The following is a 72089-nucleotide window of genomic DNA, read 5'->3' as shown; positions in this document are numbered from 1 at the left end:
TGGCCTCAAACTCACAGAGACCCTCCTGCCTCTGTCTCTGAGTGCTGGAATTATTTGTAGCACATAATATCAACAAAACAGAGAGAACTGAGAAGTGTTGGCTTGATTTGCTCATCGGCCCTTGTCCCGCGCAACCGTCTCGCCAGCAAGAACGACACAGCACACAAAATAGGATTCTTCTGCGGTAAAGCTTTAATGCTCTCGAGAGGCAGAGTATAAGCTTGCAACACGTGAAGACGAAGACCCCGAACTATCTAGCCCATCCCCTTATATAGGAATCAGTCCTCGCCTTGGACGTGGAGCCCCCTGATTGGTTGAAACTCATCAGGCCCTATGACGCCACGGGAGAGGCAGAGCTCAAGGAGTGGAAAGTTACCCAGCGCGTGCGTACATGACTTGTTTACTGCTAACTCCAGCCGGATGTCAGCGCCATCTTGTAATGGAGAATGTGCAGGCAGCACCCCACAGGCCCTTGGATGCAGCCAAGTGTCATTTAACAAAGGGATCTGCTCTGAGAAATGGGTTGTTGCATGGCCTCATGAGGAGGTATATTCTCATGACAGAATTGCCACACATGCAGGTCAACAATGGCCGAGATTGTAGCTTGACTGACGGCTATGTAGGGAAATCGTATTTGTGAGCAGTGAACAGTGATTTATTTGGAAGGACACTGATACATGTGAGTTCTCTTTAGGACAACACTGATTGTCACTCCTAAATCTCTGCACGACTCTATCGGGTGTCAGAATTGCTCTGGGGAATGGTCCAAACACAGGGATGTGACAGAGACTTATGTTCTCTGGCTCACACTACTACAAGGAGTAAAGCCTGCTACAGTGACACATGGCAGCAATAAATGCTCTGAAGATCAGGAGGCAAGAGGATTTTTGAGTTGCCAGCCAGCCTACGACATGCTTTGGGGCTAGAAGTGGGTTACAGTGGAGGAATACTTGCCTGTCCTTCCTAAGGTCTTCAGCTCCACCCCCAGAGCCATGGAAATAGGATTTAAATCATAGGAACTATGATTTAAGGCAATGTACAAATATTTTCTTTTTGTCACATCTTAAAGGGTCTGTAAGACATTGATTGCGCTGGGCACAATGTCTTTAAAGTGAGTTCCTTGGGCTCAACGATCAGCCTCTACTGCTGGAGCTGAGCATGAAGGTTTGTTTGAGGAAAGACACCCATGCCTCTTCCACCCTCTAGTGCTTGCTCCTTTGGAGGGTCCTGCTGGACAAGTGGAGGGTTGGAGTATGAACATGAGGGCCTGGTACTTCCCTCTCTCCAGAGGCAGAAGCTCTGGCCTCAGGCATATTTCAGCTAAGCCAGCTTTCCTTGTGCACTGCTTTTCTTTCCCTCCCTCCCTCCCTCCCTCCCTCCCTCCCTTCCTTCCTTCCTTCCTTCCTTCCTCTCTCCCTCTGTCCTCCCCCCCTTTGAGGCTGTGATACTGCTGGCCTAAGCAGGTGTCTGACAAAATCATGAGATGCCCAGGAGCTAAAATCATGGGCATTTTGACCTATGGGGTCATACTGATACATGATGGGCGTCCTATGCATGAGCATGGGGCTACAAGCAGAAGAGTGATTAAGCCTGTTGACTGGCCATTTGCAATGATGCCATAGAGGAGGCTCCCCCACAGAGTAATTAGAAGCATTCGAATGTTAGGTTCCTTCTTCCAACCATTGGATTCTTTGGTGTTGTTTTTAGATGGCGCCTTGGGCACCCGATCACTGTCCGGTTCTTATTTCATTTTCCTGCTTCTACAAGACCTAGTTGTTTAGCGTGATTGCCTAGTGTCACACCAAACTGGGAGAAAAGCAGCAGTTTGGGGCTATATGTTTACAAATGAAGACAGGGAGGATCTGATCTGAGTTCTCAAGACTTGCCCCCAGTAGCTACAGTGGGAAGGAAACACTGACAGGAAGAAGACACGGGTTTGAGTAAGAAGAGGACATTTTACTTCAGTTAGCATTTGACTTAAAATAAGACATATCAGGTTTAGTCCCACTGTGTAGATGTAAGAAGATGGCCTGGGAATTCTCACCTTCATGGATACATATCTGAATGAAGATGGCTAAAGTCCTCACCTTCATCCATCCCCCCTTTCTTCCTCTGAAACAGGAGCTCACATATCCCAGGCTGGCCTTGAACTCCTGATCCTCTTGCTGCCTTCCTAGCACTGGGATGCATTGGCACTTTCTGTTCTCGGTTCTTCCCTTCTGGCATGCTATCCCACACATCTACACCAATTCACTGAGACAGAAAAGTCAGGTCCCCTGAGACTCAGTGAGCCAGATTCTGAATTAACAGAGTTCATCATTGGGGAAATCAAAAGCCAATTGGAATGAGCTCATTACAGTTATAATGATTGCCAGCCTCCTGATTGCTGATTGTTATCTTGAGGTACCCGACTTTTAGACGTGTGCTTACTTATTTAATTAATATTTTGGAGGCTCAGCTCCCACTTTCTGGCTTTGCTCTACTGAAGCTAGAGAAATTGTTAAAATCCGATCAAGTTTCCGTTCTATTTTCTAATTCCCTGAAAGACCGACGCGTCCGTGGACTGTGTCCTTCCGTGGCTGAGAACTTGCAGGGATCTTCTCCATTGTTTTATGGGATGGAATTAAACGTGTAAAGCAGTTACCATTTAAAGGCTCGTCGGACTGAAGCGCTCCTTGAACTCAATTGACCAAGCATTTCCCCCAGTTTCTGAAATCACACCTGTGTTAAGATGTGCAGTCTCTTCCTCTATCTGGTAAGCACAAGGTGTGGGAACTTGTGCAATGGATAATTAATCTCTATTGCTATCTATAGTTTCATAGTTAACACTGTCTTAGCAGAAGTGTGAAGACACATTCACACCTTTGAAAATGGATGATTAACTAATCAAACGACAATATGAATGTTAGATAGAATTACAGAGATGGCTGCAAGGCAGAGCTATTTATGATTATAACATTCTATTTAATTTTTAAGGGTGGATTGTTCAGTGTAATCCATGCTCCTCAAACATCCGAGCAGATTTTCAACTTTTTAATTACACAACTCCTCCAAAGAGAATGAAGGTGATTTCAGACTAGCTCCTCTCTAACTATGCATTTTACACTCAGGAGGTTAAGAGGGGAGAGAGGGAGCACAGGTCAAGACCACAGGCAAGGAGAAGCCAAGAAGAGAGAATGACATTGGAGTGAACAGTCAGTTAGCGTTCCCTCTGGACTTCATTAGTCCCATTTCAAATACAAACTGATCCAAATAGGAAATCCAACACATTGTTTATCATGGCAAGTTCCCTGTAGATTATCTGATGTGCAGAAATTCAAAAATGGGACATAGGCCATGAGCTTTAAGAGTTTGTATTTTTTTAAAAATTATCTGTGTGCCTTTTCTCTTAAATACGTGACTGATGGGAAGAACTGATGAGATCATTGGAGGAAAGCAGAGCCAGCCTCTGAAGCTTCAGGCCCGTTTCCACGGAGAGTGCACGGCAGGGCTTAAGAAGGGCTGCACACAACAGCATATGCCTAAGGCAGAGGCAAGAGCGTCCGCAGTTTCAAGGCATCTCAGCTATGTGGCAAGCTGGAGGGCAGCCTGGGCTATCTGCTATCTGAGACCCTGCCTCAAAACAAACAAACAAACAAAAAAATAATAGATGCATACATAGAAAGAGAAAGAAGAAAGAAAGCAAGTAACAGAAAAAAACCAGAAGCCCCTAGAATAAAAATATTTACCTATACTTGTTTCTTCAGGGGGAATGAACATCTGTTAATGGCACATACCCCTTTGACCTACAGTAGTATATTTCAAAGATGTCTTTTTTTAAAATCTACACTATAAGCCATTTGGCACGTGAATTCTTTATTGTGTGTGTGTTTTTTTTAAGGTTTACTTATTATATATAAGTACACTGTCACTATCCTCAGACACACCAGAAGAGGGCATCGGATCCCATTACAGATGGTTGTGAGCCACCATGTGGTTGCTGGGATTTGAACTCAGGACCTCTGGAAGAGCAAACAGTACTCCTAACTACTGAGCTATCTCTCCAGCCCTTCAAGGACATCTTAACTCCCCACTAATGCTCTGACATCTGGCTTTATGAAGGTTTCATTATCCTGCTCTGCAATGCTTTATACTAAGTAGGCATCTTCGTCTACTGACTAAATATAGTTACTACAAAGTTATATATTTTTTTTTACATTTGCATCCCTCCAGCCCGTCTCCAAAAGGATGTTTCCCCACCAGTCTTACCCATTCCCTGGGGCCTCAAGTCTCCCGAGGGTTGGGCGAGTCTTCTTCCACTGAGAGCAGACAGGCAGTCCTCTGCTGTATGTGTGTCGGGGGTCTCGGATCGGCTGTATGCTACGTAGGAAATGAACATATATGACTTAGCAACAGTTTACATATTGGTGCATGCTCAACCTTAAGGCTGATGTTACTTAAACATGGCTTCTGCCTCTATTTCTGACCTGTGGTCGCCCAGGCGAGATGTCTTTCCCATCTCCTTCTTTTCTTGGCCACACTGGCTTGACGTGGTGCTTCCTTTCATAAACAGCTCCTTCGTGGGCTCCACACCAGGCTCTGCATCTCGTCTTGGGTGGTCTCAGGTAGACCCTGCATCCGGTTCCACAGATCTCTGGGATACTAATAAGGCTGCCAAGGTCAAGCTTCGGCCCTAACCTCTTCCAGATTTGTTTCCATACACGGATGGACGAGGGCTCTGCCCTCGTCTTCATTCTATTCCTTTCATGCAGTCTCGAAGGAGATGCTTGTTCTCCTACCCAGGCAGAAAAGAAGGATCAGAAGTTCAAGGTTACTCTCTGGCTCTGCAGAGCTAGAGGACAGCCTGGGCTAGGTAAGACCTTGTTCCCAAGAGTAAAACCAAAACCAAAAGTTAATGTATCAAGTGATATTTAATATACACCTATCTTGTATTTAATAGACATCTACATAATAGATTTAAACTTAACTGAAACTAGCCCACGTCCCTCCCCTCATTTGGACTTTGGGTTATCCTATCATAGCAATAAATGACTTGATTAATCACTGTCCATTACTGATTTCTGACAAAATTTTGGTTGCTGTTAGATTAAAAAAGAAGGGTCAAGTTTTCCAGTTGTTGCAAACTTGTTGAGTGTGAGGCTCTGAGCTGCTGACGGTGGGGAGGAGGAATCTGCAGAGTTAAAATCGACGCAGTACGATTTGGATTTGGGGCGTGAACTGGACGATTTGGGTTCAAAGATGATTTATACTCAAGAGTCAAGTTCTTCAAATACTAAGAGGAGTTCAATTCTTTACCTATGCTGAGTTTAAGGTGCTGTTAGAGACCTTGGCCTGTATTCTCTGCAGCTCCTTGGTCTTCATGGTCTCTGTTGAAACAACTCAAGTGTGGCCCACAGAGCCTGAGAATAAAGGGACCACCCACTGGAGGGGGGGGAGCGGAAAGCAGCCATAGAGAGCATTAATTAGCATGAACATACTATGTGCGAGAGTTTGCAATGCCACTGTTAGAGAACATTCTCTTTGTCATCTTGAGGATGGACAAAGGCTGAAAGCACCGTTTGATGAAGAGCTAAGGCATACTTCCAAGGGCTGAGAGTAGACAGTGACTGAAAGGATCATCGTGTTGATCTGAGGTACGCTGCATATTACTTTAAGGTTCTAGAACAAAGAGCTTTCCCAAGGGATGTGGACCTGTTTCAGTGATCCATGGGCCCATTTGGATCAGTTCTTACAGGAGGAGACTACGGCATGTTTGCCCTTGTAAGATTCAGCACTCCAGATTCAAGGGTAGAGAGATAGCTCTTGCTGACATTCTGGGCAGTTCAGAATGTCATGACTCGCTCTGGTCTTTATTCACTTGATCAATACGTAGAGCCTTATTGTTCTGGTCCCTGGCTATGTAGGATGCTCATTATGAGAGAGGGCTGTGTCCTTCAGGCATGCGACTATCCAATAGGATACGTATCAGCCCCAAGTAGCAAAATGAGGCTGGAGATGCAGACTTGAAACTTGAGAGAAGTCAGAACTCATAAAATGCAACAGCCGTGTTCCTGAAAATGGATCTATAAGAAAAAGACCGAAGTGAAGACCCGAGTCAGGGATTTAAAGCTAGAAAAATACCAGTCAAAGAGAAAATAATGAATTAATAGGAGACATTAGTGAGCATGGTTTCAGTCTAGTCCAAAGCAGGAGTGGGGCTCAAAATAAGGGAAAGGAGCAGTAGGGTCAGTTGCTACCTAGAGGCTAAGATACTGGGAAGAAAAAGGACCCCAGCATTTGGATACATTCAAAAAGGCCTAAGTCTCATTTCTCACTACTTAAGCTCTTGACACTGCACATCATCTAGTGAGTCTGAGTTTGCTTTGCACTGGAAAATGCACCCCATTGAGAACTGCTTGGTTCCCAGGGGTGGGAAGCGGCATCAGTGTGCTTGTGAAATGGAAATGAAGTCGAACTTTGGGATGGACAGACCCAAGGGTTCAAACTTAAAAATCAGCTGCAAAGAATAAAGTTTATCGGGACACGTGTCATCTTCTGGTTTGTTAGTGAGTATCTGAAATGACAAATTGTGAGACATCCGGTCTAGGAGACACTGCACTGAACTTCTTATGAAAGTTCGTTGTGAAGACCGTCACCACCAGGTGTAAGGAGTCTCCCTCAAAGCCAATTTCCTGGGCCCAAGCACAATTAAAACTTTTAATTTGAAGCTCGACATCTTGGCATAGCTATTATCACTTGCATCTGTTTTATCAGAACTTGACAGGTTTTCTTTGTTGGTTTTAAGCCTATTTAGCTTATGCAGGCTACAGACAATCATTTATACGGAAACCCAACCTTCGAAGTAAAAGTAGTACGAAAATCCAAGGCATATTTCACCCGGAAAGTAAGCAGAATAGATAATCTTTCAGGGCTAATAATTTCTATAATTGGAATACTGGGATAATTAAGGAAGAGCTGTGTTATTCATCTCTGAAAACCCAGCCTGTGCTGCCCTCTTAGTGGTAAGCTGAGAAGGCTGTCATTAGCAATATTTCACAGATGGGTTGTGTTTGAGTTTTATTTATTTATTTTTCTGCCTAGCCCTTTTCCCCCTTTATGATTTCAGAGTGTACGACAAACATTTTCCAGCAGAAATACAGAACATGGCGTCATGCTTTTTGTCTCCTGCAAGTTGGGTGATGAACTGAAGATGATGGGATAATAAACTGATGCCAGCCAGGAGTTGAGTCCTGGGGAGCCTCAAGGAGAAGGGGTGTCTTAATTGTGGCCCAGAGCACATTCCCCATGGCTGAATAAGCCATAGTTCTAGTGGGCATAGCTACTTTCATAATTCAGGAACCAGTGAGCCAAATTAGATCAGACAAAGTTCTTTGCCCTGTCCTGACAGAATGTAGAAGCCAGGGTGAAAAATGAATGGAAGGCCAGAAAGCATAGTGTAAACTCTAAGACAGAGATATACGTAGGTCAGAGAAGCCTGAGAGGGTGCCAGGTAAGAGCTTGGCAGTAGGGTTCTGTTACTCTGACAAAGACCATGGCCAAAGGCAAATGAAGGAAGACGGGGTTTATTTGATTTTTGAGATTGTGAGAAATCTGATCTAGTAGACAGATTTCAGGTTATAGTTCATTATAGAGGGGAGCCAATGTAGGAACTAAAAGGCAAGAATTTGAAGCAAAAACTTCAGAAACATGCTGTTTACTGGCTTGCTCCCATGCTCCCACTGTCTTACACTGCACAGGCCTTCCTGCCTAGGGATGCCATCACCCACAGTGGGCTGGGCCCTCCTACATTAGTTATAAATCAAGGAAATACCCCCAAGACATACTCACAGGCTAATATGGAGGAAATTCTTCGGTTGAGATTCCCTCTTCCCAAGTATGTCAAAATGACAACAGAGATTAGTTATCGCATACAGAGAGGTGGTCACAGAAGTCTGCTACATGGGTGTGGGTTACAGGGGCTAATGAGTAAGACACCGTTGTTTAGGCTTTCTTGTCAGACCGCCCCCCCAAAAAAAAAAAATCAAAAAGAACTCTGTATGTTAGGTTTGCTTATAGAGCTAGCTGTAAGATGGTTGCTGGTCTTTGCTTCGCTGAGAGAGGCATAACCAAAATTTTCTCTTGGCATTTCTGTTGGTCCCTCTTGTTGACTTGAGTGGAGACTGAGGCCTGGCTGTCTCTCTTGGGTGCTGTCACCGCTGACGACGTCTGCTATCCCGGTTCTGTGGAGCTGGACTGCTGACATATCTGTGACGTGTTTGCCAGTAGACTGAGCTGTCACTACTAACTCAAACTGAACTGTCCATTTCCAGATCACACAGACAGGAGTTGTTCTAAAGAACCTTTTTAAACAGATCCACTTCCTCCATATCCTTTCTTTTCACCTACCTCTGGTGGATTACAAAGGAGGTGAAAGCATTAAAAATCATTATTTAAGAATAGTTTTTAAAAAATTTGTAGTTACAGTTTGCAAACCAGGCTTCCATGTGATTTTCTTGTTCAATGCCTGACTGTTCCTTAAGATCGTCTTTAAATATCAACATCTATCCAAAACCTCCTAATGCTAATTTCTTTCCCTTTTAGGTTCCCGTGTCATCTCCTGTCACACGTTCTAACTATTTATTTGCACATTTGTCTCTGTGACTATGTGAGAACAGTAGACACCCTTAAAGTAAGGGCTTAGTCTTCTTATTGATGATCTGTTGCAATATCCATTTCAACTCAATGGCCAATTTGTTGCATTTTCCTCTTCAACCCAAATAAACCCATCCAATGAAAACGCGGCTCAGTAATTAGGAAAACAAACTGCAGTCTATTTTGGGCAGATTTACCACTACACTCTCTATTCCCCTCCTAAGACATACCTCTCACTCTGTTCCCTTTCAGTTCCCCGTTCTCCTCCTCCCCCGCCCCCTCTCCTCCTCTTCTGTTTCCTCTCCCTTTTCCCACCCCCTCTCCCTGTCTATCATGTATTGCCCTGACATAAATCTACAATACTCCTTTCCCAGGTCTCAGTGCAGTGGTTGGCAAGGGGAAGAAGCCCTCCGATTTGTGGAGAGTCAGATGTTGAGCTCAGGTCATTTGTCCCCTTTCCCAGTAACAGTGACAGGAAATCTGGTCCAGGTCATCAGCTTCACCTTCTCTGCATGACCCAAACTCAGGAGATGTTGTAGGTACAGCTGGCCACTGCACTGATACTTCAGAGTCAGATGAACACAAAAGCTTTGACTACTCACTCTGTTTACCAGGCTTCTGAGCTCCTGTGAGAAACTTTGCAAAGGTCCTTTGCTCGTGTGAGGGGACCTTCGGGAAGACTCATGTTACAGTATAGTGGACTATCATCACTTTCATCTTTTCTTGAGACTCTGGAGACTGAACCCAGAGTCTTGTGGACACTGTTAAAGTTCTCTGCCACTGATTCACACCCCGGCCCCATTAGGATCATTTCTAAAGCTGTGTTTTTCTGTCTGAAATTATGTGTACGTGTCTGAGGGTGTATACACATGAGAGCAGCTGCCAGGGGAGGCGAGAGAGGGCATCAGATTCCCTGATGCTGAACTTACAGGCTGCTATGAGCTGTAAGCCTTGGGTGTTGCAAGTGAACTGGGGTCCTCTGCAAGAACAGCATATGCTGAGCCTCTGCACCATATCTTCACCCATCGTCCTTTCTTTTGAGATAGGGTCTCACTGTGTGGCTCTGGCTGGATGGGAGCTCCCTCTGTAGATCAGTGTGGCCTAGGGCTCACGAAGATCCACCTGTCTCTGCCTCCTGGGTCCTGGGATTCAAGGCACACACCACCTCCTTCTCCTGCTCTTCTTAAAACACGAATTGAAATCTTTGACCCAAGAGAAAACTGTGGTCTCTTTCAAAGGAGGCAACACAGAAAACAAAACAAGAGACAAACAAAGCAAGACCTAGGAAGCTTTCTGCAGAAGAGGTGACTTTGTCCCCCGACCCTGCCCTTCCCCCCCCCCACTTGAACAGAGAGGGCTCACTGCTAGATCTCCGAGAAGATCAGTTTCACAGAATACTGAGTCGAACTTATCAGTGCCTAGATTCTGTCCTGATGGCAGGCTAATGCTGAGTAATTAAACTTAAAAGGGTTAGTACACATATAGTATAATAGTTTTCCAAGTGCAAAAGTAGAAGACATAAAAGATACATTTCACAGTAACAACTGCTCAAAATTAAGAAAGAGACCCAGACACGACTGTCAGGATTTCTAATGGGTCACCTATAAGGCTCAGATGATCCTGGCAGGCTTGTGTTTTAAGTTTGCAGATTAGGAAACTGAGAACCAATCACTGTGAAATGCCACACCGAAAGTCAGAGAAATAGAAACCCTTACCCATTTTACCAGAATAATGAACAAATACATTACTACACGTAAGTTAGAGAAACTAATGTGGAAACCTACTTTATAGGCACCGTAATGAATATTTTGAGATAGTTTAATTGGAATTATTATTCTACACAAGATGCTGCTGCTCCTCCTAGACACTACAGTCAAACAAAAAGCTCAGACCCAGATCATGGGATCTATCCCTTCAAATTGTTGCGGGGTGGGGGGGGGGTTCACGATACTCATGAAACAATACACGCTGTCAACATTCTACTTAGTCACCCACCTGAACTTGGGGGTAAAGCCTATTGCTGAAAATACCATAGACTTTGTCAGAAAAACTTGGAGAAATCAAGCTGGTCCTGACCTGGAAACCTCTTCGATGGCCGGCTTCCCCAGTGCTGCTGGTGTAAGCTGGATGCTGGAGGGAATAAAGTTCTCAGTTCTGAGCCTGTGAACTCACTAAACATGATATACTCATTAGCTAGGGTGTGTTTGCATTATGTGCTCCAGTGTTTGTGCATGAGCATACACACACACACACACACACACACACACACACACCCTGAAAACGACATGAAATAACCTTCAGAAAAGTTTGACTTCAATGCTGTATTTTTTTTTAATTTTTAGACTTCTTATGACAATATGTTCATATACCATCGAGCCCAATGTTTACATTGTAAGCCTCTGGGTTCTTCTGGTATAATCTCATAACTACCCAAGCTGTGCAAGTTCTTTAGTGGGTTTAGAGGTCCTCCTGCTCCATTTCTGCTGTCAGCCCTTGTATGCTCACACCCGTGCAGTTGCTCACATTGTTCCATTCACTGTCCAGTCTTAGCTAGAGTTTCGACTGCTGTGCTAAAACACCATAACCAGAAGCAACTCAGGGAGCAAAAGGGGTTATTGCACCTCACAACTCCTAGGTCATACTCTGAGAAGGGTCCAGGCAGGAACCCACCCAGAGGAAGAAACTGTTCCAGAAGCCGTGGAAGAACACTGCTCCCTGGCTTGATTCTGTACGGCTTGCTCAGTCTGCTTTTTTATACCATCAATGGCATTGCCCCCAGGGGGACTGGGTCCTCTCCTATCAATCGTTAAGAAAATGTCCTACAGACTTGACTACAGGACAATCTTATGGAAGCATTTCTTCAATTAATATTCTCTCCTCTCTGAGGTGTCTGGGTTTGTTTCAGTTGACAATCTCAAGCCAGCACAGCTACTGACCTCTTCTGTGTTCTAGATGTCCTTCAAAACTGTTCACATAGCTAATCTTTTGCTCCAGCTTTTGTAGTGGGATGGCTTAACCTTCTTCTTTGATACCCCGGCCACTATTTTTTGAACCAAGCACAAATTTAACTGATCTCTCATGGCTCTCCCAAACACCCTGTCACCCAAACAGGCCATTCCTTCTGAGAGGTTACTGTGGGGTTGTTAGGTATCAGACATGTTTCAGCTTGAAGGACCATGTTTGTAGATGCTGTAGAAATGCAGTTTCAAATGTCTAGGATGGTATGTTTTCTTTACTCTTTGAACTGTTGTATTGTCCAAGAAATTACCTATCATAATGTGACATCTAGGACATTTTCCTGTTTTGAGTTGACAACTTATTTCTGCTGGGAACAAGCAAAAGAAACTTATTCTAAGTGCTGCTGTCTCAGGGATAACTTGTCCATCTCGCTGGCAGGGGTCACATGCAGCTGACCCTTTCCTTAGTCCCCTTATTACTCTGGGCTCAGACCTAGAGTCTAGGGAAATGAATTAAAGATCTTGAAGCCAGGTGTCCTGTATATGGCCCAGTCTCCAACGGGTACCCCCTCATTTAAGCCATATGTCAAAATACAATTGGATTATACTGTTGCTCTCCCCAGATCCTCCCTCACTTTGTGTTCCCATCCTATAAAAATGTATAACCTCCCTTTGGGGAACTCAGTTCAGATCCCGAACTGACTGCCGCCCTGATCGATCAGAAAATACAGCTTTCATTTATGAGCTTCTGTCTCTAAAGTGAGTTTTTTTGGCTTCCACCCTGAACCCAATACTTTCTTAAGACTTAATTCTTAAGAATGATTTGTATTGTATTAAGAGTTGATTTGTATTGTAAAGAATATAAACGTGTTCCCTCCCCCAAAGCATTCCATTCACTATGAGAATGACATCTGAGAAAGACATTTATGTACCAGGCATCAGGAGAATCGCTCTGCTTTTTATGGTACAGAAAGCTTGGTAGTCAATTTTAGGGAACACTAAAAAATAAAAAAATTCCAAAATATTATTGTTTAGGGTAAGGCGAAAGCAAATGGCAGCTGTTTAGATATATTCTGAAAGGTGGACTGTTTTAGGTAGAAAATACTGATTAATAACATTTCAAGTGATAGTTGCAGCAGAAACTATGTGAGAGGTCCCTCAAAGTTTTTGAGCTGTGTTCTTTCTGTTTCGAGTGTGTTCCTAAGAATGACCTTGGAAATGAATCTGAAGTCCAGAAAAAAAAAAACACCGGAACTTAACATTCAGGTCACAGGTCACTAGGTGTGTCTGCAGGATCCAAGAGAGTGTACTCGGTTCTTAACTGAAACAGACCAAACTTACTCCCTGTATCAAGATATGTTTGGTACTTGTGGTTTGATTACTTGAATGTTGGATGCCCGGCTTCTGTTTTTATAACTCATGCTTCCGCTCCACACTCAGCAGTCAGCTTGAGCTACGCGAACGTCTATGCAGTTCGTTCAACAACAGCAGCAACAACAAAACCTTGTTTTGGTCTTTCTAAAACGTTCACTTCCAGCCAGACAAAAAGGGGACCCAAAGCAGTTTCCGTGTGTGTTTCTTAGCACATTTATAAAACACACAAGGAGAGGAACCGACTTCCTGCCCGGCTGAGTGAAGGTTTAATTCTCCACCTTGGCACCTCAGCCTACACCTGTAATGAGAGCATTATGTCCAAACAGGTCCTTAAATGGGAGCCCTGCTGAGCAGAGACACACTTTCCCTTCGTGCCTGTTCAACTGTGGTTATCTTTTCTGCCAACTGACCAGGCAGACTCAGCAGCAGGGAAGGAGGGACTGCAGGTAGGTGGGGAGGGGATCATTTTGAAAGCCTTAAATTCCTTGCAGGGAAGAGGCAGCTGCTCCATGTTTGGAAAAACATCTGTCCCTGGCCTCCCTCACCATTTTGGAGGCTCGAATTTATTAAATGGAGATCTGATAAAGACTCAGAACTGAAGGATGGTCAGTGAGCAGAAACAGGCCTAAGTACCACCCAGAAAGTTACCTTCGGGCAATTGTTCCTTTTTCTTACATCTGCAGTTCCGTAACAGCACCCAGACTGGACAGTACGCCCAGGGGATGTTCACAAAACAGGTCTCCTGCAGGTGGCTTTTCTCCTGGTCGAGGATAAGAGCTTTATTTTTATTACTTTTCCTCTGGCCCTCAAGACTGAGGCTGAAACCCGACAGGGACAAAGGTACTAACAACTGAATGACCTGGACTTTCAGTACCTTTGAGATAAGAGGCCTAAGCCTCAAATCCCACGTGCTACCTCGAAAAGTCTGGCAATGCACAAACAAGGCGTCCTCTTGGAGGCGCATGCGTAGCCCCGCCCCTTAGGGGGCTTCCCTGAGGAACCCCGCCCACTCTACAGCAGGATTCCCCAGAGGGCAGTCAGGCGCAGGCGTAGAACAAAGCGGAAGTAGGAACAGGGGAGGGGGTGTGGCCTGTTCTCTTCGCAGAGGTCGCGTTCCTGCTCTTCTCCTGCGGGAAGCTGCGGGCGGGTGAGCGGCTGCGCGCGCAGCCCAGCTCAGGCTCCTCCCCTCCCGGCCCCAGAGCCCGCGAGTGGCTGGCTTGCTGCTTCTCCGCCCTCCGAGATGGCGCTGGACCCCGCAGGTACTGCAGTCGTCGTGGTTTTGAGGGCCTAGGCGCGGGTCTCCGCCCGGCATCGTGGGTCAGATGCCCCGAGGATGCGCGGCTTCCGTGGTTAGCACCTCACTCAGCCCGGCGGCTGGGTTTCCAACTCTCCGTGAATGGCCGTCAATCTGCCGCTCGCTGGGGCTCTCTGCTCTAGTTGCTCAGTGAGGAGCGTTGGGTTCCTTGTGTCAACTTGCATTCTCTCTTCATTTCCTTCACCGCCTAGTGTTTGTTTTTTTCTTTCCTCCGTTAGGGCACAGGCTCCTTTTAAACAGTATCGGGTGTGTAGACACCGTTGTCCCAGAAAACTGTCAAGTTTCATACTGGTGCACAGTTTAACATTTTGTTTCCGGTAATCTTCATGCCTTATACGCCCAAGTTCGTCCTTGTAGGTGAGTGTAGCAAAGGCTCCACGACTGACTGGCCAGAGTCATCTTCTTGGAAAGGCTCTCCAAAACATCTTCCGTGTCGTTTTAATTTGCATGGTTCCCATCATTTATGTTTGCAGTCAAGTTCAGATCCTCAGGAAGATTTACAGAAGCGCACTTAACAGTACTTCGCTTAAGTAACCGCGAAGAGACAGAGATGGAAAGGCAGTGAGTCTAGTTGTTAGAGATTTTCAAACCTTTGGAGATGCTGAAGTGGAAGGTCCCATGTGGCCCTCAAATAGGATGGAAACTAGGTACAGCATTCGAATAACTTGTCACTTTATTATCCGGCTAAGTGTGTTCAGTTGTCCCAGAGTAGTATTGGCGTGGTTGGTTCTTTTATCACCATTTTCAGAGTAGGAAGCAGGCTCAGAAAGGTGAATCCGCTGCCTAGAGTCACTCCCCCTAGCTCTCTCTTAGTTGGCTCCTTCATGCCCATCAGATTTGATTTGAAATGTCAGTTCCTCATAGAATTTAGCACTGTCTAAAGCAGACCTCTGTTCATCTACTGCAGCGCTCGGCTTACTTTCTGCCTAACGTAATAAACCAGAGTCTATAAGCATATCTGTATGTATCACATCCTAGCGCAGATCGTGGTGGACTCGGGGACTTCTGTCACTCGAAGCATAAAGCAGTTGTGGAACACTGCTTGATCTGACCAGTTTGAGGCAAGATAATTGGGACTGAACCGTGAAGCAGCCGTAGACCCAGGCTTTGAAGCAGCAACGCTGAGCAATAGTTAGGTGGTAAAACATACCCGGTCTTATTTGGTTTGAGGCGACTACTTTGATTGGAAGGTAGGAGGCGGTAATGAGGAACGGGTAAAGGGAAGTTCAGGGAAAGTACGTATGGTTTTGGTATCTCACGACCTTGAAAATAATACTTAGACAGATGGGGCAGTCAGGGTAGAGCAGTGGAGCTCAACCTTCCTAATGCTGAGAGCCTTTAGCAGTCCCTCATGTGGTGACCCCCAACCGTACAATTATCTTCATTGCTACTTCATGGCTGTAATTTTGCTACTGTTAGGAATCATAATATACATTTTTGGAGATAGAGGTTTGCCGTATGGATGGTGACTCACACGTAAGGACCCACTGGGCTAGAGGCCTGCATGGATCTTTATTTAGACAGATGAGAAAGTGTAAGAAACACTTCATACTTGCTCTCACTGGTTTCTAGTTACTCTTAACCCCCTCGGAATGTGTAGTGTGCTCAAGGCTACATGGCTGTTGTCTGAGAGGACCACGTTTTGTTCCAAACCGCATGGTTTCCTTCTCAGCCTAGGCTGTCAGCCATGCCTTTATTTTAGCACTTTTTGGTAAACTTTTGGGGGGCCAGTATTCATGGTATGTGTTGCTCTGTAACCTAGGAAACAGTAACATAAAGGACAAACAAGGACACCACCCAAAATAGCCTCTTCCTGTTTGTTCACAGACACTAAAAGACGCATTGTAAAGAAAGCAGATTGTGAGGAGAGCTACGTTTGTTAAGCTGGGAGAAGTGGCGTTTGCTTTAAAATGTCAAGGATGAGAAGAAGCTACCATGAAAAGAGCTGGGGGCTGGGACCGTGACCATGGTGGGCAATTAGAGTGGCAAGTGCTCGAAAGAATGTTTCATTGACGGGCAGAGCACAGAGGAGAACCATAAGGAGAAAGGTTGGGAAAGCAGGCTTAGGGCCTTGCATTCTATGTTAAAGCATTTTAATTCTCTTTCCTCTTGATTTTTCTCAAAGTCTGGATCCAACAGTGAGAGGGACTGACTTCGAACTGATGCCTGTACTCTTAGACCCTGACACTGAAGCACTTGTTAGGCTGTTCGGACATGTGGCTCTGCACCATTCCAGTTCTGCCGACTCAGCTCTCCCTAACCGTGTGTGTGTGTGTGTGTGTGTGTGTGTGTGTGTGTGTGTGTCTGTGTGTGTGTGTGTGTGTGTGGGCTAGTCCCTGTTCTGATAGGAGATTCTTTATAACCTTCAGTCATAAGCAGGACCTTTGACCTCAATAATATTGCAAGAGATTGTAGTGTAGCTCACTCTCCTATACTAGGATCTAAGTATATCTTATTTCAACTTATGGTTCTTTGCAAACTCATAATACTTTCTATAAACATTGCAGTTATAGAAATATCTGGCCAAATTTAGTGATTAAAACTTTAAATTTTTTTGTAAAACATGTAACTCACAATCACCTATAAAAACTGATGTTAAGATTCATGCTTGTTAAATATAATTTTCAAAACTATAAAATTATGACTCATGCAAAAAAATGGATACGTGTTGAAGATTTTCTTCAACTCATTAATTAGTGAAGAAACCAGTAAGATACAAAAATTAGTCCAAAAACATTTGAGAAAGTAGAAAGCATAGACAATTTTATAGGTTACACCTATAGATAAGAACTTTAATTTTTGTAGCATGTCCTCTTTGGGGCTATTGCTTTAAAAATTTGTTTCAATTTCTATTTGGTAAGAGTCTTAGAAGTTAGCCCCTGCCCCTAACAGAGGATAAAATACCCAGTAACTGAAAGTATCAAGGAACCACCTGTTTATACCTATTCTGGTATTTGATGAAAAGTTTCTGAATTTCTTATGTTCCCCGGTGACAACTGCAGAGGAACACTATCCACGAGTGCTCCTGCCCACCTCCGCTTTCTCGCCTCCTTAGCAAGGCCAAGGCTTCTCTTCCCTTGTCACTTAGCGCAGCTTCCTCCTTTCCCTTTACTTTCACAAGACGTCTACATCTGTCCGTCCATCCGTCCTTCTGTCTGTGTCTTTCTGCGGCTGTCCTTCCATGGCTATTCTTTTTCCAGGAGAAGCTGGGCCTTGCTAGGGCTGGAGGTGGAAATTGAGATGTGGAGCTTGATGACAGCCCGTGGGTGGTTGGTTGTACTGGCTGGTTTTGTGTCAACGTGACACAAGCTGGAGTTATCACAGAGAAAGAAGCCCCAGTTGAGGAAATGTCATGAGATCCAGCTGTAAGGCATTTTCTCAACTAGTGATCAAGGGGGGAGGGCCCAGCCCATTGTGGGTGGAGCCACCCCTGGGCTGGTAGACCTGGGTTCTATAAGAAAGAAAGCTGAGCAAGGCAGGGGAAGCAAACCAGTAAGTGACATTCCTTCATGGCGTTCTGCATCAGCTCCTGCTTCCTGACCTGCTTGAGTTCCAGTCCTGACTTCCTTTGGTGATGAACAGCAGTGTGGAAGTGTAAGCTGAATAAACCCTTTTCTCCCCAGCTTCTTGGCCATGATACTTTGTGCAGGAATAGAAACCCTGACTAAGACAGTGGTGTTGAGGTGTTTTATGGGAGAAAGCTGCAGTGATAGATTCTGAAGGGTCAGGTTTTTTCCGGTTCCTTTTCTAATGTAGCTACCTATTGGAGTATGTGGTTACTAGTACTTGCATTTACTGGAGACTTACTTTCTGGAAAGTTAGATGTCTGAACATATTTGAAGAGTCTCCCCCCCTTGAGCATTATGTGCTTAATTATGTGAGGTGATAGGCATTGACTGGAAAGTTAACATTTATCATTGTTCTTTTTTGAGGTAAGGTCTTATGTTAACTTTAAGTTAACTATGTAGCTTACACGTGTGCTCCTCTTGTTACTTGTACCTCACCAGGCTGGGATTCCAGACATGTGTGGAGCTGGGATCATGGACTCAGGCCTTTGTGCAACATTCCCAGACTTATCCTGGCTTTATTTGGGGGGGGGCAGGGAGCAGGGTCTTTTGTTGTGCCTAGGCTAGCCTTGAACTCTCTATGTAACCCACACTGCTTTCAGATTTATGCAATCCTCCTTCCTCACCACTAAGGTGTTGGATTCCAGGTGTGCATTATTATTTCATAGTCTCTGTTCCAGAGTGAAAAAAAGTAACTAGTTAGCTTGTGTATTTTGTATATATCTACTCTAGAAGTATATATCTACTCTAGTATATGTATCTAGAAAATACATTGATTTGGTCCCAGTAGATTAACCTGATGGTGTCCAAATGGGTTGCTGTGAAAACTTTAAAGATCTTGGAATACACAGAAGGCACAGAACGAAGACTTGAAATAGAAGCCTGAGCCACGCCAATTGAGGGCTTCCCCTGTGAACACGGTAAATACAGAAGTGTCCATAAACCCTCAAGGACTTTGAATTCTATCCCGAGAGAAGGTGGACCCCAGGGTTCTAGTTACATGTTAACAATTAGAATTCCCCTTGTTTTCTGTTCAGAGTTTTGATTAGATCATATTTATTCACACGTAGCTGATACCGTGTAGGTGATGTATCCTTCTTAGGTATCACATCTGGAGTCACATGGCATGGGATTGTCGTTCTGGGCAGTGGTAATTTTGATCACCTACCAAAAGCTTTCCGTTTCTTTGCTGTTTTCCTCCCTCTTGCAGTTAACACACATTCTGCAGGGAGATCACTGCACTGTGTGAATGTCCACTCCTTAAACATCCCTTGCCTCAGCATCAGTTGGTTCTTAATTATTTACCATTTCCCATGATGGTTATAAAATGGTTTTCCACCGTCAGCATTTCATCTACATTTACTAGGCGAGTGCTGACATTCTTGTAAGAGTGATCCCCTAGTCTCCTAGCATTTACTTAGAGATGCATTATGGGTGTCATTGGTACCCATTGCCAGTGGCTTACAGCTTATCTATGTATGGAATTATGTTTCTTCTCAAACTTGACTATTGTGAGTCTTTTATACCACTTTCTGTGTCCTTGTCCTGGTTTTTGAACATTTCCTTATTTTCTTCACACAAGACACCTAAGTTTTATTCTATGCTGATTTGTAGACTTGTTATTTCTTTGAGCAGCCCTGTTTTTCTTTTCTGATTTAGGAATGATAGAAAGGCAGGTCATGAGGTATAGGTTCCACTTGGATGTTTTGCATGCAGTGCTTTATGTAACTCTTGCTTTTCCTCCCAGCCACTAAAGTCTCAGAAATGACAGCTCTGAGAGTAATTATTTATAAATAAGTGCTTAGGCCTTAGGCTTTGGCTTGCTCTCCGACTAGCTCATAACTAGGTTATCACCCGAGTTCAGCTATGTGGCTGGCTTACTTCATTTTTTTACATCTGTCTCCTCAGTGTTCTGGGGGCGAATCTCTTGAATTTCTGACTATTTCCCAGAATTCTTTCTGATCCCTCTGGATGTCCCACCTCCTATTTTCTGTCTCAGCTCATTGGCCATATACTTTTTTACTTGCAGGTGATGATTATAAGATCCTCTCTGTGGCTTTATTGATGTAGTTCTCTTAGAAAGGGACGTATAAGGGAAGCAGGGAAGGGATGGAGGAAATGGGAAAGTGTGGTTATGGGCAGGTTAGCCTCAGTCTGGTCATTTCCTGTGCACAAAGTTGGATAGTTTGTCCTGGTGGAGAGGCAAGGGGGCTGGACTTAGGAACCATTTTTCAGTTGCTTATTACCACAGGAGTTGGGAGGAAGGCAGCAGCAAGGAGAACTGAGAGCATTGCCTGCTCGTTGACGGCTCTGGGAGGATCGTAGGGGTGAATACACCAACATTTTCTGCTGTGGAGACATACCAGCTCCATCCTTCTTTATCTGAAGCTGTCAGGAATCTTAATTTGGACAGCGATATTCAAATATGTAGGAGTATTTACATAAATACACTATATTTTGTAGTGTATTTCAGGATTGGAGTAAAACACTCTGAGTAACATTGACCTAAGACCTGGAATTGGCCATGAAAGCCTATGTATGTTTTTCTTTCTTTTCATTCTTTTTCATTCTCCGTTGTTCATTTCTTTAAAAAGTTTCATAAGAAGCTTCCCCAATTGTTGTCTCTCTTCAGTCTTTGTAACTGAAATTACCTTCCAAGAATCATATAAAAACGACGTAGACTGTATAGTGTTCCTCTCATTCTAAGTCCAGCTTTTTTTTTTTTTTTTTGAGATATAATATGAAATCTGTAGATGTGATGTGTCTAAAATAATTGGAGATAAAGGAAAATTTGCTGAGTAGTAAACAGTTGGGTTTTTCCATGAATGGCTGGAAAGGCCCAGACAGTAGGCAATGGTCAACCAAGAAGGTACCTGTGTTGTCCTGGGTTATGGACTCTTCATCACATTGGGAAGATGTAGGACCAACTTCTGGTTTAAGGGGTCACCAGCTGTAGGTCATCATGGGAGGTCTGGGGATGAGAGGGAGGAGAAGGGGGCACATCACATAGTTACTAAGGTGTTTTCAAGCCTCAAGTATTTGTGCTGAATCTTCCACATGGATTGCAAGGGGTTTCTGACTCAGCACAGAAAGTTTAGAACAAAACCCTTGTTATTTTTCATTGAACTAAATCAGTACCATTATTTATTGGCATATTTGTGCAAATATATGTTTACTGATGTCAAAAGATGAGAAATACACAGTAAGTGAACCTAATAAAACTGCACTCAGATAAGAACATTAATACACAAATTAAATGCACACAGCCGGGAAAGCTTGTAAAGAACTGGTGCTGTGAGGTTTGGTCTTTTGTGTCTTTTCTTATAATAATTGTTGCTTGGAGTTTTTACAGATCAAAATAAGCACGGTTGAGAGTACAGACTTTCAAATGTTTGTGCTGCAGGATCAGGGAGTTTATCTGTCTCACTCTGTATGTGCCTATAATGTGGTAAGAGGTGTAGTATTAATAGTACATATTCATAACTATGAAGCTTTGAAGCTTTCTTTGCAGTATTTGGTAAGTGGTTACATCGTCTGTTCCCTGATCGCTATGTGGTGAGTTAGACAGTTAAGAAAAAAAAGTCTCTGGACTCAGTAACATAACTCATGCCTTCACCGGCAACCAGCTGTACTTTAGGATCCCTCGGGGAACCTTTAATACCTCTCCACTTCTGGAAGAACTGTCTGATGGAGCCCAAGGACTCCATCTGCCTTCTATGGTGGTTTTTAGGTCTAGCCAGGGTAAGAGTCTAGAGAACCAAAGTCTTTCTTAGTCAGCTCACTCTACCTTAGCAAATACCATAGCCTAGGTGATCCCAGACTAGGTAGGAAACTTGAACCATAGACCTGATATATCTTCTCTTTCTGGATGCTGGGAAGTCCAAGATGCCAGTTGATCCTGACGTTGGTAAGAATCGTCTGCCTTGCTGATAGTTGCTTTATGGCGTTTCCTAAGGTAGAGGGAAGGGCTCTGTATCTTCTTTAGAGCCAGTCCTACCTGATGGTGACATTTAACCTCATCACCATAAAACTATCTCACACTCCCTCTCTCTGTCTGCAAACACCTGTAAACATTTTATTTGAAAGCAGAATATAAGGAATGTCAGAATGAAGGTTCAAAGTTAAGGTGGAATTGGCATGTTGATGGGACTTGGAAATTCCCAACAGACAGTTGAGAATGGGAGCGGAGGACAAGGAGATGGGCAAGCACTGGAGCCTGGGTACTAGCGCTAGCACCTAAAGACAGCCCATGGTGATTCTTGGCAGCACACAACTGGAAGTACACAGATTGTGCAAGGATAACTCAACAATTTGTGAAGATTTCCATATTAAAGAAAGAAAAAACTGACTCTGTGAGAGCACCTTGCAAGGAATCAGAGCAGTTAATCTCCATGTCAGCATTAGTACTTTTTTTCTGGTTCTCCTGCCATTGTTCAGGATGTGTTCTTAAAGTTTGCTTCAGGCTTCTTATGATGAGTTAGTTTTAATATCACTTTGGCAAGTTTTAGTTCTGAAGGTGAACCTTAGCCAGTGTAAGTGGAGGAGAATTGGATACAGGAAGTAGGTGATTGTGGAATGGTATGTGCCTCTTTTTCCACCAAAGGAAAAAAAAAGGTAAATAATTTATCATGGTCCAGTTATTCTGGTCCCTGACTCTGAATGCCACACCAGGAAAGATGTGATCTGAGCATCCGAGCGGAAACTGGACTTGTGACATAAGCCCAGAACCTCTCAGGAATTCCCTGCCCCACTACAGTGCCATACATGCTTTTTACAGAAATCTTATGAAAAATTACAAAATTACAAAAAGGAACAGTGGAGACATGGGCAAAGACACTGAGAAGCTTTCAGAGTTGGGGATAGTCTACTGTTTCCCAGACGTATTTGAGAAAAAGCAAGTCATTTGGGTAGACTATTGTAAAACAGGTCACAGGCAAATTTTTATTCCTTTATCAAGCCTTTCCTTGTCTCTCTGGCTTGATGTCCTTTTTACTGGAAACCAATGGGAAATTTTACTTGCATGAGGCTCTGTTGTAGATAAAGCTTGTGAATCCCTTTAAGGATTCACGGTTTCAGAGGATTGCATTGCAGCATTAGGTCTAAACTAGGTCTCATTACGTAAGGCAGTGTCCGGCTGAGCTATGCTTCTATGGTAACCTCACATTTGTTGAAGTAATGCTGGGGAAAGGGAGCTTCACAGCCGCCAGTCGGCCGTGAGCAGCAGTATGGCCGCCCACAAAGACGGTCATCTGGTGTCTGTTATTGTGGGAGATGGAACCCAGAAGCCAAGCAGAAATAAGCACAGCTACCACACTGATGCATTCTATGTATTTTGTAGAAGCTCTTGTTGGTTGAAATAATTTGTTGCTAACCTAACTTTTAATGTTTCCTCTCTTTGAATGTTTGCTATTTCCTCTAATTGACAAATTGCTTCTCTTGCTTTTTTTTTTTTTACTTTAAAAAATACTCTTCTGTAGGAATCAGAATTATATTTGACTTTGTGATTTAAAAAAAAAAAAGAGATTTAAAGGAAACCTAGAACTTTGACATTTTCAATTTTGCCTGGTCCTAAGATGTTTCTTGAAGCCTTGTCTAAAGGCTGTTTCCAGGCTTTGTTACTACAGGCACTTACATAACCCCACTAGCCAGATCCTTAAGTAGGGCCCTGCTCCCTGCGTGCGATGCTATCATGGGAGATTGGGGACAGTGCAGAGAAGGCTGCTGTGGAGACTCTAGCCCATGTGATCTTGCAGCTCAAGGCAAACAAGAATTATGGAGGACAGAATTCTCTCCTGTTAAGCTCAGGTGTGAAGGAAGGTGCTGTAAGGACCACTGCTGTTTGCTGTCTTGGTCTTCCCAGTTCAAGCCTTTTCCCAAGGCCTTTTCTCACTAAGCACTTAAAAAAATATTTTTATTTTGTTTTCAGCATGAGAATGTAATTTGAGCAGCCTTGCAAGTTTGTGATCATCCATGTTTCTATGGGTGGAGGGTTCTGGTCTGCACTTGTTGAGGAAGTTCTCATTGAGAGCTGTGCTCTTAGGTACTGAGCCTAAGTACTGTGCTGGGACCTTGTCTTTGAATTCCTTAGAAGCTAGTATGTTAGGGACCCAAAGATAGAAAGTATTGTCCTATTAAGCACTCAGCAGAGCTGGGTGGTGGTAGTACTTGACTTTAATCTCTGAGTTTAGGGCCAGCCTGGTAGCTGGGTCTATGAGGTAGTTCCAGGATAGCCAGGGATACACAGAAAAAACAAAACAGAACAACCCACCCAAACCAAATCAAACAAATAAAAACATCGGTCAGCAGATTATTGCAGGCACTTTTCTCGGTCTCCTCTGTAATAAACAGTGGCATGAAAATGTCTCCAGATACAGGTAAGAAAGAGTAGCTTGCAATGTTTATGTATTAATATTATTTTTTAGAGGCCCAAATCTAACTAAGTTAGGAGGTTGGAGAGGAGGCTCAGCAGTTAAGAGCACTTGCAACTCTTGCAAAGAACCCAGGCTCAGCTTCCGGTACTTACGTAATGGTTCACAGTTATCTTTTGCTAACTCCAGTTTTAATGCCCTCTAATGCCCTCTTCTGGCCTTTGTGTACATCAGCTATACATGTTGTACACACACACACACACACACACACACACACACACACAGCACTCAACTCAAACACATGAAATAAAAGTAAATAAAATCTTCTAAAAAGCTAAATTGGTTAAATTAGAATACATTTATTACTGAAAAGGTAGACTTGGCCCTTTATGTGCCATACATATTTCCTAGAAAGATCCTACAGCATTAAGATTTGTTTCACTGATCTCTTGTGGATTCACAGCGACTGCTGCTATCAGTAGCCTTATGATCTAGGAATGCCATATTGCAGGAGCACATGAGCCCCCACGTGAAACCGGAGCTAACAAAGGCAGCCATTGGAAAAGGTGAAAATTGACTTTCAGTTGATGATAGAACTTTGAGAAGTTGGAGATTTGGAAATCTCCCCCCAGTGCTGTTACCCTGATTCTTGTCTTAGTATAAATTTATGTGGCTACATTGTAGCACACTATAAATTTGATAGTTTTTGCAGGCTGTATGCAAATGCATAAGATAGGCATACAATATTAACACTAGGAGATATATTTCTCAGTTTTTACAGTATTTGTAGTATTGATTATAATTAATAATTGATGTGATGGTTTTTATATACTATCAAATGAGAAAAATCTTAGAATTTTACATTTAAAATTATCTTAAATTTAGCTTAAAATTAATTTTTTGAGAATTTCATTCATGAGTATACTGTATTTACATTATTGTTACATCCTCTGTTTCTCCAACTCTAGTGTCCCCCATATCACTCTAGAATTTACAACCCCTTCTAGAATGATTAGTGTTTTACACACACACACACACACACACACACACACACACACACACATGCTATAACCTATAAAAACCCTACCGAATCCAGTTAGCGCTGCCTATATGGATGTGTTTAGGGTTCACCACTGACAGTTGTGTAATCAGTTAGGGTCTCATCCTTGGAAAAAGTGGACTCTCCCTTTCTCAGCAGCCATTGACTTTATCTAGGGGCAGGGCTTTGTGAAATTTCCCTTTATCCGTGTTTATATGCCAGCCTGTGTGGTCTTAACAGGTCTTGTGCAGTCGGCCATGTTGTTGAGCGTTCACGGGAGCAGCACTCCTGTCCTGTCCTGAAGAAAGTGTCTGTAGCAGGTGTCGTGGTCCTCTGGCTCTTACGGTCCTTCTACCGTCTCTTCCTTCATGCTCCCCGAGGCTTCTGTGTAGGGGTTTTGATTTAGATGTGCCCATTGTGGCTGTACAGCCATGGCCACATGTTCTCTGCATTTGCCCTGTATCTCTGTAGTAGTCTCTCTGCTGTAAAACAATTGCTTCCTGATGAGGGTGAGAGCTGCATTGGAGGAGAGAGCAAGTGTGGGTAATGCATTATTTTCTGATCTAGCATTCAGAGTTGGAAACCTTGAAATGATATCGATGCAGTTCTAGAATTGTTTCTTTGCCCTAGGAATTTTTAGAAGAATGATGAGAAGGAATTTTCGCAATCCAGACAAACCGGATGAATATGAGAACCAGGATTTGTAACAAAGGTGGACGTCTGCTACAGTTTACTCATGGAAAAATGGTTCAGTATATACAGTTATGTCTCCTGTCAAAGACCTGACTCAGAGAAACAGTTTCTTAGTTGCCTAAAACCATTGCAGAATTTTGGAAGGAAAGAATGGATTTACCAGGGTATGTAATATAAGGTATTGTGTAAGACGATGTAGGTGCAAGAAAAGGTGAAATTTTAAAATTGATTTCATAAAGCAGATCAGTTCTCCATAACTATTTGATTCTGGTCAACAGTTACAATGCTAATTGTTGGCGCCATATTATGATTTACACTATACGTACAGAGACAAGGGGTGCAGAGAAAACCCTAGTTTCAAGTATACACCGACACTGACAAGGTGTGTTACAAGCACTTCACACCTAGCCTGTCCAACCACTGAGTTCTCCTTTCTGTTTCTTTCTTTTCTTTCTTTCTTTTTTTTTTTTTTTTTGTCTCCATGTGTGGTCACATTGTTTTACTTGGAGTTAGAGAACAAGGGATCTTTGAATCTTCATTTTCTTTAGTCCCTTCAGGTTCTACTGCTCTAAATGGGTTCTTTAGATCTGTCCTTTAGTGTCCCTCTGTATTTCTTCTTTTTTCTCAGAGATCACTGTTTGCCTTTACCCTACTCTTATGACAGAATCTAGCGATGTTAGGGGAAGATAGACATAAATAAATAGTATAGTACATGGAGTTTAAGAAACTGTCCCATGATCCTTACCTAGTAAGTGCTGCAAGGCAGGAATGGTTAGTGACATTTAAAAATATTGCTAAAAAAATAGAAACACACAAACAGAGCAGAGATAGTAGGTAGCCTACACAGGTGAAAACTGTTCACACTCTGATACATGAAACATGTTTGTCTTCCTTGACAAAGGCAGTGGGAATCTGAATGCAGTTGTAGGCAAGAGAAAGGAGTCAGGAGAAATACTTTGAAATATTTACTGTGAGGCCTTGGTTGAGAGGGATGGTGTCCCTGAGACTTAAAACTTAAACTCAGCTGACCACAGCAACTGTGCACTGGAGTGTGTCTCAGATAGCATTTGTCCAGTATTTGTAAGAGATAGGTGTCACCCCAGCATTGTCAAAAGTAAGTGGATAGATAGATAGATAGATAGATAGATAGATAGATGGGGTGGAAGATAAAAGATAAGCTATGGATAGAAATGATTTTTTCAGGTCTCATCTGACAAAAGACTTATATTGAAAACATATGAAAGCCTTTGAGCTCAGCAATAAGCAAAAAGCATACAAGGCTGGCAAGACGCCTCAGTGGGTACAGGCACTTGCCGCACAAGCCTGGCACCCGGAGTTCTACCCTGCAGGCCAACAAAGAGAGAGAGGACCACACAAAGTTGTCTTCTCCCTCCTGTCATTTAGAGTCACACACCCATTCACACACACATTATCATTTGCACACGCAGGTATACACACTATGCTGATAATTTATTTTATTCCCCCACTTCTCCTCCTATGCTGATAATTTAATTACTGAAAAACAAAGCCAGTTATAAATGGGCCAAAGGCTTGAACAGACATTATATAAAGGAGATACACAGAGGGGGAGAAAGCATATGAAGAGATGCTCAATGTTATTACTTTAGAGGAAGCCAAAATAAGGGACAAGAAAAGAGAAATAAAAGTCTGTTAGAATGGCCACATTTAAAGGCCAAGGAGCAAATCCATCCTCTGTGTGTTGCTGAGAAACTTCTTACCTTGCCACTCTGGAGCATGTGGTGCACCTCCCCACACTGCTGATCATACACTTATACAACAAAGTAGAGTCTTGTGGGTTTACTCTCTATGAAGTCTCCACAAGGAAAGGTCAGCAATGCAATGTAAGGCTAACCAATACATGTATCATCAACATAGACTAGCAAGGCGGAGCAGAGCAGATCAATGTATGAGCTCCCACTGTGGGGTCATATTTATATTCTTTCTAAACATCATGTGTCTTTTCATATGTTTTCAATAGCAAAACCTCCTTTCACCTGTGTTGGTTTCAGCAAGGCATGCTTTCACCTGTCTGCCCCAGCAAAACATCACTATATTCTGAGTCTCCAAAGAAACCAGACATTTCTGCTGTAGCAAGACCTTTACATTTCATTAGCTTTAAAATAACATAGCTTAAAAAATAAAAATTTGCACCCAGTGTAAATTCTAACATCTGACTTTTAGAGGTCAAACAGACAAATTTTATGATCTACTGAAAGATACTGTTCATCTTTTATTAAATTTCTAAGGGTAAAGTGTCTTTTTAGATATAATGTACGCTACAGTTATGTAAACTCGGCACGGCCTCTCTTGATTTCCCCATTATCTCAGTAATGTGGCGGTCAGTTTGTTTGCCCAGTTTCTGCTGAGCAGATCTTAAAGCCAGGTTACATTCTCCAGGCTCCTAAGGAAAATGGTGACCGTGACTGGAGCTCCATCCTGATGCTCAGGATCTGAGTACAGTTTGTTTGTTTTTTTCTAGTACTCTTGATGTCACGATTTCCTATGACGTTCTTATCTTAATTCAAGGCTAAGTGTCAGTGTTGTATTTCCTGCATCATAATTTCCAGGACAAAACTGACCAGACTGAGTATTCTTATCAGGAATGTTTGCGACTAGAGTTTCTGATCTGGTATTTTTCAGTCTTTGAATATCTATAAAGACTTGACTGGCTAAGCACTCATAAATTGTGTGTCTCATTTCTTGGAAAACTTCATATTTCATATTTCCAAATTGCTGTGTTCAACATGTATAAAGATTATTGCTAGTTTCAGTAGAGTTTGCTAGGAAGCACCTATAACAGTATTTCGTGGGTCACCTTGTACAGGACTGTTATTCAAGGAAGCCAGCTGTCATTGTGAACACACTTTGCAGACTTCTGTAAAGACTGATTTATTCAGTCTAACAATCTGAAGAGCAAATATGTTGTCTTCAGCAACTGCACTGAGTGTAGGTTTAACACTTGACCAACTGCTCTAAGCCCGCCCTTCCTAATAGCCTGCCCAGCCCCACATCCCAAACATAGCAGCTGCCTACTGACCACTGTGACTGGCTCCGGGTGTGAAGAGCTACTGCCAGGACTGGATGACAGCCTTTTCTGCTCTCACTGCCCCAGGTTGTAGGGATCCTAGACCCCAGGTGCACCTGCTGACCCAGTGCTGAATCATGGATGCCTTACCTTGATGGGTGCTTTCACTGACAGAATTTTGAAAGTTTACTGAAGGCTAAGCCATTGATTTTTTTTAACCCCTTTTCTTGGCTAATAGGTTTGATATATATATATAAATCAGCTCTTCCTGATTCTGAGTCCTGATGACATTTTTTCCCCTGTGATTGCTTCAAGAAGTTTTTATCTTTGGTTCTTTATTTTGAAATTCTAGATTCACATGAAGTCGCCAAAAATACTAAGTAGACTCCCATATATTCTTGTGACAGACTTTTGTAGGGATGATGTATAGTTGTAAGATAATATTAAAACCACAAAATTGAATTGGCACAGTATTATTAACTACAGAGTAGCCCTCTTGACTCTTCTCCAGTCTGAGATGCTGGGGACCTAACCCAGGATCTTGGACACATTAGACAGACACTCTCCCCGTGAGCTCCGTCCCTAGACAGCTCTGTGCATGTGCAGTTTGCCTTTCAGTTCTACAGGACAGTGTCCCAGTGTTCTGTGTCCCTCTTGGATGTATTATATCAACTGTTGCATTTACTTTGTTTTGATGTTGTGTGTTTTGTTGGAAATTTAGATATTTTTTATTGAATTAAATAAATTACTTTTATAAATTTTTTTCTTTATGAATGTATGTTTAATTTTGTCTTGTGCTGTAACTGAATCAACCTTTATTTTTTAGGCTATTAATAGGATGAATTACACATACTTTTCTTATTTTAAAATAGTGTACCAACCTTGAGTTTCTGAGATAAACCCAGCTGATTTATGTGGTTTTCTTTTTACACATTGGGCTTAATTCACTGGTGTTGTCTAGAGGATACGTACATCTGTGTTGATGAGGTATACTGTGTTGATGAGGTATACTGTGTGTGTGCTTGTGTGTGTGTGTGTGTGTGTGTGTGTGTGTGTGTGTGTGCTTGTGTGCTTGCTGTAAATGCTGCTTTTGTAAATGTAGCTGTTCTGAAATGTGTTAGGAAGAGACTAAAATTAATAATATTCATTCTTTAAGTATTTGGTAGAATTTGTTAAAAGAAGCTCCCATGGCCAGTCTGTTGATTTAAAAAGAAGCAGCTTCCATTTTTTATATCTGATTTGTGTTTCTTTCACCCTTTCACTGTGTTTTGTTCTTTGTTATTTTCTTAGTCCCTACATGAAGTTCACTCTTCTCCTTTCCAGTTCTGCAAATGGAAGGTTAGATGGTTGGTTACAGAGTTCATTCTTACTGTGAGCTTTACTGCAGCAGGGTTTCTCCCGTGCAGACTGACACATCTCACAGATTTGGTAGGCTGGTGTCACTGTCTTCATAAAAGTGAGTGTATTTAATGTTGTTGAATGCTGCTTTGCTTTCTACTTTGAGTATTTTCTTTATGTGTAATGCTTTGATTTTTTTTTTTTAATTTTAGTGGTTGCACTATAGATTACAATATGTGTGTATAATTTATCAAGATCTATCACACCCACATTTTATTATTTAAGTGACATGTAGGTATCTGTGGGTCTTTTTTTCTAAATGTGTGTGTGTGTGTGTGTGTGTGTGTGTGTGTATGTGTGTGTGTATGTGTGTGTGTGTGTTCAGGTGTGAGCAGGTACATGGAAGCTGAAGGACAACCTTGGTTGTCATCCTCAGGAACTCTGTTACTTTCTTTGAGAGTGGATCTCTCTCCCTGCCTGGAGTTCACCAGTTAGGCTTCTCTGGCTGCTCAGTGAATCCTCACCTTCTCAGACCTGGGAGTGCACGTCCATGTCTGTCCCCATGGCTGGCAGATGGATCATGTGAGCTCTAGGGGTAGATTCTTGTGCTTGCACAGTCAGCACTCTACTAAATAAACCATTCCTCAGTTTCCCTCTGCCCCGCCCCTCCTCCCCCTTGAGATAGTGTCACTTGTAACCCAGGCTGTCTTAGAGCCTTCCAACGATGGGATTGCAAGTATTTGCTACGATACCAGCTGGAATGTGAATATCTTTTAAATTACATTATTTGAATTTTCTTACGTGTATGGGTACTTTGCCTCTATGTTACAGTGTGTGTACCTGACGCCAGAAGATGGCATCAACCCTCTGGAATTGGAGTTACAGATGGTTGTGAGCCTCCGTGTGGGTGCTGGGAATAGAACACAGTCCTCTGGAAGAGCAGCCAGTGCTCTAACCACTGAGTCATCTCTCCAGCTCAAATGTAGATGTCTTAATCACCACCAAACCTGCTTTTGAATGGAGACTTCTGTTCTACTTCTGTTGAAAATTGAAGATGTTTTCTGCACTTAGTCTTTCTGTTGCTTTCTCCATTGTTATTGTTCTACATTTCCTTTCAGAGTTTCTTTCCATTCTAAACAACTTAACTTTTCAAATTGTAATATTTCTTGACTCATCCCCTGGATCTCTTTTCGTGTGCCTTCTTTATTCGAATGTTGCATATTGGTTTGTGTCTGAAAGTTATGTTAATCTTCAAGTAAATCTAGTCTTTCTTGTAAAGATTGTTTCTGTTTTTTCTGTAGAATTATTTTATCTTAGTTAACTGTAGTTGTACTTCCTTTTCAGTCTGGCTGTCCCTCCCCCTGGGTTGTACTGTCTGCAGAGTCTCCAGTTGTGCCTGGTGGGAAAGGTGAGAGTAGCCTTCTCTGTCTCGGCTGCTTTCCCAGGAACAGTTTGGACATTGGGTGTGCTGGGTAGAGTTAGGTATTGTTTATCCCACTGAAACTTTTTCTAGTCTTATTTTGCTGAGATCCATTACTCTGCGTGGATATTGTGTTTTGCCAGGGAGCTTTTCAATGTCTGTTGCGATTACCATGTTTCCCTATTTATTTTTCCTGTGAATTTTACTTACTGATGTCTGTATGTTCAGTGACCTTGAAATTCTCCAGTAGATACTGCTTAGTCATCAAGTATTGCTGCTCCTGTATGCTTGTTTTTAACATATTGTTATATTAAATTTGCTTATTGTTAAGAATTTTGCATCTATATTGATTAAAGGGGCAGTAGTGCTCTGTCTTAGGGTTTTATTGCTGTAAAAAGACACCATGACCAAGGCAAATCTTATAAATAACAACATTTAATTGAAGCTGACTTACAGGTTCAGAGGTGCAGTCCATTATCATCAAGACAAGAGCATGGCAGTATCCAGGCAGGCATGGTGCAGGAGAAGCTGAGAGTTCTACATCTTCATTCAAAGGAAGTCAGGAACAGACTGGGCATTCTCAGGCAGCTAGGAAAAGTGTCTCCAAGCCCACCACCAAAGTGACACACTTCCTCCAACAAGACCACACCTTCTAATAGTGTCACTCCCTGGGCCAAGCATATGCAAACCATCACACGTGCTCTCTCTCTCTCTCTCTCTCTCTCTCTCTCTCTCTCTCTCTCTCTCTCTCTCTGTATATGTGTATATGTCTTCTTTATAAATGTATATATTTGTTCATAGCTGCCCGTACCCAGTAGCTATTGACATGGTACCAGAGTTTAGGGACCCCAGATCTTCTTAGAACCTTCCTGGGCTTTGATGGTTAAATACCTTTCTTTCACTGTGTCGTGACAGCAGTAGAAGGTCAGTAACCTGTGGTTTCTGCCTCGGTTGTAGATAGCTTTCACATGGTATAACATCTGCTTTGGCATCAGTTTTTTGGGTACTCAGGGAAGTTTGGCCATCTCTTTTAATCAGACTTTGCCACCCTTTTGTCTTTTGGATTCCTTGTGTTTGGTGGTGTAAGGCAATCACTCCTTCACTTTTCTCAGAATTTAGGAAACATGTGGATTGTGGTTGTAGTTGCTGACTTTGCAGTTTCAGCCCATGGTAGATGGTATGCTCAGAGGCCACAGAAATCTTAATTTCATAGGCCCCTCGATGCTGTTTTTTCTCAGCTAGTTATGTATTTCTTAGGCCACTTGTCCTCATGGTAGGGCACACTTCTTCTCTTGTGTCTTTCAGTTCTGTGTCTTTTCATCTCCATCACCATTTCAGCACCTGTAAAGATCAAAACATATACAAATTACATTAATAAGAAAATGAGATTCAGACTTTAGGTTTGTGCTCTGATGGGCTACATTGGTGAGGAAATATTGTAGTAAAATTTGCAGTTTTAGAAAGATGTTGATTGTAACCCTCCTTTTTTCTTTTATATGAAAGTTTTAGAATGGTTTATAGTAATTAAAGAAATCACATCTTTATCCAGTGGTAAAAGAACCATTTAAAGCATATTTGTTTAGGCTTTTACTTTAAATAAACTAAAATATTAGTATATTTCCTATTATTGACTTGAGACTATCATGAAATCTCTTTTTCCAGAGCAGCATCTCAGACATGTTGAGAAAGATGTTCTGATCCCAAAGATAATGAGAGAAAAGGCCAGAGAAAGGTGTTCTGAACAAGTTGAAGGTAAGATTCATATATTCATTCAAAGATCAAACTCATTTGTAATAATATGATGTGAATTTAATCCTTAGCCTCAAAGTCAAGTAGAATGAATTAATATGTATGAGTTGCTTCTCACACTTGCACTGAGATACTAGCTTCCCAGCTTTCAGACTTGCAGTCAGTATTCTGTTCATTTACAATTTAAAAGCATCCCTCCACACTAGGAACAAAACCCTTCTTCTGGAAGTGTAGTTTCATAGACAGAAACTTGAAGTGAGTGTTCGGAGAAACTAGTTATTCTGTTCATTTTGAGAGGGGAAAAAGAAACATCAAATTAATGTTTGATGGACCTGTGAGGCAGCTGTCAGCCTGTGGTAGTGTGTGCACACACAGACTCACTGTCAGCCTGTGGTAGTGTGTACACATAGACTCACTGTCAGCCTGTGGGTAGTGTGCACACACAGACTCACTGTCAGCCTGTGGGTAGTGTGCACACACAGGCTCACTGTCAGCCTGTGGTAGTGTGTGCACACACAGGCTCACTGTCAGCCTGTGGTAGTGTGCACACACAGGCTCACTGCCAGCCTGTGGTAGTGTGTGCACACACAGGCTCACTGCCAGCCTGTGGTAGTGTGTGCACACACAGGCTCACTGCCAGCCTGTGGTAGTGTGTGCACACTCAGGCAGCCTGTGGTAATGTTCACACAGACTCGAACAGTGACGGTTTTCCTCAGTGACATGTCACTGCATTACGAGGAGAGTCTTGCTTGAACTTGCAGTGCATCAGAATTTGCTTTGTGTGTTCTCTGCTTTGTCCTGTGCTCTGATGTAGAAGTTACTTATGTAAATGCATGTAGGGGCACCCACAAATGCTTGTCTTTGAAAATACTTTCACAGTACTGTTCCTGTGTATGGTAATTGTAGAAACATTGTTGATTGATATGTACCAGCCTAATAAAAATGCATGTACAGTGACAGTGGTAACTAAAATGGGGCCATCATAGGTCAGTAGTTGATGGGCTGTTAGAAGCTGTATTGTAGAAACTTTTAAAAAACATGATCTACCTCTTGGAATGGCTATTTAAAAAAAGCAGTAACATTTTGCTGTTGGAGCTGGGGAGATGGTTCAGTGGTTAAAGAGCTTTGGTTGCTCTTGTGGAGGCCCAGGGTATCCCAGCCCTTACATGGATGCTCACAGATGTTTGTAACTCCAGTCCAGGGCATTTGATACCCTCTTTTGTCTTGTTGGGCACTAGAAATGCATGCTGTGCACAGATGGACATATAAGCAAAATATTCCTAACATGTAAAATAAAAATGAACAGACGCTTGCGTCTTTCTTATTTTGTGCGGAGATTATATAGGCTGTGTTTCCATCCCTCACCCCACCTCTGTTTTCTTTACCACAGTTACCTTTCTTTGTCCACGCCTGACAGTGATTTTTAGTGAGAGAATTGCATTACAGGTCGTGCTAGGTTTCTTTCTGGGGGATCAGATGTGTCAACTCTAGTTTTATGACTGTCAAAAAAAGCGAATATGCTCAGGATCTTTTTCTCCTCCTCCTTCAACCCTGGAATTGACTTCTGCAATACAGTGGAGGTTGGAAGACAGGAATGGTCCCTCTGGTAGCATTGTGCTGCTTGTATTGAGTGATTTGTATGACTATTATATTTGGAATCCTCTATCGATTAGTAGTTTAAAAGTCACCCTGTGATAGTGCGCTTGCTTTCACTGGAGATTAGTTGTTTAATCAGGGCACCTTCCTTGAGCTCTCCCACCCCAGGTGTCAGGAGAAATTAGCCCATTGGCACCTGCAGGGTTCAGGGAACATCTGGCATTGGCAGGTGTCACACTAACAATCCCAAGAGGCAGCTTTCCACTTGCCTCATGGGACTTTTCAAAACACATCCTCATTCAAGCGATGCCGGGGAAATCTTGAAAGTGTACTAAAGTATTCGAGTCCAACTTTCCAGTACTAGGGAAATAAGAGCGGCAAACTCAACTGCATTTTTATTTCTTTGGTTTTGATTTATAGCCTACTGTCCTCTGACACCTCGAGCGTAGCAAAGCTAGCTAAGTGTTTTTTTGTTAACTTTCCTGGTAAGATTCCGAGGAAAATGCAAAACAACTGCAAGAATTTGGGTTTCGGAACTGAACTTACTTTTTTTAGAAAGTGAAACTGTTTTCGGTTTCTGAGGTAAAAGGGAAGATGATAAAATACCCATGCTTTACAATGACTACGTTATAGTGGCAGAAAACAATGCAGTTTCAGGTTTTGTCAAAAATGGAGTTATTTAGCCTGTTAAGATTGGATTTTTAAAATGACAATATTTTGATAGTAGAAGCCGCTTAGTGGCTGCTGGAGAATGGCTCAGCGGTAAAGACGTTTGCCTCGAGGCCTGAGACCTGAATTTTATCTCCAGGTCCCACAAGTTGTCCTCTGACCCCCCAAAACCACCCCTTGACACTGGAGCCTGCACACACCCCTACACACACAAGACATGCACACGTTCAATAAACAGGCAACTAAGTATAGAAACACTTTAAAAGCATCTCAGAATTTGAGGTTCATTTAGATTATTTTTATGACTTTCCATTACTAGAAAGTATGCTGGGAATGAGTTTTGCGTATTTGAAGATTGACTTCTTAAAGGCTATTCCCAAAAAGGTGTTTAGAAGGTAACATTATTTTATGGACACAAATACTCCTCAGTCTTCCTCTGCTCCTGGTCCTGTGGTGAACACTAGTGATGGTCCTGCCCTCGGCTGTGCTCAGGCAGAGCGTAAGTCACTGGCTGGAGCCAGGACATTGTCATTTTATATGTTTGTAGTCTGCTTACTAAATGATGATAGGAGTTCACTTAGGACCAGTGCATATGCTAAGAGTGTGGCTCCTGGATGAAAATGGAGGGATTTTAATAAGTGATAGGACTTTCTGCTCCATTCCTGTAACATCCCTGTGGAGGAGAGCTTTTCTGTTTAATTTCCCATGCCTGTCATCCCAGCTGGTTGTGAGAACCGGGTCTGACTGCCAGCAGCAGCTTGGGTTTGTGAAGGAGATAGAAGTGTTTTAGGGACAGAGATGAGTCACTCTCAGGGAAAGCCGTGTGTCTTGCTAGAGTCACCAGCAGTAACCATCGGCAGCTACACTTCTAAACAGGGAGTGTTTAACTAAGAGTTTGCCTGTTGGATCTTTGGACTTGATCTAATTTGCTAGCATTAATTAGTTTCCTTTGAGCACAGACACTTGGTCCTCACAGCTATAGATTTGGAGGGCTAATTAGGGTAGAAAATTGAACAGAATGGGGTAAGGCATTAACCTTCAACCATTACCAGCTGGGACACTGATAAAGCCCACAGAGTCCAAATGGCTCTATTGATGTGAAGAGTACCCTAATGAATATCAGTTTCAGGCAGGTTGCTGTGTTCTTACCAGCACGCTCTTCATTATGAATTCTAACCAGCTTCTACGGTACCTTTGTTTTCCATGCATTGCTGGGCTTTACTTCCCCTGGTTTATTCTAAGTTGCACATTTCTTTCATCAGAGGTTTAGAGCAATAAAACTGCTTTTAAGCAATAGCTAACAATTGAAATGTTTCACTATTGCATTTTCAAGTAATAAAATTTAATATACAGCGATGATTCTGATTCTGTATACCCCCTAAATGGTGGGATTAAGGTGCATGTCACCATGCCTGGCTGTGTATTTGTAAGCTGGACATGATGGTGCATGTCTGGAAATCCCAGTACTTGGGAGATGGAGGCTGGCGTTTGAGACTAACATATGCTATAGAAGTGAAACTCTGTCTAAAAATGTGTGTTCGCACACATGTGTGTGTTACACATGTATAAAGTAAGAAACACAAAAGCACGTGTGTGGTTTTGTTTTGCTTTTTACTAAAAATGTACTACGTACCATCTTTACTTTGGAACTTTGATTTGATGATGTAGGAGGAGCTGATATAGAGGTTGGATAGAAACAGAATTCTGATCTTATTTGTGTAAGTTTGACAAGTTCATAAACACTTTTATATCAAAAGATCTTTTAATAGTGTCAAGAACATTTCCTATTCTGTAGAGGCTTCCCAGATGTTCTCACAAAATTGTATTTATTCCAGAGCAGAATAATAGCTTTTAAAAATCAACTATAGGGCTGGAAAGATGGCTCAGTGGTCAAGAGCACTGACTGCTCTTCCAGAGGTCCTGAGTTCAATCCCCAGCAACCACATGGTGGCTCACAACCATCTGTAATGAGATCTGATGCCCTCTTCTGCTTTGTCTGAAGACAGCAAAGGTCTACTCATATACATAAAATAAATAAATAACTCTTAAAAAAAAAAAAACCCAAAACCCTCAAGTTTATAGTAGCTCTCCCTTGCCAGTGGTACCCGTGACTTTCAGAAAGTCACTAGAATGAATGACTGAAGTCTGCAAGCAGCCTCACCTCGAGCACACAGGATGGAGCTAAGGGACACACCCCGTCCCCCAAGCCCAGCCAGAACTCCTTCCTGACACCTGTGGTGAGGCCTCTTTTCTCCTTCAGTCATGGTTCTAGAATTGCTAACTGTTTTCAGGAGACCACGATTCCTTGTAATGTTTCTTGACTTTTACAGTGCTTGGTTCACATTTGATACAAATTTACTATGTTGCATCATGATGTTTGTTTTAAATAATAATAATACTTTCTCTTATTCGCAAGATTAAAACATATTTTGTTTCAGGAGTGGCCTATAATTCTCTTTAACCAAGCCCTGGGCCTTCTTTTACCTGTGTTTGTGTGGTCGTCTTGATCTTTTGGCCAGAAGGTGGAGATCCAGTCTAGAGGAGCAAACATAAGCACCAAGCAGTGCGACTTGCTGTGTGCTTGGAAAGTGGTTGGAGCAGTCAGTACAGCAGTGTGCATGTAGATAGAAGCTGATAGAACGCCTGCCTTCTGTCACCAGCTGAAACACATGCTTATGCCAAACTATAGTGCTGTGTGAGCAGACAAAAAAGGACAATCAAGTAGGAGCGTGTGAGAACCTCCGTAGGAAGTTTGCAGAACAGTCCAAAGACATTCAGTGAAGACGTTCTCTCTTTTGTGCTTTAACCTGTACATTTGCCGTACTGCCTTTGCCATACCATGTTCTTGCCTTTTTCATCTGTTTGCCGGTCTTCACTGACATGGAAGGGGAGCCATAGCACACCTTCAGACGGCCAGCATGTGCTGGGAGAGTCGTGGATCACCAGTACAATGAGCGCCTTTTATGATAAGAGTTACAGATACATGTAGAGTCCTGTTGGTGCTCGTGGCTGAGTCTATCAGGGAAGTTTATTAAAGACTCGGTCCACAGAGTTATTACTGGGAGCTGGGTTTGTGGGCAACTGCTGCATAGCAGGTACCATGATTTCAGACTCTTGGAAGGGCAGTGGTTGTTCAGCATAGACCACATTGTTTGCACAGACAACTAAGCCAGTCTGATGAATGCACGGTGATGGGAGCATTCCAAGTCCAGGTTCTCAGCCGTGAGTCAGGAGCCGCCTTGACAGCAGCCTCTCCAGGGACCGTGCAGAGCCAGGTATGCTGCTCCCTCTGTTCTGAGAATGCATGTAGTAAACGTTACTTAGCAGCATTCTTGCCTTGCTTCTGAGGCCCAGTGTTATATACCTGAGTTAATTTTTATAATCACTGGACAGAGATAAGGGCGCTCAGTACTCATTGAGCTAGTTGTAGCAATTGTAAGCTCAGGCCTCCACTGCCAGCCCTCCGGCTTCTTGTAATTGCCGTACGTATTTAGACATGGGTACTCTTAAGTGTTGTGCTTCCTTTTAATGCTTTTACTGTTTAGATTAGAATATTAACAAGGGACTTTTGTCTAAGCAGCTGAGTTTACTATTTTGTTTACTTGTTTATTTTTGTGTTTATATGGTTTATACATGTATATATTTATGGGAAGGGGCATGTGTGTGTATGTGTGGATTTGTGCGTATGGAAGATAGAAATGGAGGTGGCTTCCACTTTGTTTTCTGATCTACAGTCTCTCACTGAATGTGGAACTCAGTAAGTGGGTAAGGCTAGCTGGTCCCAAGTACCAGTGACCCTCTTGTTTTGCTTTCCCAGTGCTAGGACGAATGGCATATGGCAGCATACCTGGCCTTTTACTGTGGGTGCTGGGGATCCAAACTCAGCTCTTTACACCGTACGGCACGCTGTGTTGACGGTGCTGCCTCCCGGCCGTGAATCCGATGTCTAAACGAATGATGTGTGCAGCTAATCCTTGAGGATAAATACCAGTGTGGAAAGTCTACATTTGAACTCAGCAGCAGAGAAATGCGTGTCTTAGACTTCCCAGCATTGTTGCTGTGGATAAGCATCATTATAAAATACAGTAGCACTTTCATGCCTCTACTTCATTAGCAGTTTCTCATTATCCTGATATTCCTAAACATCAACTTTTAATTATCTTCTTGTAATAGACTTAAATCCTTTCATCTTATGAGAAATTAATCCAAAATTAGTTATAGTCTTTAAACAGTACTGCACCCTTGTATTTAAAATCTGCTAAAGATCACACTTTGCTTATGTTACCTGATGATCCTCCTGCAGTGACTGCGTTCTTCCCAGCACTTGTAAACTGTATTTTGACTAAAATGTAGTGCACTAAGAAATCTTGTCTCTCTGGTCACAAATGATAAAGAGCCTTTTAGTTTCTACAAAACTCTAAAATATGTCAACAAGAATAAATAGAACAACTTAATCATTTTTGTGCACGTGCAGTGGCAGCGGTGAGTTGTCACTGGGGGGCTAGCCCGTGACAGCACTGATGGTGACGTCGGCCCTGTGCTGTCCCCGCATGAGGCTGCACTGGTCATGCCACACGCCTGCAGCTCTGAGCACGAGCATGCGGCCAGAGGCATGTTATGAAAAGTCGTTCCCAACCACTTCTAATCATGTTTCTAAAAATCAGGATCGTAGGAAGGATTTCCTAAAATAACTAACGGTGACCAGCTATGTGTATAATGTAAATGTCCACTGAAGTAAGAGGGAAGGGATCTAGTCCTTGCTGTTCTGGAGTGGAAACAGATGATACACAGTGTGGCAAGAGATGGTTACAAATAAACATTTACAACTATTATGAATGCTATGAATAGTAATGAGAAAGCTTTAGTAGCTATTTCTAAGTGCTGGTAATGCTGATGATTTGAAATTTTTCTTTTCTAAATTTTCTAGAAATGTTCTTACCTTTATCAACTTTTTCATTATAAAAAGGTAAAAAGGGACAAATAATTAAACATTTCTTTAGAAATTAAAAAATATAATGTTGCTTTTCTTAGAATTTGGAAATCATAAGTGTGTGTGTGTGTGTGTGTGTGTGTGTGTGTGTGTGTGTGTGTGTGTGCACGCACACGTTTAGGCATGTGTGCATCTGGAGGTCAGGTGATGTTGAGTATTCCTTGTTTTGAGACAGGATCTCTCACTGAACCTAGAGTTGGATAAGCTGTCTGCCTGGTGCCCCAGGACCCACGTTATTTGCCCTTCCCCAGAGCACATTTTATCAGACTTTGTCCACGTGCTGAGGATCAGCCTCTGCTCCTTCAGCTTATGCACTGGACACTGTGCCGCCGGAGCCATCTCTTAGTGCCTGGAACTAAGTTTAACACAATTAAGATAGATTTTTTTTTCTTGAATGCCTGCCATATACATGTGGGAACTGCCATAAAAGTAAAATAAACATGAAGTTGGCTTTTTGAGTATTTACAGTCAGGCTGATAAGATCTAAGCCCCATACCTAACTAGAGCTATACCACATGAACCGTGTAATACTATTCTTAGATGTTAATTTCAGGGAAATAAAAGCCAGAGCAGTTCTACTCAAGCAGAGTCTGGAAAGGTATTTCTAGTGGTTTGGTTAAGTATAGGGAATTAGGAAAAAAGTTGAGATTGGCAGATTCTGGGCTGCAGAGGCGATACCGGCATGCCTTTTCCAGGTGTCATCAAGACTGAGCTAAGAGCAGCAGTGAGTAGTGGGAAGGGTTCACACATGAAGGCAGAAGGAAAGGCTGACTGCAGAGTACTGCTTAAAAGAAGAAGTTGCATTCTTAATATAAATCAAGAGCATGCAGATTCTTTTTTCTTCCTTCTTTCCTTCCTTCCTTTAAAAAAAGATTTATTTATTATGAGTACACTGTAGCTGTCTTCAGACACACCAGAAGAGGGCATCAGATCCCATTACAGATGGTTGTGAGCCACCATGTGGTTGCTGGGAATTGAACTCAGGACCTCTGGAAGAACAGTCAGTGCTCTAAACCACTGAGCCATTTCTCCAGCCCCTTCCTCTTTTTATCCAGTCTTCTATTTACAATTAAAACAAACACACACACACACACACACACACACACACACACACACACACACACACACACACAACCAAATAGAATTGGTTTTAGAGACACAGTCTTGCTGTGTAGCCCAGGGAAGCCTTGAACCACAGCCCCTGTGACTCAGCTTCCCAAGTGCTCGGGCAGCAGGCGTGCACCACCAAGCTTGACTCTACACATAAATGGAAAGACCAGTCTTGCAGCAGAATGTAGGACATTGATAACATTTCTTTAAATCTTGGCACTGCACATTCTTTTAAAGCTAAATGTTGTTGATTAGTAGTGGCAGGCAGTGGTGCTTGTTCTCCAGGGCTGTGTCTCATTCTTCTCTTGATGAAAAGTGTTGGGCTGACACACACAGATGTGTTAGCTACAAGCCAGCACTGCCTGTGATGTGGTCTTTGATTTTTATAGCTGTTCTAGGTATGCATTGCTCTTTATCTTCTCTAAAGACATGATTTGTCAAGATTTGTCAGATTTTTAAATGAAGCATTTTAAGTTTCTAAATTCTAAAAAGTCTTCCAGGTTTGAGACTTGCAAAATGTGGTGGTTTGAATATGCTTGGTCTAGGGAGTGGCACTCTTAGGGGGTGTGGCCTTGTTGGAGTAGGTGTGGCCTTGTTTGAGGAAGTGTGTCATTGTGGGCATGTGTCCTAGCTACCTAGAAGTGAGTCTTCTCTTGTCTGCCTTTGGAAAGAGATGTAGAGCTCTCAGCTCCTTCCGAATCATGCCTGCCTGGACTTTGCCATGCTCCCCCGAGTTGATGATGATGGAACTGAACCTCTGAACCTATAAGCCAGCCCTAATAGCTACAATTCAGCAGTATTCAGGGGATGTGAATTACCTCGTGGCGGGTGTAACCATGCTGTATAAGCTACCCACCCATTAGTTACTGGGTATTAACTGACTAGCAGTGCAGTACAGTGCAGTACTCAAGTGTCCCCTTTCATAATGGCCCCTAAATGCAGGACTGGTGTTACACATTAACACTGGCACTGTAAACAGCTTGCAGGGCACGATAGAAGAAAATATAGCATCTCCTAGGATTCGATTCTAGCTGTAGTTGTGGGCATCGCCACGTGTCATGGAACTTGTCCCTCAGGGGAAAGGGGAGGGTGGGATTACTCTGTCTTCTTGAGTTATTGACAGCTGATTTCTATGTGTATAATATAAAATTTCATATTGTCACGCTGCCTTCCCAGTTAACATATTTAAATGTGTATTTTAACAACCATGTATTGTTGTTTGGTTTATTGCTTGTATTATGTTAATTGGGTTCCCAAAAAAAGTTCATGAGAATCCTACAGGTAAGAGGCTGTGGGTCCCTGCCCCTAGATGGTTTTATTGGTAAACCAAGTTCCCAGCTGCCAGTGGTTGCAGGGAGACAGAGGGCGGGACTTTAGATTTCCCAGGCGAGGTACTGAGGAAAGGAGGATTGAAGACCACCATGGTGGGAGGCAGAAGAACCAGGCTTGACAGCTGCAGAAGGGAAAGCGCACCATCACGTAAGAGTTGGGGAAGAGTGGCCCAGGGGCGCCTCTCCTGTTTGAGTCTGGGTAGCAAAGATGGGATATAGATTTAGTAATGACTCAGGAGTACTAGAGGGAAGTGTTAGCAGCGTGGAAGTTTGTGAGTGGCCCAGCCTTTGAGCTGTTCAAGGCTTATTAAAGAAGAAGGCCGCGCACCTGCTTGTGTGTCTTCGAGAATCCAGAGCATTGGGGGGAGTAGCAAGGAGTGTGGGTGTGCTGCCCCTGGGAAGATGAGAGAGGAGTGACCAACTACAGCAACAATGTATAAAATACATAGTCATACTTCTGTAGATTGAACTTTCTCATCCCTTTGCCGTGTCACCATTACTTTTGAAGTTGAGTCTTAATGACAGTGTGCTAAATAAAACAAACAAAAACAACCAAACTCTGAACCTCTGTTATTCGACGTCTTTCCACAGTAACCTATTTGTACTAGCAAAGGCCAAGAAAATCCGATGTGACTTCATTAAAATATTCCACATATCTCTACAGATTTCCAAGTCGTCACACATATACAAGGTCAAGTTCCTTTTGACATTGTGAACCCCACCCTGGGTTACAAAGAATTTTCTGGTTCAGCTGTTTCTTGTGATATTGCCTAAGACCCAAGTCCTGTCTATAATTAAAGGGAAGCACAGTCTTCATTGCTTTTGTCAGTGTACTTTATGCAAAAGGTAGGCAGTCGACTTGCCTTAGATAAAACTCGGTCCATACAAAGAACACGATTTGAACCCAGTTCTTCAAAAAAGCATACCTTCAATGGATCATCAGGAATAACTTTATTCCAATTCAGTACAAGCTCAATGGGGTATAACTCTGCCTAGCCCTGTTTGCTTACCTGCCTGCCTGCCTTCCCTCCCTCCCTCCCTCCTTCTTTCATTTGTTTTCTTTCCCTTTTTAAATCACGGCTGCAGACTGTACAAGCTGGCTCAGAGAAGTCAGCGCTGCATTTGGATTTGGAAGCCCTCCTTCAGAGAAGTTAGGCAATCCCTGCAGCCTGGTTTATAAGTGTGTCAGTATAAGATACAAAGTTAGCTGTAAGTTGCTGTGTCCTGCTCATTGCTTGCTATCACCCATAGGGATACTTTATGTTTAGCTGGGAAACTAATGTTTTTGGAAATTGAGGGTATCTGATCTCATGGAGAGTCTCAGTAGCCATGCTTTTTGATGTTGTAAAACCATGGCCCGTTCTTTTCTTTGTAACATGGCCTTCAGGAACTGCAGTATGGGCTGTTACATGAGTTATAGTTCATTTCACTAATACCCCACGGTTTTCAAATCTTACTCATAGCTCAGGTTGAAGACATCATGTAGTTTTTTTTCCCCATGCTGTATTTTCTCCCCACGTCTTTCCTTGACGACCTGCGTTTAGATGGTGACCTGCCACTTGTCATGTCCATACCATAGAGCGTATTCTGCCCTTGTGACATCACATACCTGGGTCAGACCAGTGGCCCCCATTCCTCTCTGTTCGTAAGCTTAAGTGGAAATTAAAAAAGAAAAAAGCAACAGCAACAAAGCCTACCAGTGAGTAGTCGAAGGTTTTTCCACATCAAGAGCAAGACGCGCAGGTGAGGTGAGTGAGAAACTGTAGGGGGAAGAACGCACCTCTCTTGAAAGCACAGAGCAGCCCCAGGGCAACAGTATTCCAGCAACCCAGCTTCAGGACTTCTTTTGTCTACATACCAGACTTCTTGGCTTTTGTTGTGATTGTTGCTGTTTGTTTTGGTGTGTGTAAAGTTGCTAGATTTCTGCAGTGTGTCCTTGGTTTCACTGTAGAGATTGGCTCACAGATCATTAGCAAGGGAGCTGGCCAAACACATTCTCATAGCCACAAGTCCTCAGTTTGTCATTTTAGACACTTTATGTGCACTCTTTCTAGAGTGGCATGTAGGCTCCACCGTTTTTGTGCGTTGATTTACCAAGTTTTATCTGTAGTGGTTGATTTCTTCTTCTTCTTCTTTTTCTCCCCCCCCCGCCCCCCCACTGGGTTTCTCTGTGTAACAGAGCCTTGGCAGTGCTGGACTTGTTTTGTAGACCAGGCTGACCTTCCGATCAAAGAAGAGCCCCATCTGCCTCTGCCTCCAGTGTGCAGTGTGATGGGATTAATGGCGTCTGCCATTACACTGGGCCAGAGGTTGATTTCTAATTAGTTTAGTTTCCTGTGTATGCAGCTACTCATGGATGTAAGTATATAGTTTATAAATCTGGTGGAAGCGATTATTGTGGTGAAAGTGTGTTGAACCAGCTTTTTGTGGTCTTTTGCAAGATCATAGATGGTTCTATCCCTGCAAATAAGGAGGTACCAGTGAGTTTTCCTGTGGGAAAAAAACAGTCGGCGCATCATCCCATCCCAAACTCTTCATGTTGTTCTAGCACATAGTGTTCTTCCTTCTTCGTGAAAAGAAGAGTTGGTGATTTAAGAATTTCCTTTGGGCCTTAGTACATATAACTTACCAGGAGTTTGTGGTGCAGGTCTATAATTCCAGCACTTGTGAGACTGAGGAGGGAGAATCCTGAGTTCAAGGCCAGTCTATACAGGGCATGGTGGGGAAGGCCATGTCTCTGCAAACTGGGTGAGGGATATAGCTCAGTGCTAGAGTTACCTAATTGTGTAAGGACCTGCCTTCAGTCCCTGGCACTGCAGAAATACAGAAGACAACACAGAACCATGTTCTCACAGCCTGTTCCTGGCTCATTCTGTTGTCCTGCTCTGTAGATGTGTATATTTCAGAGTGTATCTAAAAAAGGCAGACTCCTAAAAATCTTTGCTGACCTGTGTAGGTCGGTGGTCTTTTTGGGTGGTAGTCTTTTCATTACAAACATACCATACTGCACTGTGATTACGATAAAACATCTTTCTCCGCCCATCTGTATTTTGAGCATCAACATTGCTCCCTCATTGGTGGGTAGTCAGCAGACTTCTTGAATCTTTGACTTTGAAGGGAAGAACTATTATCTGTTATGTTTGGGTAGCTCATGTAGGGTTAATTGTAATTGGAATTGGATTCCTCACCCTTTTTTCCCCCTATAAATTCTAACATGTTGTTTAATGAATGTAAAGTTATGCAAAGCATTTATATTAAATAGACTTGTTAAGTACATCTTTCCTATCTTGCACCCTATTTCCACTGAGTGTTAATACTCAGATATTCCTTTGTGATGCATCCCCAGGAATAGGCTTGTGTGCGCCATGCTCCTCACTTCCTTGCATCTTCACTAGCGTATAGAACAGACCTGGTTTTCCTTCCCATTTCCTTTCTGTTCTAAAGGACAGGGTCCAGGATGTAAGGTCAAGGTATCTATAAACGGCTGAGAAACCAAGTATGTATGAAGTAAAAAGTGGAGCTTCATTGCCCTCTAGGGGTTCAGGTTTAACACAGCCCATGTTTTAAAAAGGGTTTAGTAAGCAAGAGCTCACAAGGAGAGGTCTGTGTGGTAGGTACACTGAGGGGCACTATTGTTATCTGTAGACTGTGAGCAGTTGACACTAAATCCTGGTTACAGTAATTATTACAAGAGAAAGCACTCCTGATACTTTGTAACAAGAGAAAGTATACCTGATACTTTGTAACATTTTAACTAAATGCCTCTGTCAGTGCCTAAACAAGTTACTAATTTTCAGGAATTAGTTGGTGACCAACTGATCATTTGGTAGTTTGAGTGTACTGTCCATATCCCTAACAGACTGGGGAATAAGGTTTATAATGGGGGCCGGGGTGTCATCAGGAAATGTGTGTGTTGGTTTCAGCTACTCTCATGGGCATTTCCTTCCCTCCCCTGTGGGCTTTTTCTACTGTTACTAAGTGCCGACTGCTGCACTCAGGTTGCAGAGTTTGGAAAGGGAAGCAATTTGTTTTTCTGTTATTGAAAGTATTAGCTAAACTTTGGCTGTGTAAGCAGTACATACGAATTTTGTATGCAGATATGTTAATGTTTTGAATATTTAAGCACATGTCTATATTGGAAGTGAAAATTCATGTGGTTATTAACATTTGGAAAAGATTTTTTGTTTTAATTTGTATTTAAATTTTTAATCCCTGAAAGGATCCTACAAAGTTGTACATCGGGTTTTTACTGTTTCTGATTATGAACTGTGATATCAAGTATTTTAATAAGTAGTATATAATATTACTATATATAAATACATTTACTTTATCTCCGCCTTGTGGTAGGAACAGAGGCCAGTCCTGCAGGACAGGCAGTGCTTGGACTGTCTGCATCCCCGGCCCTTCTTTTCCATCACCATAAGTTGAGCATCAGATATTAAGAGTTTACTTGGAAAATTGTAGATCTTTTCAAGGATCTAACTGAAAACAATTTTAAGTCTCATAATCAGTATTAAAAAGAAATCTTGAGCCATGGGTTTCATATCCTGAATAAGTCTTAGAATGTTGAAACGAGGAATCTAAACATTTTAATCATTTAATCATGACTAAGGTAAAGGAAAACTTTAGCTGTCTGCTGAGAAAAGTAGCTTTGTGCTAAAAAAAAATTGCAACGAATATTTTTACACGATAATCTGTATGGCCATTCTTACTGATTACTAGAGTGCGGGTTCCAGCTTTTAAAAGAATTTTCTGTTTTCTTGGCTGGCGGGGGAACTGGAGCTCAGTGAACTTGATTAGGCATGTGCAAAGCCTCCATTTAGTCCCCAACAAGGGTGTATGTTTGTTTGTTTTTATTTCAGCTTTACAGTTTCCAAGGTTTAAGTGTGCACGCTCACACCCTTTCACGTATCTGATAAGGTTACTTTTAGAAGTCAGGACTGTCACCATAGGCTATGGCCATGGCAAGCTGTGGTCACACGCACTATGAGCTGCTTGAGTGAAGGGCTCTCAGAGAACATTGGTTTAAGAGTGTGTTCAGCCAGGCTGCTCTTGATCTCTCTTATTTTCCTTTAAATTGTTGATGGATGTTCTTTATTCAACTGAAATATTTAAACCACTTTTTTATTTTTCAGTTTACACAGATCTAATGTATCACATAGTTAACTATACACTTAAGTTTTTAAAATACAAAATTTAGAGTGCTCTAACCACCGCATTCCTAAGACTTTTAGCTGAACTCTTGTCACATTTTTATGGCACAAAATTGGAAATGAAACAGTTTTATCCTAAAAAGCGGTTGTAGAGTGCTTGCTATCTCTGACCTGGGAAGAAGCGCGTGCTGCCTTAGGTTCTCATGTCCGTGTGGATAAAATATTGTCCGACTGTGTTTTCTCCACCACAGAGGTTTGTATATATTGCTCACACCAGTGTTTCAAGACACTGACTGTTGCTCTGGGGGCTCTGAGCCTGGCGGGGAAGGCTCTGCTCACTCCCTGGTTGCTGGCCACATTAACTCCTTAGTTCTGGTCAGTTGCCTTTGATCCCATGTAGCTCTTAGCCGAGGAGAGCGTGCACAGTGAGACAGCCACAGCCTTTTGTAACCTAACCATGGAAGTGACCACAGACACTTTGCTAAATGTAAGGAGGGTTCTGTATCCCCTCTCCTCTCTGTGGGAGGCATTTGCCCTGGTGGACACCAGGAGCTGGGACCCTGGGGAGCTGCGCTGAGGCTGCCGGCCATCCCTTGCTTTGCTTTCTTTCCTGTTTCCAGAAATCATTTTGACTCATCGATATAAAACAGCCCACTTGAATGGACCCTTGGCTACCCTGTCCTTTCGGATTCTGCTGCATTTGTTAGCACTGCTACGGGTTATTTTGGCTTCCAGTCTCTTTTCTTATCCTTTCTTCTCACTGTGTCAACTGTTCCTTGAAGAATAGTTTTCCTGAATTTATGCGTTTAATAAGTTCTTATATAGTGTGACATCTGAACTGCCCCCTTTTCCTAAGGCATCTTTGGAGAGTGGTCCTGCTGCTTCTGAAGCATCTGAGCTGAGCGAATGCTCTTTAGCATTTGCCACCTTTTCCTGATGTCTGTCCTCCCCTGTGGGCTCTCGTGAGGGCTCTGGTGTGCTGAGTACGTTCTTGAAGCCTAGAGGGTGGGTGGGTGGGGTAGGGGACAGTGCAGTGTTTTTCTTTAAAAGCCTTTAGGAATGATTTTTCTTTCCCTAAGAGGTTACATTTGGCTTATCTTTTCTAGGAAGTGTGGATCCCTGAAAAATGACATTCCCCCAGTGGTTGTGCTGAGCCTGCCCAAGTCTTCTGCGGGTACACAGAAGCTCTCGTATCGAGTGCTTTTCTTGTGTTTGTTTCCTTCTGTTGATTTCTGAGACTTCCTGTAGACATGGCCTCAGTTCTTTGTTGAGAACGAGGGGATATTAACACATTTGTTTAAATCACACATCCTGGGAAGTAGAGTTGGGGCTGAGGTCCGTCCTGTCTGCTGTGCCCAGTGTCCATCTCTGATCCTGCTCTCTGAGGTTTGTGACATGCGGCTCTCCATTTACTACATGGCAGCCAGACAATTTTTGCTATTTAAAAGCTCTTTTTGTTTTTTTATTAAACACTGAGGGAAAGTTTATGCATTTAGTATTTAGCAGTTTTGCTCAGAATTATCTTCTTCATCTTTTGCCTGACATACTCTGTCAGCACACAGACTGTCTTTCTCCATCTGGAAGATTTCCTTTCTCTTCTAGTCTCATCTGGAACTCTGTTGCTGGGTAGATAGGTCTTCCTGGGGTATGCAGCTCAGTGACAGTCACCACCTTGTGTAGGATCAAGCCAGAACTCTTACATTAAAGCCACACATCAGTAGGCTTCCTCTCCTGGCTAAGGAATGTCTGTCTTCCCATGCGTGCCCCTAGAGGATTACAAGGCCTGCTTAGTCTCCTGTGGACTGTTCTCACTGTCCAGGTCAAGCTAGGGTATGTCCAGAAGTGGATGCGGACGAGTGCCCCTTCCCAGGATGCTGCAGAGGTGATACGGTTGGTGCTCCTGTTGGGCTTATGAGTGACAGCCCGATTCTCAAAATTTAGTTATTTGCACTCTCCCTGAGAGCTTGCACTCTACATCCCCAGATTTTCCATACTTTTAGTGTTATTTTGGGTTTCAGGTCAGTCTTCACCACGGTCCTCTGTCAGTTGTGCAGTGGCGTCCTCCAGGACTGATGCAAATAGTAACTCCATGGGAAGAACCGGCCGCAGGTTCACGTTCGCTTCCTAGTTTCACGTCGGTCATTTCCCTCTGCTCGTCTCAGCGCCGTGAGACTGGAATCAGGAACATTTGGCACAAGGTGGATGGGATGCTTGATGCTGAAGAGAGGTTTTCCTTGAGCAGAGCTGTGTGTGTGCAGAAGGTCTGTTGTGTGAGACATGACAGTGCTGATGAAAAGCTTCACAGGAAACGCCATCCTCACACAGGGTTGAAAAAGAAGAGCTGTGAAGAGAAGCCAGATCATGAATGTGGGCAGCCAACCTTCGAGGGGGTTGGTTGAGAGGGTTGGAGCTAGGCAGCCTTTGAAGACACATGGCTTTCACCCAAAATGAAAGCCATGGTTTAGGTCTAGGCTGGCACCCAAATTCCTTTAAAATAGCATTTATTGATTATGTATAGAGGAGGGGAGGGCAGTGATGGTTTGGAGGTCAGCAGACAACTTGTAGGAATCAGTTCTCTTTCTCTAACGTGTGGGTCCCAAATATAAACTTGGGTCATCAAACTTGGTGACAGGCACCTGTACAGGTTTAACTGTTTAACAGGCCAAAATATGTCTTATAAAAGTACCCTTTCTTTATTGGGAGGTGGGGGTGCAACCTTTAACCCCAGTACTTGTAAGGCGGAGGCAGGAGAATCTCTGAGTTCAAAGCCAGTCTGCTCTACAGAGTGAGTTCCAGCACAGCTGGGGCTACACAGAGAAACTCTGCCTTGAAAAACCAACCAACCTACTAACCAACCAGCCAGCCAAACAAACAAACAAACATATGTCTTTAACTTCAGAACCTCGTCAATATCACCAAAACTGTTGATTTTCTTAATACAGTGTTGAATTTGTTTGTAGATTAAATTTACCTCTGTAGTCACATCACAGGACTGTCCTCTGTCGTAACTCAAGTGTGTGGATTGAAACTCTAGGTGTCAGGGCCATCTGTGTGGAGCAGATCTTTATGCAAACTGTCCGTAGTGAGGTGCGGGCATTGTAGTACTTGCATCCTGCTGCTATGCTCTTCTCCCTGCTGTGTGTGCATTTCTGTACAGTTGCTTTATTAGCTTACAGAATAGTAAGTGTTGTGTGCCATAGTTCAGGGTGGCTTGTCCTTTCTGCCATACAGAACGAGTCCCCGGCTGTCAACGGTGTAGGGCAAACACATGTAATAGCATTTACAAATCAGAGGAAGAATGTGGGACAGTGGTCCCGGTGCCTTTGTGGTAAGAGCACTCACTGTAAGGTACCTACTTCAGATTTCAAGAATTTTAGATGCTAGGTTAGATATGGAAACTATGTATAAAGTCGTGAATAAAGAACGAATCCAGAAGGTTCATTCTTTGTTGGTTATTCAGGAGAGCAATGTGGCCACCAGAGCCCTAAAGGATGACAACATGACAAACTGAATTTGCAGGAAGTTTAAAGGCTGCACTGTGGTTAAGAATTTACAGAGAAACAACTACTTACTGTGGTGTAGAAAAAGGTCTTTTTTAAAAAAGAGATTTATTTATTTAATGTATGAGTACACTGTAGACTGTACCTGTCTTCAGACATGGATCCCAGTACAGATGGTTGTGAGCCACCATGTAGTTGCTGGAAATTGAACTCAGGACGCCTGGAAGAGCAGCTAGTGCTCTTAACCACTGAGCCATCTCTGCAGCCCTGAAAGATTTTCCTTTTTATAGGCAGGCCTGTGAGACCATGGCTCTGTCAGCTGGTGAAGAGTGACCATTAAGAACTGCCAAGGGGGCTCATCTCATGACCACAGTCTGTCTTCAAAGGCTCCTGTCTGATGCTCCTGACGGAGTATAGTGGTGCCCATTAGTTGATGTTCCCATTATAAACCTGGATTTGTATTCCTTGTGCATATAATTGTGCTTACGTTTTCCTGGGCTAAATTGGATTAGATGTCTTATTTATTTGTGTATTTTGACTTATAAGATTGTAGAAAACGTTCTTTCTCATATACTCTATAGCAGAAAATATCTCATAAAACCAAATAGGAAAAATAGAGAAATGTTTTCATTGCAAAAACAAGAGATGTTAGGTGAGATGCCTGGCTGTCCTGGACTTACTTGGTAGATTAGGCTGGCCTTGAACTCACAGAGATCCACTTGCCCATGTGTTACAAGTACTGGGATTGAAGATGTGCACCACCACTGCCAGGCTTGTCTACCATATTTTTATGATCACTAAAGAGTTGCAGGCTATAGTTGCATAAACAACAGGTAAACCTACAAAAAAAATTACATAAGCACAGCACCTAGCTCCATTGTGACTGTTGGTGTTTTATTATGACATCAGATTGATTTGGGTACTAGTCGTAGCTATTTGAACATTTCCATGTTTTCATACCAGTGAGGCTCATGTGTAAGAGCCTCAGGACTAGGAGTGTCATACAGAGTAATGGAGCAGCGTGTCCTCACTGGGCTGACTTGGGCCACCTCTGTGCTCTTTTGATGAATAGAAGACAAGCTGAAGCAGCCTTGGAATGAAAAGCAGTCTAGGGCTCATTTTGGAATTACAATAAAATTCAGTCCCAAGTAGATCAGGAACAGATTGTTAGAAATCTAAATTAGTTTCTCTTCCCAGCTGTTATAAGATGTAACAGGCCAGAAATTATGCATATATTCAGTTAAGTAGAATGCAACAGAGTCTTCCCATGAAAAATGGCAGTGCTGAGTGAGGCTCCTTAAGTGGTTGGCTGGGTAGTATTGTAACTGGAATATTTTACACCAAACCGAAAAGACTAGGAGAAAACATTGTCTGTTTGACTTGAACAATATGATGATTCTGTGCTGTTTGAACTTGTACATTTTTAGGTTAATGCCAGCAAAGCAGCTGCTGCTTGAATTTAGTTGTGAAACACTGAATTATTCATCTCCATAAACAAAACTTCCTTAGTAGGTATTTAGCATTAATTTATTTCTCTTTATTTCAATTGACCCTGTTGACATTCTGGTTTAAAATTAAAAAATATTCTTTGTGGAGTCTAACAAACCAGACTTTGTGTCAGCTACTTCTTCTACCTCTACTCTGTGATAAAACATTTATGTATTTGAAGTGATGAATTATATCTTATGATTTCCTTTTAGTCTTTTAATAAAGTTCTTAATGAAACAGAATGAAAGCAAAATATTTCTCTGCAGTGTCTTTAAGTATTGAAGACTCTGGTTGGCATTGACTCTTGACTGGTTAGATCATAGCGTGATGCTGTATGCTTGCACTGCCTAAGTAATCTGAGGTCTAACACTGCAAGTGTATCAGCAGAATTTTCAATAATTATTTCATAGTTTATATTGATATTGTTTGATAGGCTGTTCAATAGAATAAAAACATTAAAGCTCATTGTTTTGTGGTTCTTTGAACTCCCCCACCTACAGATGCAAGTTTGTGAGGCATAGAAACAAAAATAGGTTCTTACATTCCATGTAAGGTTTTTATATATAGGATGTACACCGTTGTTACATCATGACATAAAGTTACATTATATATCTCTATTGTATGTGCAACTTTGGTTTAGATTACTTGTAACTGTATTATTTTCAACTTCAGAAAACTATACATTTAAGCACAATTTTTATTCTAAGAATTTTAAGTTTTTCTAATTTTCTTCTTAATTTTTGAGTGCATTAATAAGCAAAATAGTTACTTCTGGTCAATTAACAAAGCAATTAATTAGGTGTTACAGTTTGTCTTCATGTTAAATTAAAAGGAAATGAAGGGCAAAGTCAATTCCACCTTCTCTTTATAGTAACAATTACAGTGCATAAGAATTTTGTACAGGGGTTTAGTGATTTCTCTATTCAACAAGGCTGGTCCACTACGTGTTCTGGGAAGGTCACTTAGAAATAATTGGCTTGCTTTCAAGTGTGTGCCTGCCTTCCAGAGACAATAGTCATAGCGAGAGTGTGACCTGCACAAGAGTTGCTGTTTCTTAGCCCATGGTAATTGTGCCTGGGATGTCTTTTTTTCCTGAGAGTAATCAGTCTTAATAAAACTATGTTCCTAACTACTTGAGCTGATAAACAGCAAGGTTTGTTTTAAGAAGTCAAGTTTATTTTATGTCAATTTTCTATTTGCCCTGCGTAAGATCTATAATTACTTTACTCCATCTTGGTGTTCAGATTAATCAGATCCTGCTCCGTAGTGGTGCTCACATTAGAATAATACTTTAATCAGCTGTGTCTCCCATGCCATGGTGGACTAGGGAAGCTGCTCTTGGCATACTGAAGATGTACGCATTTGATTTTGTATTGTAATTTAAAAGTAAAATCAGAAATATTGATTTCTACTTGACTGGAGAGATGATTTAGTTTGAATATCAGTCTGATGTTAATCAGGTGAGAATTAATTGAGTTGGAGGTATTAGATATTCAGTGCTGTTAACTGAGCCGTGATCAATCTAGAGAGAAGCTTTCTGTTGGACTGCTCTAGAATTGTCAAACAGCTCATGCACTACAATGTGGAATAATCTTTCTGTGTTCATCCTAGCTTCTTGTCTCATTAAATGCACCACTAAATTCATTCTATACACAGACTAATCTTTAAAGTGTAGAATGTTAATAAATCATAATCTAATAGAAAATTTAAAGCATAATAATTTTGTCAAAAATGCTTTTGTTGTCATGTTTTTTCTTTTGTAATACATTATCGAGAGCTGAAGTTTAAAGCCCTGATTAAATACCTACTTCTGGAGGACATTTGTAACATAAGATGCAAAAACCCTACATTGTTTCATTTAACTGTCCAACACTGAAAGAAGTGAGCAGCACAGAATTATTTTAATGTTTATTTCCTGAAATAGAAATAGAAGCAGTAGCATTTGCTGGTCTGAAATGTGGCATGGGCTTTTCGTTTATTTTAAGGGTGTGATAGCGGTGTCATAAGTGTTGTGAAAATATAAATGGTGAGAAGACACCTCCATGGGACCTGATCCTAAGTAGTAACATTGGAAAGTCTTTAAATAAACTGCAGCCGGAACAGAAAGGATCGATTTGCCTTGTTAACCAGGGACAGTGGGCTTATTAATGTCTAATTAAGCTTACGGCGCCATGTCTGTGAGCCCCCCCCCCCCTTCCTTCTAAACTGAGAATTTAGGTCTATTTACCAGGAAGGTAGCACATGTGTCGTCAGGGTTCTTTCATTCTGGCGGTTGGTGTGACCGTGTGAGATTGGAGGAAAACTGCAGTGTGATTTCTGAGAGGCTTTTTACCTGGAAATGATGCTTTTCCCTTGACGTGACTATGCAGACATACAGTTCACAAAAAGGGATTTTCTAAATTTGTAGTTGAGAACAATTAGTATTTAAGGAAATTAAGCTATACATCGGAAACCTCCTTGGAAGGTGATGAATGGGGAGTTCTTAGTGAGTCGTGGGGTTCCCTCCAGTTGTTGCTAAACAGACTGGGGGAGAGGAAGAACATGGAGAGATGGCTGGCTTCTTCATGCCGGTCCTCAGCCCCCGCTTCCTATAACTACTCTTCCTTTTTCTTTTTTAAGTTAACCTTTTGTTCCATATAGAGTTCCAACCCCCAGACCAGCAGTTCTTTAGTTCCTGTTCCACAGCCTGTCAGCTTCCCTCCTGTGAGACAGCACAGCGGGTCCCCACATGTTCTCCCAGAGATGCTTTGTGCCTGTGTTCTGAGCAGTAAGATGCACTTTACAGATGTCCCTTAGATCCGGGGACAGTGTTGCTTTGACCCACCCCTGCTGTAGTCTCAGCTCCCGGGTGCCGTAAAGGCCCAGCAAGCTGAGGATTGTTAACACCCCTCCAAAAATGAAAAGAACTGTGAAGACCAACTCCTCTCAGTGTGCTGTTGGTAATGGCGTGCTATTTTGGCAGTGGTTAGGAGTTAGATCTGATGTTGATGAAAGGTCCATCTTTTGTTTCAAGAAGATAGGAAATGACAATCAACATGCTGTCCCTCTAGTGACTATCTATGTAATGTTCCTTTGGTGGTTATCCACAAAACAGTGCTTTTTAAGAAAGCTACATGTAATAGTTATTTTCATAGGAGGTGGATGAACTTACTCCTGTGGTTAACTTTGAGGCCTTCACTCTCTTTACAGACACGAACTGTTTAAAAGCAGCTTGTGACCATCCTGCTTTGTGAGTAAACTGTGTGGGATATGTAAGGAAAATGGGAGACACACTCCATGGCTTTTGCCTCGAGACTTTCTCAGTCCTCCATCCCTTATCATTAGCTCTGGTCATGGCTGCTCCGTCTGAGCATCTCCCACCCGTGATCTTTAAAAGCAGACAGGTGCTCAGGTGTTTTGTTTGCGGGTCATACTGAACTGTTCCCACACCTTCCTTTCAAGTTCTTGAGCACTGTGCTGAGCTCTGGCTCCCCTGCACTGCGTTCTCCCAGTGGTGGGGAGCATGGCTTTCAGGCAGTGTCTTGCTCTGCTGACTCCAGCTCACGAAGCAGCGTTTGTTTCTATTTTAAGTGCAAACACAGAAAGGATGACTCTGCGTGCCATTGTGTGTGCAGGTACCAGCACCATCTGTGTTGTGCAGACTGAGAACAACTTAATCCTGAAGACCGTGTAGACAGACAGACATTAAAAACACACCAGACCAAGAACTTCCTGAGCACATGAGACGTGGAAAGGTGCAGCACCTCACTTGCATTCCACAGAAGACTCTTACCACAGGAATGGAGACGGACGCCTGGCCATCACTGGAGAACCCCGTGTGTCAGCTCAGCCGGGGCCTTGCCACTTGATAAGCTTCTTCCAGTGCCCTGTGATTGTGTGTGTGTTCATGTATCCAGGGCTGGTTGCTAGGCTTCTTGCAGCTTCTCTGCATTCTGAGGCCCAAACTAGCTTTCCAGGTGATTTGGTTAATAGTTCAACTGCCCACAGTGACCCGTAGATAGTTGGTCTCTGTGTCTACATCCACCTCCTCAACCCTTTTGTAAAAGCCCACATACATGCACCTCGAGAGATATACTATTATATGATGTGTGATCTGAGAGTTAATATTAGTTAAGATTGAAGTTAGTCTCTCATCAGCCAGCCATCAAGGGAAATTGGGACCACTTGGCAAGTACAGTCAGAGCAGATGATGTAGCTTGCGAATCTGCCATTATTCTTTAAAATGGTTTGACATTGTGGAAAGATAAATGCATCCATGTTTCTAGTGTGGAGGGCTCATGACACACTTCAAATCTAAAATGCAGAATTTATCATTTTGTGTAGTTACTATGAGAAGCTTATGAAAGGAAAAGAGGCTTCATTAATGCATGTGTGAATTTATTCAGTGACCTCTAACCCTTCGCCCATATTCATGGCAGGGACTAATTAAACTCATTAGGTCACAGGGAAAGTAAGTAAAGTGAAAAAAAAAAAAAGCTCATTGTAGTCACTCTGGAGAAGCCATTTTATTATTATTATTATTATTATTATTATTATTATTATTATTATTATTATTATTTACTTAGTCACTTTACATCCTGCTCACTGCATCCTCCCAACCTCCTCCAACAATACCTCCCCCATTTCCCCCCTTCTCCTCTGAGCAGGTGGGGCCCCTTGGGTATCCCCCCCACCCTGGCACATCAAGTCTCTGTGAGGTCAGGTGCTTCCTCTCCCACTGAGGCCAGACAAGGCAGCCCAGCTACAAGAACACATTCCACAGACAGGCAACAGCTTTTGGGACAGTCCCTGCTCCAGTTGTTTGGGACCCACATGAAGACCAAGTTGTACAGGAGAAGCCATTTTTTTTTTAATGTGCAAAATTCTTGCTTCAAATGTTTAAAAGCATATATGGGAATTTTTCAGAATGATATAGACTCAGGCATTGATATATCTGACGCTATTTTATTTTTGGTTGCCACTAAACTGTTTCATTTGTAGTGTGATATAGTTTGATGCTTTTATAGTTTATTTGAGAGAAATGAAAGTTGTACAAATATATGGATTCCATGGTTTTTTTTTTTTGTTTTGTTTTTAGAGACAGGTTCTCTCTATGCAGCTCTGGCTGTCCTGGAACCCGCCCTAAATACCAGGCTGACTTTGTACTCACAGTGGCCAGCCTGCCTCTGCCTCCTGAGTACTGAGATTAAAAGATTTTCATGTTCTTGGTATTTTACTGAAGGGAGAAAAAAATGTCCCGAACGCCCATCTCATTAATCTTCAGGACAGCTTAGTCTTTTTGGTCTCTCATTGCTCATGTGCATTTGAATTACTTTAACACAAATTTAATTAAATGAAATTTTATTTTCATAGTTAATAATTTTACTTTGATAGTTACTAATTTTTAGTTGGATCCTATTTGTATCTTTATGGTTTCCTTAATATTCAAAGATTGATAGACTTGGGCACATAGACATTTCATACAACACTGATAGGTGGGAGGAGCCCTTTGAAGACTTCCAGAGCACCAGTTTCAGTCAGCCGGCAGTATCAGCAACATTAGTTTTACACGAGTATATGCTAATGCAGGAGGAGAGAAAGACTGCCATTAAAACCGCGTTGCTAAATGTGATGGAAGCCGTATAGAACGACTTGGGGCTTCAGTTACTCCAGGAGAGCTTTGGGCCTGGAGAGGAGGACCCTGGCCAGCAACTCCATCGTGAGGAGAGCACAGAAGCAAGGCTTTTCAGTGCACTTGCATCGCTTTACAGTGCGGTGCCTGCTGTCCTGTGCTGAACTGAGGCAGGAGAACGTTGGGTTTGTTAAAATTAGGAGTTAGACTTTTGATAGTAGCCTCTGAGTTTTCAAAAAGGGCTCTGGTATTTGCCAGCTAGCATGCTTTCTTCAGGCAGAACTCACTTTGGCAGCCATGTTTCTTCCAGCCATTATCTGAGTAGACCAGTTTGGTGAAGGTGTGATGAGGTCTCAGTAGGGCACAGGGAAGGGGTCTAGCTTGTTTTTCATCACTACTCCTGAACATGGCAGTTCAAGAGTTCTCTTAAAGAACCCTGTAGTGAAGGTGGACACATTCCCTTTGGAGACTGCCATGTCTTTATTTTCAGTCATATCTTAATACAATGCTCTAAGTACAAAACAAATACATAAGAAAAATAGGCGTTCCAAAATCAGAAGTAAAGGGTTTTTGATGTCCATGATCATCCCCCCAGCCCCCATGTGTCTACTGAGCTAGCCTTGTCTGCTTTGTGTTTTGAGATGGAAGTCCTTCGCAAAGGACACAAACGAAGGCTCACTGGATTTGACTTAGCCATCATACCCAGCTCACCTGTGCACTGAACAGAAATACTTATGGTTGGGATGAAGGAAATAATGGATGGCGTTCAGACTAAGCAGTTAGGTGAAGCTGGGATGGGGGATGAGACCTAAGGACCACTCGGTCTGGCTGTGATGGAGCATGAGAAACTTCTTTTCATGGGATCACCTCCTGTGCATACTTAAGTTCATCTCTTCTCTGACCCTTGCTCCTGTCCTGCCAGAGTCTAGCTATGGTGCTCTGGTAGATTCAGGCGTGTCTGTTGTGGGGCTCTAGTTTCGACCAAATCCCTCTTAGAAAGATTTGCACTCATTTATTTCAGCCGATTCTGTGTTCTCGATGTAGAAGCATCTTGTTACAGATCATAGGTGTGTCGCTCCATAGACTCCTGAAATTTCCTGCTTGCTTTAAGGTAATTATGAGTGAGTTACGTTCTTTACTGATCACAGTGCAGCACATGGCTCAAGGGAAGATGGAACCATGATTTTATATTACACAGACTATCAGAGTGGTACCCTGACAGCTTCTTTGTGAGGCTGGGGTTGTGTTTGACACCTAATTGCTGGCTACTTGACAGCAGAGCCTAAAACTGCTTGAACTGCAGTGGCCACAGAGGAGCTGGGCAGTTAGGAGGACAGCTGCTAAGATGCAGGGCAGAGGGCTTGTGGGGAGGATGGGGTGTGGCTGGATCCGACCCAGAGCAAGAGGAAGGCAGTGTCCAGTGGCTGTGGGTAGACAGTGGCACCAGGGACTAAAAGTGTGATGTTACTGGTGTGGTCGCAGAAGGAAACATACAGAAAACTGTTCACAGTTTTTATGATCTTAGGACTGGAAAAGAGGGAGAACCCTGGCACTAGAATTTAATGCACACTTCGGGGAAGAAGAGATGGATGCCAGATACCTGGGGCTGGGGCTGGCTTTACACTTCCTCTTAGTTAGGGTTTCTGTTGCTCTAGAGACACCATGACCACAATTCTTGTGAGAAAACATTTAATTGAGGCTAGCTTTGAGGTTCAGAGATTCAGTCTATTGTCCCCCTGGCAGCACACAGGCAGACATGGTGCTGAAGAAGAAGCTGAGAGTTCTACATCCGGATCGTCAGGCAGCAGGGAGAGAGTGACACTTGGCTTGGTTTGAGCATCTGAACCCCCCCCCCCCCCAGTGACCTATTTCAGCAAGGCCACAACAAATAATAGTATCACTAAATATGGGCCTGTGGGGTCCATTCTCATTCAAACCACCACATTCCCCTCCCTGGCTCCCATAGGCTTGTAAGCATGCCATAGTCTGACTTCAAATGTTCCAGCGTCTACCACAGTACCATATAATCCATCAATCAATCTTTCTCTCTCTCTCTATCCCCAAGCCCTCATATAATCTCTTTAACTGCAATCTCCTATAAATGAAAAATTAGATCACATACTTCCAACATATAATAATAGCACAGGATATATGTTACCATAAGGGAAGAAAGAGAACATAATGAGGAAATATTGGGCCAAACAAGACTGAAGACAGCTGGGCGAACTCCAGACTCTGCATTCTCATGACTGATGTCAACATGCTCTTCAGAGCTCCGACTCTTCTCAGCCCTGTTGACTGCAACACATTTCTCTCTCTTGGGCTGGTCCCACTGTCTGTTAGCATCGCTCCTTGGGCTGGCTCCACTTCCTGTTAGCATCGCTCCTTGGGCTGGCTCCACTTCCTGTTAGCATCGCTCCTTGGCAGGTGTCCCACCGCTCTGCCATCTCTAACATCTTGGGGTCTCAGAGGCAATCCAGGCTTTGCACAGTGGCCTTTGTAGGCCTCTCTGCAGCAACACCTTCGACACACAGCTGGCCTCAGTGGCTTTCCCTAGCTGTGGAGGGAGAGTCCATAAGCCCTTTCTTCTGTCCTTCACGCTAACGCACGAACCATAGGCTGAAGCTGCCAAGTTCTGCTACTCAGGCCTCTCATTCAATTACATCTTCACCACTGTTCTGTTTTGTTGTGTTTCTTCACTGCCTAAGCTCTGCTGTCCTGGAACTTGCTCTGTTGATCAGGCTGACCTTGAATGCAGAGATTTTCTTGCCTCTGCCTCTGGAGTACTGAGATTCAAGGGGCACACCATCACACCAGGCCCTGATAATTTTTATTTCCTTTTTACTTCTCTTTATACCCTTTCAGAGATTTGAAGCTTAGCTGGGAGCAGTCTTGTTCTCCTATATTCTACCTGGCACCAGGCTTCTCTCTTACCTGTTTACGGTTCCTGGTACCCCCTCCTCCTCCAACTCTTGTATTCTTGCTCAGTTTGTTTCTTTTCATTATAAATATGCATAAGCGTGCCACTAATAACCAACAATACAGTTAATACTAGGCTGTCTGGAAATCTCTGCCAAAGCTTTTAATCCATAGCTCTTCTATTTAATGTCAGGCAGATTTTATGGAGCAGAGCAGAAAGCAGTTACACCCTTTGCCAGAATATCCCAATAATAGTCTCGAGGCCACACAATCATATTCTGAGTCTGAGATCTTTTGATCGAAGCTCCCACAATTCAAATGACCCTCAGCACTAGTGTCTTCCATGGTCCCACTAGGGTGGCCCATTAAGCCCACTTAAAGCAGTCGGTTGCTTTCCCCATTGAAAGTCCCAAAGTCCAAGCATGGTCAGGCCTATCACAGCAATAAAGTCACTCCTGGTTCCAACCTCTGTCTTCGGGTTTCTATTGCTATGAAGAAAATCTTGACCACACAACTTTTATACGGACAACATTTAATTGGAGCTGGCTTAAAGGGTCAGAGGTTTAGTCTATCATGGTAGGAAGCATGGCAGCATCCAGGCAGGCATGTGCTGGAGGAGCTGAGAGCTCTACACCTGGGTCAGCAGGCAGCAGGAGGGGCAGGACATTGGGGCTCATCTGAGTAGCTGAAACCTCACAACCTACTCCCAGGGACATATTCCTCCAGTAAGGCCACACTTCCTACTAGTGCCACTCCCTATGGGCTCGTGGGGGCCGTTTTCTTCAAACTACCACATCTTGTTACTTGGGATGCATTCTTGTCCCACTGGAAATCCTGTGAGGTCACTATGGTCAGTGTGTCTCTCGGCAGTTGTCCTGCTCTTATCTTCCAAGTCCTTTTCTACAAAATGAGCAATGCTCACAGTCTGCTCTTACATAGTCTACAGTTTTCTTTAATTGACCATGGAGTGGATACAGTCTAGACAGTGGAGTCTAAAGGAGAGACTTAGAACTTTTAAAATCATGTAAATGTAATGTTTTTCTTTCCTCATTATTATCATCATTATTATTTTTAATTTTCAGATTTTACCAGATGTTGCAAGGACTCCGGGATCCTTATGGTATTAAAATGCCGGAAAGAGAATTCTGCACTGAAAGACTGTCTAACTGCTTAGTAAGTTGTCACCTCAATGCTTACGTGTCCGTGATTGCACACGCGTGTGTCAGGAGAATGTTATTAGCTCATTCCCTGTAGTCTGTTCTGTACCTGTGCCCACCAGATTCTTCACGTTGCTGGTTAAGACATCAGGATGTTACAGGTTATTCTGAAAGAGAGACATTAACTCCAGTTCCTTAAATCTGCATACTGCCATACATCTTCAGTCCCTTGGGAGGCTGGGGCAGGAGAGCTCTGTGAGTTCCAGGACAGCCAGAGCTACATAGTGAAACCCTGTCTAGAAAAAGAAGAAGGAAAAAAAAAGCAGCAAAGGATAAGAAAGTAAGCAGATTTCGCTGAATGCGTTTGTTTTCAGCCCATATGTGTTTATCGTATACGCTGTTATATACATTATTGACAGATAATAGCACGACATTTTACTAAGTTGTTAATTGGTAGTTGTGAGATTTTACTTTTGGCAAGCTGTTGTTCCCTCTTATGTTTTTCCATAGCGTGAGATTTCTTAGGAGAGCTAATTTAAAAAGTAACACTTATGAATCTCTTATGTATTTTTAGGGTTACACCGTGTATATATAACCTTACAGGCTTTGGGAATAGCACCATTGGAAGGGACAAGATTACCCAAACCCATCTTCATCTCTGCAGATAGACATGAGGAAACCAAGAGTTAGCATGCATTTTCCGAGGCAATCTTGGCTGCCAGTGGTTGCAGGGCAGGAACCACAAGAGCCTGTTGTGCAGTTTTAAAAACCACGCCACCGCCTTGCCCAGGAGCTGCAGCATTACCAGCCCCTCCCGACTCCCTTTTGTTCCACACAGCTTAGCTCTGGATCGATCACAACCATTCCCAAGCCTGCCTCCTTTGGATCTGCAGGGAAACGACACCCAGTCAGCTTTATTACTTTAAAACTTGCCTGCCAGTCACAATTGCTGGGCACAGATAGCTCCCACCTGGAAAGATGTGCCCTTACCAATTTATTCTCTCCGTATCTTCTCCTGCCCCAATCTTAGGGCTTGTTCCATCTAGTCACCGTCAAACACCTTTGTCCTGCCCTGAAAGGAGGCTGCAGGTCCTAGCTGCCCCTAGGTTTTACATGGTTATTGAGCCCCTTTTCCTCCAAAGCAAGTCTAAAAAAAAACCTCTCCTTCTTTCCTTGGGTCTGCCCTTTACTCCTGGGAACCGGAAGTCCCACCTGTCTCCTCTGCCCAGCAATTGGCTCCCAGCCTTCTTCATTGACAAATCCAGAACCAATTAGGAAACTGGACCTTAGTATCAGAGCCTCCCCTTCCAAGAGCCCTTGACTGTAGAGAGCGGCTTCCTCAGTTAAGCCTCTCTTCCTCTTACCAATGCTTTTGTAGGAACACAGATATTTTACAGAAGCATGCTGAACGAAAGCAACAAACACATTTAAAGAAACAGAACCCACAGGTGTCCTAGCTCCAGCTCTGCAGTGGAAGGTGGAGGAGAAAGGAGGACGTGACCGCCCCTGGTACGGCTGAGAAGGTTTACTGTGGATGAGAGAGCACAGGAGGAGACAGCTGCAAGGGAGAGAGCAGAGAGTGACCCAGGAGAGGAGCCAGCCAGGAGCCTAGCGATGATCAAAATGGCTGTTATAGTAGGGAAGAGGAATGGGGAGGGGTGTGTGAAAAGTGCAGGGAGGAGCTACAGGTATGGAGTGGGACTTGTCCCAGCTTCCTTTGGGACCTGATAACAGTGTTGTTAATGAGGTGTAGTGAGACTCCATGAATGTCGATTAAGTAGGATCTGCTCTGCCTAGAGTACTGAGTTCTGCAGAAAACAGGATATGGGAACCTCACAGAAAAAGTGCTAGCTGAGCAGACCAGTCGGTCTTTTTTCTCTAAGAACATGTGCTGCATCGAGAGACTGGAGAGCTACCTGCCCGGAGGCCTCCAGACCATGGAAGGAGGGTGGCACAGCGCAGCCTCACTAGCACAGACCCACATTTCCTGGGCAGATGGAAAGTGTCTTAGGGTTTCTATTGCTGTGATGAAACACCATGATTAAAAAGCAAGTTGTCCTGGGAGGAAAGGGTGTATCTGGCCTGCATTATCTTTACTCTTCATCATGGGGGAAGTCAGGACAGGAAGTCAAAAATAGGGCAGGAACCTGGAGGCAGGAGCTGATGCAGAAACCACAGAGGGATGCTGCTTACTGGCTTGCTTTCTATGGCTTACCCAGTCTGCTTTCTTACAGAAGGTAGGGCCACCAGCCCAGGCATGGTACCACTCTCTGTGGGCTGGGCCCTCCCACACCAGTCACTAACTAAAATGCCTTACAGCTGGATTTTATGGAAGCATTTCTACAAGTGCGGCTTCTTTCTCTCTAATAACTGTAGCTGTGTCAAGCTGATATGACACCAGCAGCACAGTGACTGCTCTGTCTGAAGTGCCTCAGTTTTGCAAGAGAGGTGGACCTTTGCCTGTTTGCACCACATCCAGCTAAGTGTGGAGTTTGCTCTTCCCAGACCCATAGCGAACCTGGGGGTGGGGAGATGGCGACTGTTCTGAATCTGATGCCCCTGATGCTTTTTCCACCAAAGTCATTTGTGCTAGAACTCTGTATTTCCCCGGGTGGCTGTTTTGTACCCCAGCTTGAACCCTCAGGAAACTTGAGACAGGGAAGCCTTTGTGCCTCTTCTTCCTCAAAATGCAACCCCACCTTCTGTCCTGGCTCAGGGCAGAAGCATACACTGCATGTACACTAAATCCCTCACTGCTGTGCATTGTCCTTGAGGGTGACAGGACGCCCTGAGATGACTCAAGTTCAGCAGTTCGCAGGTCTGTGCCCTCCACCTGGACAACAGGTCTAGGCTACCAGCCTGAATCCCAGCCTGGAATGTTCTTGGACATGTCTGCAGAGGTTAGAGAGCATCCTAACCTAGCCAGATTCATCTGTTGGTCATTGATAGAAACGGTGGCCCTCCCTGTGTATGTACAGGAAGCGAGTGAGCAGTGTGGAGTCCTGGTGACAAGCCACCACTGCTGTTATTGGAGACCATCTGCTCAGCACGTAGTGCCTGAGCACAGAACCCTGGTCACAAGCCAGCTGGAATTTCTCCCCTGAACCTCAAATTTCCCTTCTCTGGTGACTGCCAATGCCAGTGTGTGCTTCCTGTGTGACCTTATAAAAGGCCTCAGAGCCCTTTAACAGGGAGGAAAGAGGTTTGAGGACTGCATTATGCATTCCTGCAATAGCAGAACACCCCCCACAAACTGCAGCTGCCTTTCCTAGACGCCCTCAGATGATGTATGTGCACCACAGAACAGGTCAGCTCCTGACGGCCTTGGCCAACCAGTCCAGAGTTACCCTGGGAAATGAAGACTAAGTTTTACCTTGGCCAGGAGACCGTTGTTTCCCATGTTTCACAGGACTGTAAGTTGCCCTGTCTCCCACAGTGCCCATTCTAGGTATGCTGGGTATATGGGAGAATGGGGAATATCCCTTGGATAAAGGATGCCTGTGCTCCACGGAGTGCCTCTGCTCTCAGACATTGGAGAGGAACCGTGTTCCATGCCATTCCATCTTGCCTTCTCAGCCTAGAATCTCTGGTTTTTCTCCAAAACTGCATTAAAAATGACAGACAGTGGAACATGATGATGCATGCTTACAATCACAGCATTCGAAAGTCTGAGACAGATTGACGCTAGCTCAAGGCTAGTCCACGCGACACGGGGGGCAGGGGCAGGGTTAGAATAAAAGGGTATGTGGGAAGCCAGTCATGAAATACGTTTATTACAGAAATTACAACGTGAATATTTCCCTCAGGAGTTGTTTTGGCTACTACAAAATCTCCCTTAGTAGCACTTGGGCAGCCATGGTGACAGAAAAATTGGGAGGGGGTAAGGGCTGTCCAGCAGTAAAACCCTGCTTAAAACAAAACAAACCTGCTGCATCTTAGTTATGGACCTTGTAGCTTAGATTTGAAATTTGTTACATTGTTTTACATATGTACTCTCCAGAGGAACAGAGTGGACGGAATGCATCTGTATACACTCAAAGGGGCTTTATCAGAATGGCTGATAGCTTGTGGTCAGGCCAGCCCATCAATGGCTGTCTTGGCAGAAAGGCCAAGAATCAGGAGTTGTTCAGGCCTTGAGGCTGGGTGTCCCAGCTGGTCTGTGTTGGATCCTGGAGATGTCCCTTCCTCTGCCAGTGACAGAACGCCTCAGGGGGAGGGTGGATGGGCTTGCCAGAGAGAGTGAAGGCAAGCAGGCAAAAAGCAAAGCTTCCCTCTACCATGTCCCTTGAAGGATGCTGACACCAGAAGGTGTGGTCCAGACATTAGGGTGGGTCTTCTGACCTCAAATGATCCAATCAAGATGAATTCCTCCCAGGTGTGCCCTGCTGTTTGGATTTTAGTTGATTCTAGATGTGGATGAGTTGACAAGCTAGATTAGCCATCACAAGTTGTGAGTCTGACACACAATCACATCTTTTATGTAATTTTTAGTTTTCAAATAGAAACAAAAACATCATAATTATGTTTAACATATTACTGTCTCATGTACAACAACATTATATATTGTTGAAATACCTAAGAGTTTTACTGTTAGCCTTTCTTCCATCCTTTCCCACATGGACCTACAGCCTTTTAAAAGGATAACTGTTCACTGGGGAAAGGAAATAATCAGACTTTCTAGGGTCTGTTGGGAATAGGTTCTAGATGGACTCTGATATTGGGAAACCCCAAGAAGCACTGTGGACTCCAGTTGAAGTACGAACTTAATGAAAGGCAGGTGATTACTGGTCTTTTGGCTGACATCCTACTCACAGTAGGCATAGTGGGTTCCTAGGAATCATCCTGTAGTTACTGTCCAGTCATAGAATGTACAATTGGGATAGATAACATAGACGTTGGCAGAGTTCTCACATTGGTTCCATAACTGTGGAGTGAGCCATTATGGTTGGAAAGGCCAAATACAAACCAGTAGACTTGCTTAACCAGGGAAATTAGTGAACTACAGACAGTATCACATCCCTGGAAGAATGGCAGAAATTAGTGTCGCTACCAAAGACTAGAAAGGTGCAGACTAGGGTGGTGAGTTTCATCTCATTCCCCTTTAACTCTGTCTGGCTAAAGACTGGTGGATAGTGGGGATGACAGTTGGTTACAAAAACTTAGGTAGCGACTTAGTTACTTTCCTATTGTTGTGAAGAGACACCATGACCAAGGCAACTTACACAAGAAACCATTTAATTAGGGGCTCATTTACAGAGTTTCAGAGGTGAGTCCCTGATCATCATGGCAGGGAGCAGGCAAGCAGGCATAGCAGAGTACTGGAGCGGTAGCTGAGAGCTTCCGTCTCATCTCCAAGTTGGAGGCAGAAAGACAGAGACAGACAGACAAAGCCTGCCATTGGGTCTTGAAGCCTCAAATCACACCCCTAGTAACATACCTTCTCCAAGGCCATTAGGAAGTATCTCCCAATCTGTCCCCAAACAGTTCTACCAAGGAGGGATCTAGCATTCCAATGCTTGACCTTAAGTTTTCATTCCAACTACAAGTAGTGATTCCTGTTGCAGCTGTGGTACCAGACGGGGTGTACTTACCTGAACAGATTGTGCCTCCTGGTGCATGGCATGCAGCTGGTGATCTAGCAGTGCCTTCCTCTCTGTACCTGGCCATCAGGGCTGTCAGAAGCAGTTTGCTTTCAATTGCCAAAAGCCAGCAGTATACTTTTACAGTTTTACTTCAATAGTATATTAACGCCAGCCCTGTGCCATAACATAGTTTGGAGGGATCTTGATCATCTGTCCATAATATAAAAGGTCACACTGAGCACGATATGGATTATGCTTATTGGACCAAGTGAGCAGGAGGTAGCAACTACTATGGACTTTTTGATAAACATGTGTGTATTGGGAGATAGAAAATAAATCCAACCAAATTTAAGGGCTTTCTACCTCAGTGGAATATTTAGTCCAGTGGTGTGAGGCATACATACATATTCTTTCTAAGGTAAAGGATAAGATAATGCACCTGGCTCCTCCCACTCTGAAGAAAGAAGTCCAGTGTTTAGTGGACCTAATTGGATTCCAGAGACAGCACATTCCTCACTTGGGTATGTTACCAAGTGACTTGGAACGCTGTTAGCTCTGAGTGGGACCTGCAACAGGAGAAGGCTCTTCAGCAGGCCCAGGCTGCTGTGCAGGCTGCTCTACCACGTAGATCCAGCAGACCTGACGGTACCTGAGGAATCAGTGGCAGATAGGGATGCTGTTTGCAGCATTGGACAGGCCACTTTGGGTCAGTCACAGAGGAGACTTGGGATCTGGGAGCGAGGCTTTGCTATCATCTGAATACTGCCATTCTCCCTCTGGGAGATAGCTCTAGACTGCTTTGTGCCTTCCTGGAAACTGAATGTCTGATAACGAATGGGCCACCAAGTTATCAAGAAACCTGAGCTGCCATCAAGAGCTGGGCCACAAAGCAGTACATGTGCTTTAGCACTCCACTGTCAGATGGAGTGGGATATAAACCATTCGGCCTCGGCAGGTAGGTCCTGAAGGCACAAGCAAATTTCACGAAGAATTTCCCTAAATGCCCATGGATTTTACTCTGATAATTATATGTACAGTTTTTTATGTCTAATTCAGTGATTAAGATAGCATGTTTTCAGTTGCACATAAACCCTTTTTAGGTGGGGCAGCCTTAGAACAGAGTGGCAGGAAGGTCTAGAGACGCCTAGGCTCAACCGGCGCAGGCAGAACTTGACTGTCCTCTAGTGAGAAGGGCGAGTTGTAGGCGTGGTTGTGATGTCCCGTGTAAGCACACTGACCAGGGTACCTGGTGCACCCTGGGCACTTAGCATTAAGTTTCCGATACACTGCTAATTGACCGGTACGCATTGTTACTATTGGAACATCCTTTCCCTACCCCTAGAAAGATGAGCCTCAGAGTCTAGTTTGCTGTGGGGAAGGACTGTTGAGAGAAAAGCAACCAAAGGTGGATTTGACATTATCTGAGGAATGATGGGAAAAGTGTTGTTTGTTAATTACTGTGGCAAGCCGCAGCATGCATGTGGCTGCTGCTCCCTCGAGGAACACGTCGAAACAGGGATGTGCCTTTATCATGCCTGCCTCTCATCTTCACTCCTCATGTCCCTGATCCCTCCCAAACTGCTAAAGCCCAGTGTCCTTACTGATGTCCAAAATCAAGACGCAGCCCTCTTTCTCCCGCCCTTCTGACAGTTGCAGCTCTTTCATTCTCCCGGTCATGCTGTCTAGAAAGCCACATATTTCTCCACTCCTCAACCTTGGCTCCCTTAAGCTATTTTTCCTAAGTTTTTTCCCTAAAAACTCCCTAAGTTCCCCCCCCCCTTTTTAAAAAACTGAATATTCTCTGTATTTATATTTCAGATGTATCTCCTGTCCTCCAACCCTCTCCCTCTCCCCCTCCCATTGCCTCCATGAAGGCGCTCCCTCTTCCAACCACCCTCTCCCACCTCAGTGTTAAGCTCTTGCTTAAAGTTTCTTTGGGTTTTGTTAAGAATCCTAAGTTTAAGTGTAGTTTGTACCCCTGGATTAAATCACTATAAGTCCTGTTTCTCTGCTTGTCTTCATGTCTTAAAGGGAATGTTTTTTGTTCAGTCTGTGTCATGTGGTTTGAGTTAGTTTTCTATAATCTAGAGTCATGTGTCTCCTAACCAACTCTGGCTAGTTACCAAATCAGCCTTTTCCTTTTGCATCCTGTATCTCTTCCTTTGGGCTAGCTTAGGCGCCCCTCATTTCTTGGTTGAGTATCATTATTAGAGATCCAACTTTAAAGACCTTGCTGTTCCCTTTCTGCCACACACTGCCATTCACTCCCGGGACTTATTTCTGGTTAGTCTTGTCCTGCTGCTATCATGATAGCCTGTGGTAGTGTGACCTCAGTGGCCCATCCTGATTGGCTCGCAGTGTTCTTGGGCTCCTCCTGCTGTGTGCCCAATCCACCATGTGAGTGTCTCACGCTTCTCACTTTCCCTCACCCTGCCTTCTGTGGCCCTGCAACAGTGCTCCCCCTCCCATGTTCCCATGGCCATTCTTGTCCTTTCATATTTTGTTCTAGTGCAGTCCTTGTCTGTTGAGCTGTGGGCTCCTAGAATGGAGCATCATTCATTGTTCCATCCTCTTAGAGAAGACTAAGCCCAAGAGTTTATGTTACTATGTAATTACAAAATAAAAAAATCATTTTTTTCACTTATGTTTATTGTGTCGTGGTGACTATTATTGAAAGTCAGTTTTGTGAGATTAAACCTCATGTTTGAATGTTATTAAATCTTATTCTCTATTTTGATATTATTTACTTCTTCTAGCTATAATGACCCAGCCTTCTATGAAGAATGCAAACTGGAGTATCTCAAGGAAAGGGAAGAATTCAGAAAAACTGGAGTTCCTACCAAGAAAAGGCTACAGAAGCTTCCCACAAGCATGTAGGCAAATAGTGACTCACATCTTATGGAAGCCATTTGTAATGTAAACCAGAAACGATGGACTGAAACAATGTCTGCTCATCCCAACTAATCATGAAGTTCTGATTTTTTTTAATGAAATAAAAATATTCATTTCAGAGTTCTGGTTTATTAAATATGGGACAGGGAAAAAGAAATGTATTGTTTTCCTGGCCTTAACCCAAGTTCTACAACTCTAATTGCAGTCACAGTGCTGTCAATGGCTTTGTGTGTGCATTCCCTCTGATCATGCAGGCTGATGGCCAGTGTGGAGGAGAGGATGGAGAATGGACCCCCTTCAGCACGGCTAACGGCAGCTGTGAACCAGAGCCCTCTTCCCTCTACTACTCAGTGCGCTACTGGGGGCCACCCCCAGTCAGTTACTGCGACAACTTACCCAGCACTGCCGTTAGAGGCATGTAGGCAGGGCTGCAGACTTTCCACGGGCTTATTCAAAAACTGGTGAGATTAGATGACTTATTTACTGAAACCTTTGATAGAAAAGTTTCTGCATTATTTTTTGATCTTTTGAACGTGGCTACTGAAAATACTGTATAATCTTAGGTTTTCAGAAGTTGGAATTGTTTAGTGTGAAC

The 72089-nt window shown here is 43.2% G+C and overlaps 1 protein-coding gene across 3 annotated transcripts; it reads left to right on the top strand.

Moving 5' to 3' along the window:
- Positions 1 to 14095: 14095 nt before the first annotated feature.
- Positions 14096 to 71608, top strand: CMC1 (C-X9-C motif containing 1). 3 transcript variants are annotated; one of them, XM_080933941.1, is made up of 5 exons: positions 14159 to 14221; positions 31672 to 31735; positions 33410 to 33499; positions 62946 to 63036; positions 71359 to 71608. In XM_080933941.1, exons 3-5 carry the CDS (start codon positions 33457 to 33459, stop codon positions 71477 to 71479), a joined length of 255 nt encoding a protein of 84 aa, XP_080790067.1. In that variant the 5' UTR covers positions 14159 to 14221; positions 31672 to 31735; positions 33410 to 33456; the 3' UTR covers positions 71480 to 71608. The 3 variants fall into 3 exon arrangements, with proteins under 3 accessions (XP_080790066.1, XP_080790067.1, XP_080790065.1); XM_080933939.1 differs by lacking the exon at positions 14159 to 14221 and adding an exon at positions 30805 to 30909; XM_080933940.1 differs by lacking the exon at positions 31672 to 31735 and having other exon boundaries at positions 14096 to 14221.
- The last annotated feature ends 481 nt before the right edge of the window (positions 71609 to 72089 follow it).

The sequence above is a fragment of the Micromys minutus genome (assembly GCF_963924665.1).
Source record: "Micromys minutus genome assembly, chromosome: 21".
NCBI lineage: Eukaryota > Metazoa > Chordata > Mammalia > Rodentia > Muridae > Micromys > Micromys minutus.
Note: the sequence above shows the minus strand (reverse complement) of the source record. Positions and strands in the feature narration are given on the sequence as shown.

What these genes read in the sequence shown, in the direction of transcription:
- CMC1 (XM_080933939.1), top strand. An exon ending in AGTTGTGCCTGGTGGGAAAG is followed by an intron (nt 31,736 to 33,409) that starts GTGAGAGTAGCC and finishes CTCTTTTTCCAG; the next exon opens with AGCAGCATCTCAGACATGTT. An exon ending in GTGTTCTGAACAAGTTGAAG is followed by an intron (nt 33,500 to 62,945) that starts GTAAGATTCATA and finishes TTTAATTTTCAG; the next exon opens with ATTTTACCAGATGTTGCAAG.